A 72,089-nucleotide genomic window follows, 5' to 3' on the forward strand; every position below is an offset into this window, starting at 1 on the left:
TATTTTTATTCTATTTTTTCAAACTTTTTACGCAATCTAGCAACTCTCTAATAACTATTGCAAGAACGTAGTTTGTCGGAACAGCTAAAAAACTAATAGGAATAATGTTTAAACGCAAATGAATATAACAAAGTACGCAAATATAAGAAATTGATAGTCGATGCCTAAGTTGATAAACTGGTCATTTAAAAGCTTTAAATATTTACATAATCAAGTCATCTGTAAGACCTCTATCACTGGATATAGGCCACCCTCATCTATTTCCAGAAGGACTGATTGGAACTCGCTTGTATCCCGATGATGGTTATGAAATACAAAACTCGAATTTATTAATCATCACTGTCAATTTTATGAAAATATTGACTTTTTATTAAAGCTGTCTTTTGCTAAATACGCGTATGTTTGACCTTTCCCTACGGTAAATTAAAATATATCGTATTCTTTTAAAAGTAAACAAAGGAAAACTACAACACTAAAATTCTCCTGCAAAATAAACGATTTTAACAACGTTGATAAATTTCAGATTACCCTCTTTAACACCATCATCCTTATTGCAGCTGTAAGAGGTTCGCTGCAGGATATAGGCTACCCTCAGAGACTTCCAATAGGACCGGTTGGTAGCGGCCAGCCTCCAACGTCTTTCGTCAACATTGATGAGACCCAGGATTCATATTTAATGTGTCCCATTATATTTCTAGCCTTCTCTAAAGTTATTCTGTCATTGCAGTGTAATGAATAGTAAACCAACGAGACCAATCTGTCCACTGTTTTCCAACTCTTGTTAATAGCACTCTACTAGTATAAGTACAAATAAATAGGTCTTTCAAAAAAATCTTTCATTTCGTACAAATAAATGTTTCCATGGATGTATAAACTGTCATCAAATATAAAATCGATTTGAAATTATTAATCAAGTCGAGTCTTCTCTAAATACATTTGTTATAGTGGGCAAATTTCAAATTTATTTTTCTATAGCGAATATTTCAAGTAGTCTGTAAAATTATTATATGATAGTCTTCATTTAGTTAATAATTTAAAAAAAACCTCTTAGCACTACTTAATAACATGTCTTTGGTAACTGTCTAGAAGATTAAAAATTTCTAAAATTAAAAAAAAAACCGAATAGGGTACGACAATTGGATATAGTTAGACACTATTCATGACAAAATTATGTAAGAGCCATAGAAAACTAACCCCGTTGTGTATTAAATTGTTATAGCGCTATTCATAGCAACGTATATACGACGTCTGGAGTTCATGCAGTCTCCTTAACTCTTATTGCCTATTTATAATATTTTTGTTTGCTACCATCCTGATACTGCTGAAATTGCAGTTTACTCCTATGGGATATTAAACCTCCCGTCGCGTTTCCCTCGAGTTCTTCTTAACGTAAAATAAACTGTTTCCTGTTTATCGAACATTCTAGAAATATATTTGTTTACGAAATTGCCTTTTGACTTTACTTAAAAATTATTATCAGAATATTCTTAGTTTGTTCACAATAATAAACTCTTGTAGTACAATTTTTTAATTACTACTTTTATAACTTTAAATGAAACATTTTTACAGTGTCAATAAATATCAGGCCAAATTATTATCAAAATGATGTTAAAATTAATACTAGTTTCAAAATCAGATGGTTGGCAGTCCTAGTGTTATGACGTAAGTTAACAATAATATGAGAATCTAATCATTGATTACATTATGATTGAAAATAGATTAACATAAAGGAAGCACGGCGCCTTAACCAAGAGTTATATCGAAACCGGAAGACTGCTCCATGATATTTTCATTTGAGTGTCATAATATAACTCACATAATAACGGCTTCTTTCTATCGCCTAACAATAACACTGTTTTCAAAATCAGATAAAGTTAAAAAAAATGTAAATGCTTATATTCTTGATTAGTATAAAAGTAATAAAAAATGTTTAATAATGAGAATAATTACTTAGCAACATTCGTGTGGTGTGTCTATAAAGAATAACAGAAGCCGAGGTTCATTACAGAACGCCATATGCCTGCCGAAAGTATTTTAAAAAGGCTTTTGTAAGTTACCCTTTCCCAACGGGAGCGTTCCGCAGTGAAATGCTCTTTTATACTTCAAGAGGCCGTATGTATTATGATGTCGGAAACAGGCAGAGGCCTACAAAAACAGATATTCCGATAGACAATACGCGTTTTAATAAAATAATACTTTCTGATGAGGGTCTTTAATAAATTACAAAAATATACTTTGATAATTAATCCACACGAGACATGTAACTAAAAAGTATTTTTAATTGTTGATAGTGAGAAGATTAGGACGTACATTGAAATCAAATAAACTTAAAACGTCAGATCAGTCATCAGTCTTGCCTTTCTGGACAAACCTTTATGATTTTAGTAGATTGATCAGTGACAGAAAAATAAAACCAATTATAATTATTACTAAATTTCTTACATAAGCCATTAGTAAAGTGTCGTCTTCGTCGTTTTAGTCTATAGACACTCACTTGAAAGACATAAACCTCCCCCAAAGACATCCATCAAAGAGGCACGTCTTCCAGTATACCATAATCGCTACGCTTGGCAGGCAGGTTGGCAATCGCCTTGTGATATTACAGTACGCAGAGGACACTGCTGCCCATCCTCCGGAAACATCTTAGCAGTGGTAATCTTATTCAATTGATGGAAAAGTGTGTTTTCCTTTTCTGCTAGGCTACCACTACTTAATATAGTGTAACATGGATAAATCTTTCTCAATAATTTCTTATAGGTCGTCTCCTGCCTGCGGATAAGTGTGAGCAAAAAAAGATTAAAAAAATTGAGAAAAAAAAGAGAAAAATTATTACGACACAGCAATTTTTGTGCTATAAACAAACTTAGCACCCTCCATCCACACCATCAATGTATAAAAAATATTAGTTGTTAGTGGTCACATAAGTAAATTAAATTAAGATAAAAATAGTATTCATTATATATTATATATGTATATTACCCAGCTACTTGTGCTGCAGTTAACTGAAATGAAAAACATAATTATATGATTCATTTAAATATATCATATAATTATGGTTCGCTGTTTTAACAAAAGAACGCTGAAGACTAACACAGTTTATTACATTAGTACAGCTACAATATCATATTACAAACAAGTAAATGATATAGATAATTTTAATAAAAATATTACAAATTAAAGCGAACCCTATGTTTACATGTTTAAAATTTTGATGGTACTGTACCCTCAAGTAAATTAGAACAATGTTATAAATGTAAAAAAATTAATAAAAAATCCTTGTCAATTGTAACAAAATAAATAAACCAAAAAATTATTTATGAACTCAACATGAGTAATAAATTGTAAATGTTGTTAATGTTTACAATGTTAGGATTGTACCATGCATTGTCTTTAAAACAGAACCACTTTATATTCATACATAGTTCACTGTATTGGTCAAATTTAAATTTCAAAGATAGCAAGTAACAACCCCTGCAACTTTCATAACATACCTATTCACAATAACAGGTTTCAAAGTACCTTATCCCATCGAACTTTGAACATATCCAATCAAAGAGGTTTATGATATTACAGACAAATTTACATCGTAAACACTAACTACCTCAATATCAAATGGGCGGAATGCCCCAACAGTTTCGCCTTTAAGGATTACCTTTTGTAAACTAAAATGGGACGCAATCATCATCTTGCGGACCAGGATTACAGAGAGGCGTAGGATTATAGAAACTATGTCTTACTTATGCGTTAGGGCATGCCTCGGGCGTATAGATGGGACCCCTTCAGTCCTCCGCAAATATTTCATATAATCATAGGCTTTTAATTATTATTGCTGTAGTGGGCAAGTTTTGTTTGATGTATTGATTAAAATCGTGTTTGTTTTCAAGTGCCATCAATGCTACGGCGGTGGGTAGCCATCGTGTCAATAGATACAGTAATCCCCCAGGGCACGCTCTATTGTCACTTTGTGGAACACGAGGGAGATATAATATCGTGTTGATTATTTTGCTAGGGTCACTATACGTTTGTGATATATTTTAACGTATTCTAGCCACAACTGTGACCTTCTGTTCAAATACGCCAAATTATTGTAATAGTAGTAGGGTAAAGACGCTAGTAGATGGCCACTTAACGCAGTTCCATTCCATTTGTAGGCATTCCTAGGTTGAATATAATTATATTTCCTTAATTAAAATGTTATGTAATAGTTTGAACTCCACTTTATTAGGAACTTATGAACAAATAACTTCAAGCGAAAGAAATTTAGCAGATTTTTTTAAGAAAGAAAAAAAAACGAAAACTCTAGTAGATGGCCACAAAAAAATTCAATAGATGGCCACTTCCTAGCTAATAGTTGCCCACCTCGTTTATTTTTGGTTCATTAACACATGTGTCACGTGTACCACTTAATGAGTAAGTAAGTATGAAAAGAAAGAAAGGAAGAATGTAAAGTTTATTTCTTTTATAAAAAGAATGAAAAATATGTAAGTAAGTACTTAATAAGTTTTTTGCAATTTTTCAATCATAGTTATAGTGAAGTATTTCTGGCACATTGTACATGTCTCTCGTTTACTGGTTTTCGTCGGCTCTTCTATGCTTGTAATTACATTACATTACAACCCTTTTCCTCTAATTTGCTTTTTACTTTATTAAACCATTCTCTTATATTAGCGGTTGTCACAGATGCTCTTGAAGACGTGAGATTTTGGGATGTCCTTGTTGTTACATTTTTATTTCCTTTCATGAAGAGTCTAAGAAAAGTTTTTCCTGACTTATTTTCATCGTTTAAAAACTTGCATTCTCGCTTAATGCCCTTAAGGTACCGTTGAATGCTAAAGAACAATTGGTCTGTCGTTATGGGGAAACCAGCCTCAGCGGAGTCGTACACCCATTGGCATATGCGTTGTTCTTCATCCTTAGTTAGCGCAGGTGCAGTTCCCATTTTCCTCAATTGGCGATTTCCCTTTTACTTTATTTGATAAAGTTTGTCGGGGTACCCCAAATTTTTTAGCTGCTTTTCTTATAGAGGTGCTGTGCAGGCGCACATCCTCAACTGCGTTTTTCATTGCATTCTCCTCATAACTTAAAAAATTGCTTTGTTTCCAAGCATCTAAAAGAAAAAATAATTCATTAACAACGCACGCGGCCAAATGTATAGGCCAAATAGGTATATTTTTAGTAGTTGGCCAAAATTGAAGTCAGTAGTTGCCCACCCGGCCCATTACTGAAATAAAAGAAGATAACACAAGTATTTTAAGCTGTTTCAATGCTTCGTGTATTTCGGTCAAATTTAAAGATATTAATAAAATTTTACATATAAATTTCAAAACCTCGGTAGTTGCCCACCCCGGGCAACTTCTAATTTTTACTGAAAAATAGATGCCAGTAATTGTCCTCCCCCTCCGTTACTAATGTAAACAATCCGAATTCACTGAGTTCATAAAAAATCCTTGCATTACTTCTGCAAATTCCAAACCAAATAGTTTAGCATGTAATTGCAAGAAAATTCTTCAAAATTTGCAAAATACCAAAAGAATATCCTTAATAAATTACTTAAGAAATTACCTTGAATAACTTGGGACGCCGATGCTTAACAGTGAATATTCGCCATTTTGTAGTTACAGAGCTGCCAGCATTCATACTTTTATCTACAAACTATTAGATGGTGATACAATCTCATAAGCTAATAATATGCTAAAAACAATATTTAAATCTCTTATTTTTTAATACTTTGTATCAAAGTGGCCAACTACTGGCGCATGGCCATTTACTAGCACTTCTACCTTAACATATACCACCGCTGATGAATTTTATAATTGACAGTGTTTGAAAACCCATGATTTCGTAATAACTCACTCTTTACACTCTTAATTGGAAAAAAAAGATTAATTAGTTAACCCTACGTATTTATTCTCGACACTAAATTATATGGTATTTATCGATTTCGTTTAAAAGTTTATAATTGTTAAGATATTACCTGTAGTTTTTTAAATTACTTTGCATAGCAGTATGTGACTAGGAGGCCAATCGTCTAATGATATATTATGCAGTCAAAGCAGATAGGGATATTACAAATAATCTACAACACAAATTTATGAAAATGAGTAGTTTGTAGTACTTAGTATTTGGATTTCATAACACAGGACCGCGATTACGATGTTCCGTACAGAAAAACTATCGCTTTTATGAGCACATAAACATAAAAAGCTCATTGGACGTGCAAGAGAAAAATGTGAAAGTACCCTCACTAATGTCATGCATGTGTGCGAATAAAAGTTTTTCCATTTAATGCTACATCGTCGCGGATAGTATTTCCCTATAGAAGTCATAAACATGATGCTTAGCGGGCAGCCAGCTCCTCCCCCATCTACCCCCCTCGCCTCCCAGACTCCGCCTCAACTGCTAAAGTTCAATTTTATTTTAGTCTTTAGCCTAGTCTATACCTAACAGAGAAAAATGTTGCGCTTCCCTGTCCATTAGCCGCTTTAAATTAGAGTTTTAATTTTTAAGAGCGCTATTTTCCCCGAACGTAGTCTTTATGTTTCCTAAAAATTTAATATTTCGGCGAAATAAAGTATACTTGCTTTCATAAGCTCGTATTGTTTCGTTTAAACTCTGCAACAAAACTGAACAACATCTTTTGTGTACAAATTCAAGGATTAGTACGGTAATAAATAATCTTAATTTTTTGTGTATGCAATATTAAATATTTTATATGCACACAGCGAAAATTTAAATAAACTAATTTTGGTATAACACTATAATTAAAGTAACATATATTTATACATTTATCGCTCTTATGTCAATTTACAACGCAATAACAATTGTTACAAATTGTAGTATGTGTTGTAAATTGTCAACACAAGTATGATATTTGCTAAGTCAAATAAAATCTCTACCTTACCATCAATCTACACTGATTTTGTGTTGATTGCTTAGAAGTAGCCTAAGTTGATAATCTACACTACATTAATACCTCTTCTATTTTTTAACCTAATAACACTTGCTAAAGCACCCTTAAAGCCTTTACTAGAACAAGTAAGAGTATTTTGAAAGAAAAACCTACCATAAGCGAAAATATAATAACAAGTTTATAATTATTATTGTCAAACAATATTTCTAGTTCTTGTCCTTTTCAACCGATAGACGCCTACGCAAGGCGTGTAAATATTTTTTAAATGTAATTTAATATTAATGAATAAAATTTTATTTAAAATTTGGCCAAGTATGTTGCTGAGTTCAAAACTGGGGAATAGCTCAATCAATTCGACTAATCCGTATTTTTATTAAGATACGACAATACGAAAAAAGTAATAATAAAGAATCACATTATTTATCAAATATTGCAGTGCACCAAACAGAAAACTTGTTTATTAAGTAATCGATGTTTCCTGTGAAGATATTAAATGATTAAATAAAGTGAGCACTCTGAAAAACGTTAATAATTTTACTTAAACAATCGTACCTTTGATAGTACAATACGTGTGGAACCAATCATTTTTTTGCAAAAAAATTATCATTATATAATGACAGGCTGGAACAACATAATGCGTTGCGAAGTATTGTATATAAGTAATGTCGTTTCTGTTGACATATCCTACTGAAAAACCGATTGATTTTTACCGCTCAGGTTTTGAAAATGTACATACTAGATAGCAAAAGGTTGTTGATAACTAAGGTGAAAATATTGTTGATTAGAAATGAAAACATATTACAAATGTAGATGTTTGAATTTAACTTAAGAAAGCGATATTACTTTCCGGTCACCCTAATAGTATATATGTACATATATTGAAAGGAAATGATATAAAAACTACATGAAGTCGTTATTTTACAAAATATTAATGATGTTACTTTGCCAATATTGTTTAAGTATAAGAAAGTGACATTAATAATTAAACACTAAGTTATGCTTCCTCGATTAAACTTTAATATTATTGAAGATAAAATACAAAGAAGTTATAAGCTGTATACATATCACGGCAAACAACGGTGTGGTTATTAAACACAGAAAAAACGTGAAGCAATTTTTAATAATTATGTTAGTGGCCCCAAACGCTTCAAACAACATTGTCTATCAGAGGGCGTGCTATTAAAGGTACCGAGAGGCTTGCGGCAAAGCCACATGAGCAAATAAAGTTAGTCCCGAAACGCTCGGTAATGAAAGTTCATTGGATTAAGCCGGGCTTACATAAGCCCCAATAATAATAATAAGCAAAAATGCACGCGGACTCCACAACGCCTTAAATAACTCACTCAATAACCTCCAATTTAGGGATCTCTAAATAGACACGGGTAAATTCCTGTCTCGAATATGTAGCCTTGCCCGTCCCGTACGAAAACAGTTCTTAATGCCATGGAAAGAGGTTGAAAGTTTATGAATAAATAAAACCTTTCTAATGTAGCTTTGGCTGCCGTACTTCAATTTTATGTAATTCTCATTATTATTTAACGTTGCGGCCGTTTTCAGAATTATTTTTTTAAATATGGCTACACAAATGAGGGCTGTTTTTCTTTGATAATAACTGTAGTAACTTACAAAGATTAGAGCTGACATTTAAAAGCTTCTATGTTTTCTTTATAAGATTTTTCTTATATTAACTTTAACAGCATAAAATGCATTTTGATAAATTATTACATTATATAACAGTGTTAACCATTAGTAATAATAATACATTATATATATATAATTTGAAGTGCAAATTTATATTTTTCTGCTTAATGAGCAAGACATTTATCGTAAATATTCAGTAGCACATTCTTTTTTATGCGTATAATTAAAAAAAACTTCACAAGTAAATATAATATAACTCTTAGAGTAAATAACTCAAAAACCTCTGTAAACACTTTCTTTATTTTGACAAACTGTAACGATTAACGTTTTTGTCAATCAAAGATACTGCCATGCATTCATTATTCGCCAATTTTTTTAGTGAATTTTAAATCTGTGGCAGGTTTTTACAAAGATTTTTTTTACTGGAAGCATGTATATTTGTTGGTAGTTGTATCACATACATGGTTTTATTTTATAAATATTAACAAATGTGTTCAGGTTTCAGAAGAGATTGTCGGTTGTCAACCGGCGGCTGCCTTGTATACTTTCTATTATACATACATCCGAACAAAAGACCCGGAGCTTTAGGCACAGGTGTCTTATCAGAACAATTTCGAGTCATCTGTCTCGACGATGGAGCGCTGTTGCAATAATGCACCACACTCCATTTAAACTCATTGCAATTTGTTTCGAATTTATGCATTTCTGTACCAATCCATTTCTTCTGTCACCATGTTTCAGTACTTTAAAACTGTTCAAATCCAGTCGAGAAGGCAACATATTGAAAATATTATGTAGAATATTCCAACCGTGCGCTTTCTTTCTTGTTCTTTATTATATTAAAACAAAACTAGTACACAGTATTTTTTAAAATTATCATATATGGTCTCGATGGTTGGCGGACAGTTACTTTATAAATGTAACTAATTTTAATTTTCTGTATAGAATGTATATAAACAAATTTCACACATACGTAAACACCAACGAAAAAATGTATTGCGTATGTGGTATTACATTTTTTAGCTTCAGGTTTTCTTGATAGTAATGTTTTACTCTTTAAATGTAACATTTAATTGTTTCGTTATTTAAAGAAAAGGTCGCCAACGACTATTTGTTTTGAGTGCGTAAATTACCGGTACAGCTGCCAACGGACGTCTAGAATTAAATATGTTGTATTTTTAAATAAAATGATACAAATAAAATTTATAAATACAAAACTTTTAGCCATATTGAAAATAAAAGAAATGTATGTAGTGTAAATTTGTGTTAAGCTCCCATTCAAACTTAAGAGCAAATAAAATATTTACCATATTATCTGTGCCGCAGACGGCGTGCCAATAGTAAATAATATCGTTCTCCACGCAACATTAATACAGTGAGAGCGGTATGCAGGCACGTCGTTGGTTTATATCTTTTGTTTCCGTTTTGTAAAATTTCGCCCCATAACATTATGTTGATGGTGGCAATAACGCTTGAAATATTTACGAATATCCTAACAAACGAGGCGCGCAGTGATAAATAGATGATACTCGCACCGGATTGACCGTGTCGGAATTGAACCCACGTTCGGTCGGAATAAAGATTAGTTAGAAAGACCGCCGAGCTCACGAGAGCTTCATTTCTCACTGTACAACGATTTGTCGGGAGTCATTGTAAATGTTTTTATTTTTCAGAAAACAAACTGCACGGAAACCCGCAGTTCTCTGGCGCTTTATATCTAACTTCGTGTGAAATAGTATTAAGGAGTTTCTCTGTCACTTTATTGTGTATTATTTGCATTAATTTATAAAAAAGTGTTTTGAAATACAAGTATTGTAAACAAGTATTCACAATAATTTAAATTTAAAAAATAAATACTCTGATCTTATTATTCATAACAAAATCAAAATAAAGAAAACGTTTTAAGATTTTATTGTAACAAATATTAACAAAAATCATTTATTAATGTTTGCAGTGAATATTTTTATGGAAATAGATTCATTGATAACTGGTTTTAAGACTTAAATTATTTATACCATTAAAAAATGGTTTCTCTATAAAAATAAATTTAAAATTGAGGACAAAAAGTAACATTTTAATTTATTTTATTAAAACTTTGCAAAGTTTGCACTTTTAATAGACTTTGTACCTGCCAATCAATTCTTTTCTTAAAATAGTGCTAAGGCTCGTGCGACGTAATTAATAAAAAAATAAAAATCGGACTAAAATTCGATGTCTATTTAAAAAGTATAAGTCTATCGTTAACCCAAACGTGAACTTCGTAGTTCGAGATTTTTCTTTGCATTGCCTCAGCAATATTATTGAGCACCGTCCCTTGTTCATTAACAATGAATTTGACGGCGGCTGGCGTGAAGACCCTCTCATCTCGGATTATATCAGATCCAAATCCCAGGCGTAACAATACCGGGTCCACTTGCCCCACCTTGATTCGGGCGATGCTCATTTTGCAATTCACAATCACCGTTACACACTGCCGCAAAGTTCAGAATTAATTATTTGATAAATAAAGATAAATGTAAAATCATGTTTTATATTTTTCTTTGTTTGTTTAACCAATAATCCAATTAGTTCGCAAAAATATTATAAACATACATAGAAACGAGTGTTTATTCTAGCTAATTGTGAATAAGCTAGTTCAAAAATCTTTTTCGTGTTCAAGCTTTGTACAATGCACACAATATACTAAGTGATTAGAATTAGTAGACCTATAGTAGAGTATATACATAGTCTGGATATAAATATTACAATAATTGAAAATAAACAAAGTGTTATTTTTCAATTTGGAATCTACCATTTTTATATAATTCTTTATTGTGTTTTCTTATTTTGGTGAGGTAATAGTTTAGTTAGGTGTCAGCTATGAAGGAGTGAATGAGCGATGTTTTTTTTTAAAAGGTATCAAAGCATCGACACACAAAGCTGAAGACGCGGGCGTTATCTACTGGATTACGTTTTATGGTCAGTTTTAAAGGGTAAGACTAGCTCTAAAAGAAAAGAATATTTTGTGTCCCAATAAAACAATTCATGCGATTGGCAGTAAAATTTTTTCCTATATAAATAGTTTATGCTGCTATTCATATGGCCTCAACGTTTAAAGGACTGTATCGCATCCATTAGAAACCACTTCGAATAAACTTTGTATATTGTTAATGTATTAAACTAGCGTAATTAATTAGTAATAAATATTTCGTACAGTAAAAAGTTATTCTTTACGATAATTTTCATTCCGTAAGAATAACGTTAATCCGAATAAAAGAAGGAAATATGATAATATGATAAAAGAAATACGATTCAGATTAGTCGGTAGATTAATTAAATTTAAAAGTAAAATAAATATAAGATTAACTTATAGGTAAAATGTTAATTATATGCAGCAAGCTATTTGATGAGATTTATATATAGTTTCTACATTATATACAGTATATATTATATAAATATTCAATATAAAAAAATAAAAATTATTTTATATTAGTCTATTAACCTTAAACCAGAATAGAGACTTAAATATAATGCTAAAAATATAATAAACAATTTATATCAACAATCGTTACAGCTGTGTGTATTGCTCTGGTCAGCAACAATCGCCTCTGGACAACTCAATAAATGGGGATCCCTAATTAGTTGAGGTACACCTTAACATTTACCCAATTAAAAGTTTAAATTTTACTGATCATATATAACACTATTGCGTCGAGTTACATATGCCATATTTTTAACAAAATATTTAGCAATATTTTAATTCATTTATTTTAATTTATTCTGAAATAAAACTAGTTATCTGTTTCATAAGTTCTTATAATTTTTTATAATACTACCTCCACTATTAACTCTACCACTTCCAGCAAGTTGCAATATTTTTTAAAAAATTGAGGAAATATATAAAGTGTTTGATAAAGGATATTGTGAATTGTTGCTTTTAAATACATGCAATGTCACGACGTCAATTCGGGCCGACGCAATTTCCCACAGGACGGCATCGACGAGGACCGACCGAAGATATCTAATTACAAATTCGATGCGGCCAATAAATATTCCAATGGATCTAAATTTACATAATACCGCCAACACAACTTAACTTTGAGTTTTAACAAGCAAAACTTAACTTATTCGAATTGGAATTACATCGAATGGATTATCGACTAGCAGAATTTGTTTTGATACGAAATCTAAAACGTAGGACGTCAATCTTATGCACGAGACATCAAAGAATTCAATTCAAAGAAGCAATTTTCATGTTAAATTTAATAGTTAAAGAAACCCCTTATTAAGTAACATGGAATAAGGCAATTTTGTGGACAAAAGGATGCCCCTCGTTGCTACGAGAATGGCCGCTGAGGGCGATTCAAAAGTTTCCAGTTGGCGGACATCAGCCGCCCTTATTATACGAATTTATTGAATTTCATCCCGAGTTTGAAGGATGACCACATGTTTATTGTTCTGTCCGGCATTGATTAGGGTGCAACATTGTTATAAGTAAGGAATATATAAGTTTATATGTTATTAAGGAAATGATTGCTATATTTACATTGATATAAAAAAAATTATGTAATTTGATTAATATTTTAACAAACATCTGTTAATAAACTATCTTCATTTATTTACGTAATGAAAAGAAAACTTTTTAAACCGGAAATACTTTTGAATATTAGGAGAAATTATTTATGTGCATGAGTTATTATAGCAACCAAATATCTATGCTCTCATAGAACATGTACATTCATCATCTACATTATTTCAGTAGTAAGACTTCCAAAACTAGTCAGATAGCCTTAGGTATCTAATTAGACTCGTAGGAATTGTCTTACATATAGTATCTTCGGCAGCCTTAACAAGATCGTCTGTTCCCCTCGTGTGAGCTGCATTTACTGAACTGTTATCTCCAGTATCTTAAATGTAACCCCAGCTGTTATCTATTGCGCACGTTCTAAAATAAATGCATAAACTAAATGATATCTTAAAGCAACCAATACGAACAAAGCTATATACATGACATATTATTCTTTGCGCGGCGCTTCCCTTTGGCTTTTTTTATACAGAATGATTAATTATAGCTTTATAGTATATATAGCTTTAAAGTGGTGAATGTCATTTCCTATCTATCAATGTACGATACACACTAGTTTCTTATATAATAAATAACGTAAAGTAAGAAATATCGTTATCAAATTTCGTATTATTAGATATTAAAAAAAATATTATTGTTTACTATTTGTCTGATGAGCACTGGTAGCCAAGCGGTGAGGACTGAGATTTGCAAACCTAGGTCGCGGTTTTCATTCTCGGTATACAGTCTTGCATTTAATTTATATTTTGCGTATTAATAATATGGGATTACTACTGCTTACAAAGAAGATTCCAGAGGATGGGACAGCAGCTTCCTCTGCGTACCATAGTACCAACCTAAGATCGTCAACCCGCCTGCCAGGCGTGGCAATAATGTAATATCTATGAGGATAGATATTTTGGGGGAGGCCCGTGCCTAGCAGTGGGCGTCTATGTCTTTCTGTCCTTGCAGACTTTATACTTCCTGAATTTACTGATTTCTAGCATTGCAATAGAAAAAATAAATCCAATTGGAAATAGTAAAATTTTTTTAAAGCTTTTTGCCGACAAATGATCTATACGTTCACCCCTTTGAAGCTTTTACTTCTGCAATCAATCACACTGTTTAATATATCTTCAATGCATTATAAAGTACAGAAAGCTATAATAGGTCCATGAATATGATATTAGTAAACATAACATCATTCAATCGGTAGTAATATATAGATCGATTTAAATTTATAAGCAAACTATTCGAGCTCTCTTTTTTAGTTATTTTAAAAGCTATTTAACATAATAGACGATTTATACAACTTTGTAATGTCTTGTTAGACAAAATAAAATCTGATATTATAAAAAAATATAAACAAAGACTGAATAATTTTCACTTGAATGGATGTTATGAGAAACCCGTCGCCTCTAGCAACACGACAATTTGTCTAAAGACCAGGAGGGGCTTCTCAATAATAATTCCTTCGTAAATTCTGCCTCTGACCGCGTCGGTCGAGGGATAGCGAAAATTAACTACTATATTGCTTTTTTGAAAGCATTCCTTGGATAGTTTCCTTATAGGCTATTGCTTTTAGTTGGGATAAATGTAACAAAATCTTTGAGACTTATAATAAAAAAAAACCACGAAAGCGGTAGTGAACAGGGTTCTTATATTTTTTTCCGCAACAACTTGTAATAAATACCTAAAAATATGAACAATGATGTTCTATAACTGCATTGCTTTGCGTCCAGGGTTCATCCACCTTCCCGACACTATGTCTACGGCCATTTGTTATTGTAATGCCAGCAATCTGTCGCTCAGCCAACGTTATAACTCAAGACAGCGATATAAGCAATGAGCGTATGTAATAGCGGTTTCGTTATCTATGTTCATTGTTATTGTTAACAAACTGCTATTACCATATACTTTGTAATATTCTACGAAAAATACATGATTCTCGTATTTTTCCATCACGAAAGTTAAATTTATTATGTATTTATTAATGATAATTATTGAGTAATAATGGTTAATTAAAATATTAATTACATTTATTAGTCTCGTTGTAATCTTTCATATTCACACGACAATATACGAATGCCATCGTCATCATCGTTATTTAAATAGTTGGACGTCTACAGCTGGACATAGGTCTCATTATAGATTTAGAATGATACCTTTAGGAAGGAACCTCTTGCCACCGTCTTCCAATGACTTTAACGTCTGTACAGTTTGTGGGTATAGGTCCGTAATCTCCATGCCAGAATCTTAGGGTCCCAGCGGCAAACAGTTAAGCCTGCTGTTGCCTGTCTTCTGTAAATTCAACTCGCAAATCCACAGAGCGATGCGAGTTATTTTCGTTACTCTACGAATCACCTCATTTCGGGTTTGATCTTGATTTTTTATCATAAAAATTAAATACTCGTAGCTCTAAAAAGCAAATCAAACTTCGGCAACATAAAAATTAATTTTATTATAATGTAAAATTTAAAATTTTAGAAGTAATTATTTTACTTTAAATAAGTTCAATACGTTACCTACTAGCCGAATAAGCGAATAGTGTAAGTGAATTTATATCGTCGTATCGTTTTTAACTTATAGCGATGAATTAAATACTAGAATTCATCCTTGGCTCAAAAATAAGCTCAATGTTTATGTGTAATTCTGTACTTGTATTAATATCCATGTTCATAATTATTCACTTTCAATTTCAGCCGTACATTTTCGACTCTGCCCTTCTAACGCGAATTCTATGTTGATTTATACTTGCGAACAAAGAAAAATGGCGTAAAAAGAATCCAATAAATAATATAAACTATTATGTGCTACATTAAATTAGAATTTGGCTTTCCACCTAGAATTTAGAGTACGTTTATTGTTGCCAATATTAAAAATTGACAAATTTACTAGTAAGGATTTAGTATAAAACAAAAAGTGTCTAGAAAATTTGGCACAAATATTAGTCTATGGGGGAAAAACGTTATGATTTCAAATTTTTAGAACTAATCCATATAAAGAGATCAGAGATAAGAGATTTCCACCTATGTATTGACTCATCGCAATATCTCTGGAACCATAAGACTTACAAATATATAATTCGGTATAAACTATCCTTTAGCTGAGAAGAAGTTAGTTTAGGATGCATTTAAAAACATCCTACCCGCAGAGCCTTCTGCGGGAAGTACAGAAAGACAAACAAAATTTTTTATTGATTAGAAAGTTTTAAATTTTAATAACTTTATAACCATCCTACTACTATTACACAATGAAAACAATTTACGTAACTATAATAATTTTACATATTTCGTGACACTCATTTTAATTCTATTGAAAGATACTATCTTATTAAAGTTTGCAATTTCGGCACATTATTCATGAGCGTGGGATGGGCGCGCTCGGTTTCTCGCGTGTAATATTCGCAATAAATTGAGACAAGTTTATTGTCTATTAAAATAACAAATGAAACTATTTGGTGTTTCTACGTCCAAGATTACAGTTTAGCTTGTACGTGTCTAATTTAAAACTTTTTGTCTGGAGAAATTATGAAATAAATTAATTTTATTCTTCGTATAAATCCAATATATTTACGAAAGTATAATTCAAGGATTGACTGTTATATAAACAAATTGGTGCTGGAGTGGAGACCACGGGTAAGCACAGCGTAGAGCGTACACCTTCATGGTAGGCAGATAACAGGCTGCATTGGATTTGCACAGGTTGGGGACTGCGTTTTACCGATCCTATTGTAAATTTATGAAATCCAATGATTCTGATGTCCATAAAATTTAGTTTACATTAATACTATGATTCTAAATATACTCATACAATGAATATGAGTCGAAAATTCTACTAACAATAATTCTTAATGATCCCTCGTGTGTATTTACAGAGGTATCTCTAAAGAAAGCAACATAATTTTATTTCCATATAAATTTAAAAAAATCGTGCTTTTTTCCTTTGTTTCCATTCGAATAGTCGACGTTTCCTGCAGTGTCTGTTTTAATTAGTACAAGGAGCATACTTATAGTTCGCTGAAGCAGATTACACCTAGCAACAGAACGTGCGCGCTTCGGACGAAGCCGGTTGTTTACATTCCTAATTACAGCTGATTTAAGCACGATGCGAAGTTTTAATTAAGAGCGTTTTTATAGTGAACTGTTTCTCTCGCGAACACAAGTTCTTTTATTATTACGTGAACATTGTGTAGTAATTATACTACAAAATAAAAAAGTAATGTAAGTTGATCGTTACTTGCATTTAAGTTCGGAACAATATTATTTGCAAAATAAACATCATTTACTAACTGCCTTTTGTGGTTTTAATAATAATCATAAAATCCCATCTTTGTAGTGTGTAACATGCAAAAACATTTTTCCAGACAAGCTGTATTTTGAAAATAGGCCTTTTTATATGAATGTCCCTTAAAGCCTTCTGCGTGAAGAACTTTGTTAAATCCCTTCTTTACTAACTTGTTCTTAGCTAAAGCAATGTTTATACCGAATTATAGATCTGAAAGTTTTATGGTTCCAGAGATATTGTGATGAGTCAGTTTTATCTCTGATCTCTATACATGGATTAGTTCTAAAAATTTGAAATCTGTTATTATCGATACACCAATATTTGTGCCAAATTTAGTAGAAACGTTTTGTTTTTAATTATACTAAGTCCAAGTTCCTACTAAGACTATCAATTTTTAATACAGGCAACAATAAACCAAAATACACTGAATTCTTGTTGGAATATCAAATTTAAATTTAACGTAGCATATAATAGTTTAATTTATTTAAGAATTTGAGATGTTAATAGAAGTATGGGATTATACATAAACATTGAGCTTACTTTTAAGTAAAGATCAATTTTAGTTTTTAATTCCCTACTCAAGGTTTTGGCGAATTATAATCTTACATTATATGCTTAATAATAAAAGAATGTCATCAATATTAAAACGCTGTTTGTAATTTAATCAATCATCAGACAATTTCATAAAATTAATAAATAATATAGAACCTCAATTAATTCATTGAACAAATTTACTAACTCCGCACGAATGTTTGACTTCCTGGAATCTATTGAGACGCGGCACGGATTTCCATCAAATTAAGCACCTTCCGCTCACAACTATTTATAAAGATTCTGAACTGCGAAGGGTGTTCTATTCAGGGAGTGAAATTTGACGTGTGAGACCTTGTTCGCAGGTTTGAATAAAACGTTTTATGCGAGCATCTTTTGTGCGAATTTGGTCGATGGAACTTTTCACCCATAACCTTAATATTCTGTTCATTTTCGTTCGATATAGCACACTTTCAAGGAATAATATATAAATAGACATTTTTTGCTGACAGTAGACGTTTAAGCTTTATTAAAACCAATAATTAATACTCATAAACTAAATTGTAAGTTACATAAATGTTTAGTATATTATCATGTATATAATAGGTCTTAAATAAAACATATCAATGAGAATATCAAGATTTTTTAAACTTTTTTATGTTATTTCAGGAAATTATTCAAAGTTAAACCTCTTTGACAATTTTACCAATAATAATGTACTATTTATTACACAGAAAGAAGGCTATATTTCTACTCACTATTGGTATTGTCGTAAATATTCTTGTAATAAAATAATATTTATGTAATAAGTAGTAAAACATTCAAATACTATTATTATCTATTGGTATCAATTTTTTATTATAAATTATCTCCAATATCATAAGCAAATTAGTTTTTAAGATTTCTTTACCGAAGCAATTATTACAGCACAACAAAACATTCGTCAAATAATTTGTTTTTAAATATTAGTTTGAATGGTTGTGGACAAAATTTTAAATGAATAACGCAATTAATAACTATATATAATATATGTATATTTATAGCGTATCAAATTGAAAGTATCTACATGTTCGTGCTTTATAAAGAAATGAAGGTACGGAAACGAAATGTTACGCAATTTAAACAACAATCGAATCGTACGAGTCTTCATTTATATAGATTTGAAAGGCGTTCCATAAATGTGTACAATTTAAAGACAAATGTTGCCCCATTCGAATGAAAAATACGAATTGATTCTTTGGATTTAATAATATTAGGAAGAAGTATGTAGAAAATAATGTCAAACCAAACAGATAAAAACTATTTAAAAATCTTAATTATTCTTAGTGAAATAATGAAGCAAAATCATTAAAATTAAATTTTAATGAAGAGATGGAAGTCATTACATTATGGACAAATAAAAACACTGTTATTGTTTTGACACTTGTTAAATAACCTCTTAAATCATTTTACCAAAACAACTATATTTTTGTTAACTTTTGCGCCCGCTTAACGGAGATGTACCAAAAATTTTAAAATAATTTATAAATCTCTAATATGGTAACTACATAATTGAATAAGTGCCTACGTGTTAATGATTTAAAAAAAAAAACATTGAATTAAATATACGCCTTATAGTCATATCATTTGAACGTCGAACTTTAACTTGTGGTTTAAATACCGTTATAAACTATTTGTTACAATTACATAAAAGAGCTACATTTACTAATACACGGTATGGAATTAACGTTTGATTTCTGTACCACAAGGATTCCAGCCGCAAACAGAACAAAATATAACCATTAAAAACCAAGCCCCCGTGCCCATAGCAAAAATTAATTAGTATTTTATGGGCACTTTTAAATTTAGCAATTTTTTTCATACAATTTAGAATTAAACTTTTTAGGTGCATCCCTATTACTTCGAACATAAACCCAAATTCATACGAAAAGCACCTCCGTTTCTATATTAGCGTAAATCGGATGACAAGCTCTCATGGGATTAATACTCATATTAGTCATGCATCAAAGGGTCTCAAACGGCATTGTGAAGAGGTGCCCCCACTGTGATTTAACTCTGAACAATAAGGCAAATTATAAGAGATCACAAGAGCTGAGTGCTTCTTGACCTATTTACATACGTATTAAAATACAATTCCGACAACGTATTCGTAATGTACATATTGTTGAGTGGCTTTTCAGGGAGATAAAGCTGTAAGGGTAATTAATATTTCGTTTCAATAGATCCGATGGAATATTTTACTAAATGGCAGTATGAGTGACGGTACATTAATCAGCCATAATATTGTTGTGTATTGACTAAAACAAGTCCAAATCCATATTTACTCTTATTACATTCTAACATAAGATACATCTTTATGTACTAGAAAAAAATATTTTTTGAGTATTAAATGACAAAAACTTAAAAAATCCTTGCGTTGCGAAGGATTTTAGGTGATAATAAAACCTGTGAATGAATTTCTCTGCTACTGAATTAAAGAATTGTTAGTGTCCCCAAGAATAACCCAACTGAGTTTTTTGGGGGTTTTCCTCAGATCAGTGCGTGTTTGGAATATTTAAAGCTTTAAGATGAAAGATGCTATTATTACAATGACCGCCATGATGACTGGTCTTAGTGCTGTCTTGAATAGATTAATTCATATATTTTTAATCTCCTATCTACGAATCAATTGACTTATGAAATTTCCCTTTACGATATCCGCAATGCTACGCCCGCTTACATTAACATTACCGTACGTGTTATTAACCTAAAATAAAATAATTTTTAGTAGTATTTATTACTGAATAAATCACGAGAGCATCGCACGTATGTAAATCATGACTGTGTAATAAAGTGTAATGGTTTTTCATATCACACAATAAACTTTTAATTACTGCCAAACTTATATAAGTCGTTGCGAAAAAAAATATTTGAGTTGGCAGCCCATAATGGGGCCTAAAATTTACTCGACAATTTTCACGATATTAGTTTTTAATCATGTGATATTAGCTACTAATTCGATTCCTAAAACTCTACGTAAGTCTTTTATATTTTGTAAGACATTTTCAACGTAAACATAATATTTTTTTTATACATGGTGATTGGTTTTATGTAGATCTAAATGTTTTAAAGTGATAAATGTGTAGCTGATTTGCTGTCAGTTAATGTTTTGGTACATCTTATGCAAAATTAAATGGTTTCACAAATAATAAATAACTTGATGAAAATATAGTAAGAAAAAGCGTTGAAAAAATTCGTTTTAATACATAATCAAATACATTAATGTTTACTACCTATCCCTTTGAAGTTATTGGCCTATCGAATTCCTATTAAAAAATAATTGATGTAACATATTTTAAAATTACTTCTTTACAACAAGCCGATGGGATGTATAGATGTAAAATATATAAAGCTTATTTTTGACTAGAGCACTTTTCACTTTTTTCACACGATTCACCCCTTTTTAGTTTTTAAATCCAATCATAGAGTATAAAATAAAATTTAAACATTTATCTGTATAAATGTTTAAATTTTATTTTTTAGACTCTGTAGTCTACAGTGTAATTTAACTTCTGCTGTTAAAGTAATTGTAATATATTATATAAATATATTACGCTACAAATTAAAAAATGTGTAAAGGTAATTTTTATTTATATTTCAGCCGTTACTACTGGTAATGGAAGTGAAATTGTAACTACAAAAACTGGTAAGTGTAAATTGCAACATTACAATTGTAAAATATTAAAAAGGGTATATAATTAAATTTCAACTATTTTTTTTTAATATAAACTGTAATTTATTTATTTGACAATAGAAAATACTTTTAATTATAAACAGAAGTAAATTGTAGATATATCACCTTCGATAGTTATATTTTCATTTTTTTTTAATATTCATGAGTTATCCTGAGAGTGATTTTGACGAAACATTAATTATCTTTCATGTACATTAATGTACAGATGGAGATGACGACTCGTATGAAGAATATGATACAGTTGAAAGCGAATCTGAATCAGATGAGGATCCAGAATCAAGCGAGGAATTTACCACGGAAGGCGCATCAGGTACTCACTTTTTCGAATGTAGTGGTAAAGATAATTTGTGGCGTTCTGTATTTTCTTGGGTCACAATTATTTTTGTTACCTATATAATGATGTACATCGAGTCATGTAGTTACACAGAATAAACATAGCTCTATTCAACTTTATAAAAACCAACTCTGCTACGCACCGTTTTGGAAACTTCCAAACATCTTCTTGTCCAACATCTTTCAATATATTGAGAGAAAGGTCTTCAATATGTGTTGCCAGCGACAAACAGCTAAAGTCCTGCAGCTCAGTTGGTGATGATAGATGAAGTTTGAAAGAAAAGATTGATGTTTATTATTTATTTTATTATAAAATCTTAGATCTTAGGCATTGATATAATTTTTTTATAAACAGCTAAAGCAGGCGCAGTGGCGGTATCCCACGGTGAGCAGAGATTACTATATCTATTATCATTATTATTATCTTTTTATTATGTCTATTGTTGCCAATTATCTACACACGAAACTTTACCCAAAATCCTAAATGTGTTATTGCAAAACGCACTTTAGAAACAGAGATTTAAGGAACGTATAAAAAATATATGAAAAAGTAATGGATTTTTTAATTAATTTGTTACTTAATTTAAAATTGTTTTTCTAGAATAAAAATCTATTTTTAATCATTTCATGTTTTAAAATGACGATGCTCTATCAAGTACTATATATACAAAAGTGCATATAGTTGTTTTTCGTTTCGAAAGTAACTTTAAGAAAATATTAATATTCAAAGAATATATTTGTCGTCGTATTTTATCCTATTAAATAAATTATGATAAAAAACATAAGATATTCGATTAATCTTAAAAGTGGAAGATCCTTTAAGATGGCTCTTCATTATTTCGTGCACAATGGTCTCTGGGAGCCCTAGAGCTGCCGCTCTCTTGCGCGATGACTGAGTTCCATGTTTTTACAAGTCCGCACTCACGACCGAATCAGGTTTTCACTTGGCACATCACTTAACCGTTAAATATTGTATCAAGAACAAAACTGTCGACACGCAATCGGACACAAATGTAAGTGTATTGAAAGGTCAAAACCTTTCAATACACTTTTGTAATAAACGCGTGTTGTTCTCTCATCGAATACGACATCATGATTAAAAAGCCTCCCGAGTAACAAACCTTACGGCGGCCCTCTCTGGCTCCCCCGTCTAACAGTTACAGAAAAATAAATTTGTAATCCGAATTATGCTCCCGATTACTTTATATTTTGAAAATAAAGAATTTGTTTGCTATAACAAACTAAATCTCATAAAAATGAGTCAATAAACTATCAAAAAACAAAAGATTACTAAAATAATATTTCTAAATAGAAAAACAACTTTAAATTATTACTAAATAATGATTTTAGCACAAATCGTATGATTTTGAATTCAAATGTGTTGTATTTAAAAACACAAACTATTTTTTGTAATGGATTCCTAAACTTTTTCATATCTAATTTACGATTAAAAGCTAGTCGACTATTTTACTAATATAACATTGTTGTTAAAGTATTAAAGTTTAACGTATAAATATTCCTCTCGTTATATATTCATTTTTCAACTTGTCATTTAAAAACTTCATCAATTATTATAAGAATGCAACTATAGGGTTTAATGATACTACAGATATATACACTATTAACATAAACATATTTTATATCAGCGACATGTTTACAAGTGTTATGTAATATGAGTAATAAAGTATGCAGTGATTCGTTAAGGGTGTAAAAGATTAGGAGATTTTAATCTGTCTGAATATTTGTGTTTTATTATTTTTATATGTTAACAACATCAATATTGAATTTATTAAATTGTAATTGCGATTTTTTGCACAGCGACTAGCATAAGTAATGGCCTATCGACAGTCACCGGCGCAGTTAGCGACGCACAAGGTAACATTTAATCATTTCAGTGATATTCCCACTTTTAGCCATAAGCTTACTAACTTTTGAGAAAAAAATGCTTCTAACAAACATAACCTCTGATTTCTATGACATTTCAGTTGCTATTTAAATTACATATGATACTCGTATGACGCGTCTAATTCAAAATTATGAAAAGTTAACTCATAGTTACATTAGTATTAAAATGTGGGGTTTTTCTTTATGTGGCATCATCATTTCAGGCATAGGTCGTTTACTGCCGCACACAGGTCTCCCCCATAGATTTCTAATGGAACCGGACTTGCATTCAGCCTCTTTCATCACCCTAGCAAGCTAACTTTACTTCATACGTTGTCTATCACGAGAATTAGTATCCCTGTGGATAAAGATCGATTATCGTGAAAGATTTAAAGTGGTGAATGCAGAGGGCATGTAGTTTTAAAGGTTCCAAAATCAAAGGTTTTAAAAATAATAAACGTATATAAAAAGATTTTTTAATATCCGGATTACTAAATATTAAAATTAATTATGGTTACCTGTACCTACGGACTTCATAAAGTTACTAGACTCGCTATTAAAAAATGCATTACCATTTTAGATTGATTATTTTATACAAGGTGATTAGAAATGGGTTCAAAAACCTTAAAGATTATTGCTGACAAATGAGCTGTACATTCACTCCTTTAAAGCTTTCACACTTATTTCTAATCAGCATGTATATAAGTTTAATCGTAAAGTAACAAAATCGTACATATTACATGTTAAAAGCTATCGGCGTAAGTAACATTGGATCCGCGGTGACAGGTGCACTTAGCGGTGCTCAAGATAATGTTGCTTTCCGATAGTTGTTATAAAAATATCCCATTTTGCAAATTTATCGATAATACGTATTACTTTTAGGTAAAGAAAGCATTTAAATATATTTTGAAATATTTTTGATTTATTATATAGCTATCGGCGTTAGCAAAGGCGGATCTGCGACGATTAGCACAACAAGCGGCGCGCAAGGTAATTTGACTAACTATGTTTAATTGATATGTGTCGAATATACAGAATCATCGGTAATTATATTTAAATATTTTTTTTTCTCCGCATAAATTTAAATCCTATTTTTCATTTAGTTAACAAGAGCTTTTATATCGAACCGCGTATAAAGCTTCATTTGATAATTATTATACTCTTAGCCACATACTTCCAATTCCAACACAACCTTCAAATATCAACTTACCGACAATTTTGTTTATAACGATACAAAGAAGTGTTTTTATACATACTAATTAATGTCAATGATTTATTACACAGCTATTGGCGTAAACAAAGGCGGGTATGAAGGGGTAGGCACAGCTAGCAAAGCGCAAGGTATTATATTTTTTAATTTATCATTATTTGTCTACACTTAAATTTCCAAATTACTTTCGTTTTGTAATTTTTAAACTTGTTTCATTAAGCGATTAGTCGACACGTTCAAAAATAACTATACTTAAAATTATTATACACTTTACTTACCTATTATCACAAATCATACTTAAAATACAAGTACCAACTGACCCATAATTTGCACATAATGAAACAAATATTTTATATATATATATATATATATATATATATATTTGTATTTAATTAATATCAGTAGCTGTCGGCGTAAATAGAGGCGGTTCTGTGACCGTCGGCACCGTCAGCGAGGCGAAAGGTAGCCTTACAATAATCTATGTCAAAGCTTACTATATTTTATTAACTGTATGTATGTATCGAATATACAAATTTAGCGAATTATTTCTACGTTCTAATTTTTGCTATATTTTTATTCACACGTACATTTAGAAAACACTACCGGTTTGTATTTTTTAAAAGTCGCTTCATTAAGCGATTCAGTCGAACCTATGAATACAAAACTTCAAATACATAGTTCGAAATCCAATTTGATGTATAAGTATGAACTGATAGACATTTTGTGCATAATGATAAGACGATAGCTTTTTTGTATATTTGATTAATATAAATTATTTATTACACAGCTGTTGGTGTAAGTAAAGGTGGATCTGCAGTGGTTGGTACAGCCAGCGGCGCGGAAGGTAACCTCACAATAAGCTATGTATTATTAAGTTAGTGTTAAGTAAACAGATTTAGCGAAAATTATCTTTACATTCCAATTTTTTTCTAATTTTTTGTAAACACGAAAATTCAAAATACTTTCCCGTTTTGTATTTTTTTAAAGTCACTTCATTAAACGATTTAATCGAATCTTTTAAATACAAAACTTCAAACACATTTTACTTCTTAGTCCAACATCCAATTTAATCTATAAGGAACAACTGACCGACATTTTGTGCATAATGATACGATGATGGTTTTTAGTACATTTAATTGATATCAATTATTTATTATACAGCCGTTGGCGTAAGCAAAGGTGGATCTACGGTGGTTGGCACAGCCAGCGGCGCGGAAGGTAACCTTACAACAAGCTATGTATTATTGACCTTTATTTAATGTATCGATTTAGCGAAAATTATCTTTACATTTCAATTTTTGTTTACACGTGAATTCACAATACTTTCCCGTTTTGTGTTTTTTAAAAGTCACTTCATTAAACCATTTAATCGAATCTTTTAAAAACAAAACTTCAAATACACTTTACTACTTAGTTCAACATCCAATTTAATGTATAAGGAACAACTGACTGACATTTTGTGCATAATGATACGATGATGTTTTTTTAGTATATTAATTGATATCAATGATTTATTATACAGCTGTTGGCGTAAACAAAGGTGGATCTGCTGTGGTTGGCACAGCCAGCGGCGCGGAAGGTAACCTCACAATAAGCTATATATTATTGTCCAGTATTAAGTGTACAGATTTAGCGGAAATTATCTTTACATTTCAATTTTTTCTAATTTTTTGTAAACATGTAAATTCACAATACTTTCCCGTTTTGTATTTTTTAAAAGTCACTTCATTAAACCATTTTATCGAATCTTTTAAATACAAAACTTCAAATACACTTTACTACTTAGTTCAACATCCAATTTAATGTATAAGGAATAACTGACCGACATTTTGTGCATAATGATACGATGATGGCTTTCTAGTATATTTAATTGATATCAATGATTTATTATACAGCTGTTGGCGTAAGCAAAGGTGGATCTGCGGTGGTTGGCACAGCCAGCGGCGCGGAAGGTAACCTTACAACAAGCTATGTATTATTGACCTTCATTTAATGTATCGATTTAGCGAAAATTATCTTTACATTTCAATTTTTGTTTACACGTGAATTCACAATACTTTCCCGTTTTGTGTTTTTTAAAAGTCACTTCTTTTAACCATTTAATCGAATCTTTTAAAAACAAAACTTCAAATACACGTTACTACTTAGTTCAACATCCAATTTAATGTATAAAGACCAACTGACTGACATTTTGTGCATAATGATACGATGATGTTTTTTTAGTACATTAATTGATATCAATGATTTATTATACAGCTGTTGGCGTAAACAAAGGTGGATCTGCTGTGGTTGGCACAGCCAGCGGCGCGGAAGGTAACCTCACAATAAGCTATATATTATTGTCCAGTATTAAGTGTACAGATTTAGCGGAAATTATCTTTACATTTCAATTTTTTCTAATTTTTTGTAAACATGTAAATTCACAATACTTTCCCGTTTTGTATTTTTTAAAAGTCACTTCATTAAACCATTTTATCGAATCTTTTAAATACAAAACTTCAAATACACTTTACTATTTAGTCCAACATCCAATTTAATGTATAAGGAATAACTGACCGATATTTTGTGCATAATGATACGATGATGGCTTTCTAGTATATTTAATTGATATCAATGATTTATTATACAGCTGTTGGCGTAAGCAAAGGTGGATCTGCGGTGGTTGGCACAGCCAGCGGCGCGGAAGGTAACCTTACAACAAGCTATGTGTTATTGACCTTCATTTAATGTATCGATTTAGCGAAAATTATCTTTACATTTCAATTTTTGTTTACACGTGAATTCACAATACTTTCCCGTTTTGTGTTTTTTAAAAGTCACTTCTTTTAACCATTTAATCGAATCTTTTAAAAACAAAACTTCAAATACACTTTACTACTTAGTTCAACATCCAATTTAATGTATAAAGACCAACTGACTGACATTTTGTGCATAATGATACGATGATGGCTTTCTAGTATATTTAATTGATATCAATGATTTATTTTACAGCTGTTGGCGTAAGCAAAGGTGGATCTGCGGTGGTTGGCACAGCCAGCGGCGCGGAAGGTAACCTTACAATAAGCTATGTATTATTGACCTGTATTAAATGTACAGATTTAGCGAAAATTATGTTTACATTCCAGTTTTTTGTTTACACGTAAATTCAAAATACTTTCCCGTTTTGTATTTTTTAAAAGTCAATTTATTAAACGATTTAATAGAACCTTTTAAATACAGAACTTCAAATACACTTTACTACTTAGTTCAACATCCAATTTAATGTATAAGGAACAGCTGACCGACATTTTATGCATAATGGTACGATGATACGAGTAGTTTATTTTGTATATTTAATTGATATCAATGATTTTTTACACAGCTGTTGGCGAAAGCAAAGGTGGATCTACGGTGGTTGGCACAGCCAGCGGCGCGGAAGGTAACCTTACAATAAGCTATGTATTATTGACCTGTATTAAATGTACAGATATAGCGAAAATAATCTTTACATTCCAATTTTTTGTTTACATGTAAATTCACAATACAATTTTCGTTTTTAAATTTTTTTGATTTAAGTCTAACCGTGTGGTAGTAAAACTTTTTTTTTATTTATTGTACACTTTAAGTACCTACTTCAAAATCTAACATAATGCTTAATTATCAACTTACTAACAGTTCTATTAATATCGATAATTTATTGCATAGCTATCGGCGTAAGTAAAGGCGGTTCTGTGGCGGTTGGCACATCCAGCGATGCGGAAGGTATTGATTTACTAAAATTTATTTACTTTTTTTACTTTTTATTAATACTTTTTTGCCCACTAGCAATTTTACAAACCACTTTCGTTTTGTAATTATTAAAACTTTATTAAGCGATTTAATTGACTAACAAACCCAGTTTTGAAACTTATTATACCATTTAATTACTTACCACAAAGTTCAACCTAAAGTATAACTTTCAACTGACAATCAATTCCTATTCGTAATGATGTAAAAAATTATTAATATACATAATATTAATGTTAATAATTAATAACGAATGTAATATAGCTATCGGCGTAACCAAAGGCAGATCCGCGGTGGTCGGCGCAGCCACCGACGCCCAAGGTATAAATACATGTTTTATTGTTTTAAATGATTTTGATGGAAATAATATTTACTTACGATAATCCTTTTATCTCCCTGTAAATTTAAAAACCATTTTAATTTTGTAGTTTTTGAAAAGTACTCCATAAAGGGTTTTCGTTCGAACCGTTAATAAGTAAAATATTTTTAGAAACTAAATTTTTTAACGAAAAATATAGTTGTATTATATTGAATTAATACCAATCTAATTTTATTTACCTTTCTCAAATCAAAATTAATTACAAGTACCAACTGACCGATGCTTTTGTACGTAATGACACAAATAGTTGTTTTTATATATTTAATTAATATCAGTCATATCTTATATAGCTGTTGGCGTAAGCAAAGGCGGATCTGCTACGGTTGGTACATCCAGCGGTGCGCAAGGTAATTTTAAATCATATCGAACCCTAATGATTTGTATCGAATGTGAAAATTTATCGATAATTATATCTTTATATCGAAATTTTTTTTTAAATTATTCTCAAAAAATATATACAAATGCATGTATCATTTTTTAAATCTACTACTACTACTACTAATCGGTGTAAAATAGCTCCTGAAGATGCCCCGTGGAGGGGTGAAACACATTGCATGCGCATTTATCAGCGGGCTGGCGGGCGGTGCATTTCATTGCACGACTACCACTGCATGTGCGGAAGTGGCTAAATACTGGTCCTTTTCTTACTTAAGATGGACTTCCGCGAAGGAACGCCTGATTCCATTAAATATTGGTAGTTTTGTTCGAATCTTACAATTCAACGCAACAAAAAACACTTCGTTGGAAGTTTTTAGAATATTCTAATTACCTTTTTATATCTTCCTGGTCCATCACGATATCTCTGAAACCATAAGTCTTAGAGATTTGAAATTTATTGAGAATGTTCCTTTCGTCGCTAAGTAAGCTAAGAATTTTATGAAATTCCACTCCCAAGAGGGTTTCAAGAAAAAGGGAAAGGTGCCGGGAAACAGCTTCTAAATATGCTACTGTCACCTGAGCATTTTTTCCTACAACAACATAGTAGGTCCTTAAATGGATTCAAATAGTGATTTTGATTTATTAAATAGCTATCGGCACAACTGAAAGCGGATCTGCAACAGTTGGCACAATCAGCGACGCTCATGGTAATCTTATGTCATACCTTATCATTTTTATTTGTATCGAATATGCATATTTATCGAAAATAATATAACATTATTTTCAGCTAAAAAAAAATACTTATTTATATACATATACGTAACAATTTGGAAAACATTTTGTATTGTTAATTTAGTTCGTACCTCTTAATTTAACAAAATTTACGAATATGGTTTAATAATGACGGCGATTTCTTATATAGCTATCGGCGTAAGTAAAAGCGGATCAGTTGCGGTTGGCTCAACCAGCGACGCAGGAGGTAATAATGTTGTACTATTTACTACCTTTATTTCTAATATTTATATACTCATAAATATAAAAATTAAAAATTGTTAAAAGCATTTATAAATATTTCTAATATTTATATATGCTTTTAACATCATCATCATCATTATTTTAGTCGTAGAAAGACCATTGCAGGGTATAGGCTTCAACCAAAGATTTCCAAGATCGGAGGTATTACATGCATAATATAGTATAATGTATAACATAAAGTATTCAGCATTTTCTGACGACCTTAACATCGAAATGATCTGTCCACCTTGTGTCTTACTAATCCCTTGTGGTTTTCTTTCATTCGACTAGTCGCTGCCGTCGTCGTTACAGCCCATAGACGCCCACTGCAAGGCATAGGCCTCCACCAAGGATATCTATCTCCTATAGACATACAATTATCGCCACGCTGGGGTTTGCAATCTGCCGATCCTTTAGAAACTTTTTTGTGAGCAGTTTCAATCTTATATAATTAATGCAAATTGTATTTATTAGATATATTTTTATTCGATTTTCTTTTTTAGTAGACGAAAAAAACAAACAGCTTTCTTGACTTATAAGCATTTTGCTTGAACCGCAAATATAACATTTTCAATTAAACTTTTATTACTATTTGTATTTTATATTTTTGGACAATAATTTACAACATTTATCAGTTGATTGCTGTTCACTATATTTTTCTTAATAATGAAGTCGAAACCAAGGAAAAAAAACGTTTGCGATTCTGCCCGCCTTTTGTGCTTCATTTTTGCCTATTTCATCTGATCTATTTTTATGTCCCCGTGATTTACAATAAAAAGTTATTAAATAAACGTTAGGTTAGTTATCAAAGTTAAGTTAAGAAATCAAATGTTGGTAATTTCTCGTCATATTTACAAATTACAATAATTATCACCTCGATCATTGAAATGTATGGGCCGCCCCCCAAGGATCGCTATCGGTCTTGCGATGCCCAAATCCAGCGACTTCCCGCGACCTTGACTATCAGCCCACCTCTGTAGGTTTGGGTCGTGTACAGGCCTCCAGTGGAAGGCTGTCTGCCTAGTCGTAGTTGCCACTTGAGAACTTTCCGGCCGCAACGGCCCGTCTCATGCACGAGTTATTTACGATTATAAATAGGCAATTTACATTTTTAAGTGTATTCAATTAATGATTATGATTAAAATATAGTTACGGGCGTCAGTAAAGGTGGATACGAAACGGTTAAAGCAACCAGTGGTGCGCAAGGTATGTTCCAATGTATTATATTAAATTCATTTTTTAGGAATTTTAAAAAATGAGCAGTTGAACTCATTTCCTATTGTAATATACAATGGATTTCTAGCATCGTGTCCTTTACAACTAAAGACCGTAATCCTTTTTTGAAAAGTTATGTTAGGCCATTTGTGCCAGTCTTCGGCGTTGTGTATTGATTCGGCTGCTGTGATATCGAGCGTCGCTCGGACCTCATCGGTCCCGCGTATGGGACTGCGACCAGCTGGTCATCATCCGTCAACAGTTTATGTGACCAAAAATACAACAATCCGCTTTGAAAGGAGTATGTTAGATGTTTCCGTGAAACAGTGTACAAACGATACATCATTTTAAATTTATAACAAAGTTAATCTAACTATATATATACCTGTATAAAATCTAACACAATATAACTAATAATAGATATATGTGCGAGGAAAATATAAACTTACTAACTTTATTACTTATAACAATATTTACATAAAACAAATAAATAAACATCTTAAAATAATGATAGGGGTTTATTAAACAGCGACAGGTGTGAGTGATGGCAGATACGCAACTACCGAAGCCGTTAGCGGTGCCCAAGGTATTTCTACACCATATTGTTTTTGTTTTTACTAAAATAATAACTTTTTTAAATATATAATCAAAAAAATAACCAATATAAATATGTGCAGAAAATTAAAATTTTATCCGTAATCGTACAAGAGAATAAAAATTAACATAAAATTATAAATTTATTATCTGTGCAGCTAACAGCGGAGGTGGCATTGCATTTTCGTCGTCCGGAGCACTTGGCTCAGCACAAAGTAATTTATAAAACATAATTTTAACTATAAAGATTAGACCGTTTGTTTTATGAATATTCTTAACATAGGTACATTTTATGTACACAGTAAACGGTGACATCGGATTTTCTACAGCTGGCGCGTTCAGTGCTGTGCAGGGTATGTTACTCTTATTATATTCTCGTAGTCTGAAATTCTCCATAAGCTCCTCTACCTATTCCTCGTTTTTATAAAATTCATTTTGACAGAAATTTAGATCACTAATTATTATTATGTAGGCAGGTTGCGTTGACAAAGGTGTAGGAAAATGAATCGCACATTTTAAACGTGGGTTCCGTCTATTTCGCATAGACAAGAGAAACAAGCACTTACAAGCACAAGTCTTGAAATTCAAAACCCTACTTTAGTAGTTCTGTTTTTAAATCACTTCACTTCCACATTATCTAATCATATTCGTGACCACGCCCAGAAGCAAGAGTAACGAAGGCTTATAGTAATGCCGACTCTCTTATCTTTTCACAACTTCATATGCGCTGCAGAAGCTAAGGCATCGGCGCCTCGTTTTATCCTGTTGGCCTCCATAGTCGAATTACTATGCTTATGTCTTAGGTCATAAGATGCTCTTTGCTTCTTCATGAATGAACAAGCTAGCACTATTTGAGCTCCCTATCCACAGCAAAGTGAGAAACTGTTCAGGAAATATATCGCTCTGACTGTACCCAACGCTTCAATTGTTTAATAGTTTTTACATTCATAGAAGGCATAGAATTTTTTTTTTAATATTTCAAAGTTACTCGCAGTCCGCAACATTGCAGTACATAAAGATAAATACTCGTAGGTACTCACTATACAAACTAGGCTATTATTGCTGACGAAAGTCAGATCTAAAAAAATGTAGTTACTGGTTCGTTTAACGAAAACATATCTGCATTTTCTAAGGTTTAAAGGCTGTACAAAATTTTACAAAAGTCTAATAAACGTACTCAATAATACAGACGTGACTATTTGCGTATTTTTCAGCTGCTGGCAACGAAGGTTTTAGTAGAGGCGTTACCAATGCACAAAGTGTGGCACAAGGTAAATGAATCCACTAATTATTATTTTTATATTATAAGAGTCAATATTTACATGTATGAACTAAAACATTTTTAATATATGTAAATATTGATTTCCCTATTTAATCGCCAATAAACATCATATTTATTTCTGCCTGATTTAATGTTTTTCTTCAACATTTATTAACGAAATAACTTATTATATTAAAATTATTTTGGTACATATCTTCAACGAATCAAGTATAAATTTTTGAGAAAAATAGCTGTTGAAGAATCGTTTAAATAAAATGAAATGACTAATCTTAAATGAAAATTTTGTTTTAAAACATATATTTAATTAATTAATATTTTGCAGGAATTGCGTCTGCCGGTGGATCTTCATTTGCTTCTGCAATTTCAAGTGCACAAACTAGTGGTACAGTCCTAAAATGTAGTTTTACATTTAAACTTTACACTAAATACCTGCATAAGCGAAAGTAGCTTTTATAATGGTGTTTGGTACAAAATTTTTACTATAGTATCAGTATTATAAAGGGCGTTAATTACCGTCCGGTGAAAACCTTGGAAGTCGCTGAATGCGGGCAGAGCGAGACCGGTTATCGTAGCAATCTTTGGAACTACCTATCACCTATTAAAAAGTAGGCATTAAAATTTAAATCTTTATGTGTAAATAACTTATAATGGTACTAATTTTTTTAACGGAGAAATACTGGAAACCTCATTAGTGTTGTAAGATTGGCCTACATCACTAACCTATTTCTGGTGATTACAAAAACTTTTAACACGTTCACTGCGGGCCCAATTTTGAAGAACTTTCAGCTGGTGCGGCTGAGGTCGAATCAGCCTCAAGCTGAACTTCCTAGTAGTGCGGTTGAGGCCTTTTCTGCCTCATGTTTCAATCATTTTTTTACAATATTGTGTCAATGCTTCGCAGACATAAAGAAAGCTATATTTGTCTTTGTCATATCTCATACGGTTGAGTGTAAACAGCCGCCGCACTAGAGAGAAAACACGAGTTTTACGCGCCGCACCAGTGCAAAGTCTACCATGAGGCTGAATCGGCCTCAAGCCGCAGTGAACGTGTTAATACGCTACAGCTTCGAATAGTTTTGTAATATTCGACTAATAATATCTAGACGTAACGAAGGCTCCGGTAACTTGAAAGAAAAGTTTTTCAATGACGCGGGTGCGTCGTTATTTATACCCACTAATAAGATAATTGTAAGTATTTGTCGATCCTCAACAATTGATTTTGAACAAAATTTATGATTGTGCTACAATGACTAATTTTTAACTATGAAAGGATTTAGCGTGGCCATCACTCCAACGACAACATTTTTAAAGCCCTTCTAATACCTATTGTATTTTAGCATACCTAATTATGAATACTATTTACTGAACCTGAATTTGTAAACTGTATCATGCATGATACAGTGTCAAACTAATGATACTGGGCTATTTTACTATGAGTATTACTCTACGGGAATAACCTCTCTTGATTTCGTAAAGTGAGGCTGCTTCCCTTATTCTCATATTCAATCGAAACAACAAAACGATAAAAGGCACGACATTAGAGCCGCCTTTCTGGTAACCCTTTATAAGTGTTTGGGTAAATTCACGCAGCACTACGTTACGAAGTATTTTGCTACTCCTTTTCATTTGTTGGGCATTAGCCCACGCACTTGCAGCCTACATTACTATAGGCTACCGTATATATATAAGATTAAGTGAATTAACAAAACTTGATCATTACAGAATTGCCGTTACACGTGCAAACGAGAAAAAGCACTAAAGTGCATAGGAAAAAGAAGACCCATCACAGAAAAAGAAAGCGACGTGGCAACAAAGCACCTAGTGGATATCCTGGTAATAAAGGACAACAAGGTTATCCCGGTTATCCAGGACCTACTGGAACTAAGCCACCAGAAAACACCTCGGGACACGAAGGCTCCCCTGGACCCGCCGGTCCACCTAGTCTCCCAGGTCCTAGTGGTCCTCAAGGAGGCAAGTCACCGGGCAACACAACAGGACTCAAGGGCTCTCCTGGACCCGCCGGTCCTTCTGGTCCCCCTGGCCCTAGCGGCCCTCCTGAAAGCAAGCCACCAAGCAACACGCCAGGACACAAGGGCACTCCTGGACCCGCCGGTCCACCTAGTCCCCCTGGTCCTAGTGGTCCTTCAGCAGGCAAGCCATCGGGCAACGCACCAGAACACAAGGGCTCTCCTGGACCTGCTGGTCCACCTGGTCCCCCTGGTCCTACTGGTCCTCCTGCAGGCAAGCCATCGGGCAACGCGCCAGGACACAAAGGCTCTCCGGGACCTGCTGGTCCTCCTGGTCCACCTGGTCCTGCTGGTCCTCCTGCAGACAAGCCATCGGGCAACGCGCCAGGACACAAGGGCTCTCCTGGACCTGCCGGTCCACCTAGTCCCCCTGGTCCTACTGGTCCTCCTGCAGGCAAGCCATCGGGCAACGCGCCAGGACACAAGGGCTCTCCTGGACCTGCCGGTCCTCCGGGTCCCCCTGGTCCTAGTGGTCCTCCAGGAGGCAAGCCACCAAGCAACGCGCCAGGACACAAAGGCTCTCCGGTACCTGCTGGTCCACCTGGTCCCCCTGGTCCTACTGGTCCTCCAGGAGACAAGCCACCGGGCAACGCGCCAGGACATAAGGGCTCTCCGAGACCTGCTGGTCCACCTAGTCCCCCTGGTCCTAGTGGTCCTTCAGGAGGCAAGCCATCGGGCAACACGCCAGGACACAAGGGCTCTCCTGGACCTGCCGGTCCACCTAGTCCCCCTGGTCCTACTAGTCCTCCTGCAGGCAAGCCATCGAGCAACGCGCCAGGACACAAGGGCTCTCCTGGACCTGCCGGTCCTCCGGGTCCCCCTGGTCCCAGTGGTCCTCCAGGAGGCAAACCATCGGGCAACGCGCCAGGACACAAAGGCTCTCCGGGACCTGCTGGTCCACCTGGTCCCCCTGGTCCGAGTGGTCCTCCTGCAGGCAAGCCATCGGGCAACGCGCCAGGACACAAGGGCTCTCCGGGACCTGCTGGTCCACCTGGTCCCCCTGGTCCGAGTGGTCCTCCAGGAGGCAAGCCACCAAGCAACTCGCCAGGACATAAGGGCTCTCCGGGACCTGCTGGTCCACCTGGTCCCCCTGGTCCTACTGGTCCTCCAGCAGGCCAACCAACGGGCAACGTGCCAGGACACAAGGGCTCTCCTGGACCCGCCGGTCCTCCGGGTCCCCCTGGTCCTAGTGGTCCTCCAGGAGGCAAGCCATCGGGCAACACGCCAGGACAAAAGGGCTCTCCTGGACCTGCCGGTCCTCCTGGTCCCCCTGGTCCTACTGGTCCTCCAGGAGGCAAGCCACCGGGCAACACGCCAGGACACAAGGGCTCTCCTGGACCTGCTGGTTCACCTGGTCTCCCTGGTCCTACTGGTCCTCCTGCAGGCAAGCCATCGGGCAATGCGCCAGGACACAAAGGCTCTCCGGGACCTGCTGGTCCACCTGGTCCCCCTGGTCCTACTGGTCCTCCTGCAGGCAAGCCAACGGGCAACGCGCCAGGACACAAAGGCTCTCCGGGACCTGCTGGTCCACCTGGTCCCCCTGGTCCTACTGGTCCTCCTGCAGGCAAGCCAACGGGCAACGCGCCAGGACACAAAGGCTCTCCGGGACCTGCTGGTCCACCTGGTCCCCCTGGTCCTACTGGTCCTCCAGCAGGCAAACCAACGGGCAACGCGCCAGGACACAAGGGCTCTCCTGGACCCGCCGGTCCTCCGGGTCCCCCTGGTCCTAGTGGTCCTCCAGGAGGCAAGCCACCGGGCAACGCGCCAGGACACAAGGGCTCTCCTGGACCGGCCGGTCCTCCGGGTCCCCCTGGTCCCAGTGGTCCTCCAGGAGGCAAACCATCGGGCAACGCGCCAGGATACAAGGGCTCTCCTGGACCTGCCGGCCCTCCAGGTCCCCCTGGTCCGAGTGGTCCTCCAGGAGGCAAGCCACCAAGCAACACGCCAGGACACAAAGGCTCTCCGGGACCTGCTGGTCCACCTGGTCCCTCTGGTCCTACTGGTCCTCCAGCAGGCAAACCAACGGGCAACGCGCCAGGACACAAGGGCTCTCCTGGACCCGCCGGTCCACCTAGTCTCCCAGGTCCTAGTGGTCCTTCAGGAGGCAAACCAACGGGCAACGCGCCAGGACACAAGGGCTCTCCTGGACCTGCTGGTCCACCTGGTCCCCCTGGTCCTACTGGTCCTCCTGCAGGCAAGCCATCGGGCAACGCACCAGGACACAAGGGCTCTCCTGGACCGGCCGGTCCTCCGGGTCCCCCTGGTCCCAGTGGTCCTCCAGGAGGCAAACCATCGGGCAACGCGCCAGGATACAAAGGCTCTCCGGGACCTGCTGGTCCACCTGGTCCCGCTGGTCCGAGTGGTCCTCCAGGAGGCAAGCCACCAAGCAACGCGCCAGGACATAAGGGCTCTCCGGGACCTGCTGGTCCACCTGGTCCCCCTGGTCCTACTGGTCCTCCAGCAGGCAAACCAACGGGCAACGCGCCAGGACACAAGGGCTCTCCTGGACCCGCCGGTCCTCCGGGTCCTCCTGGTCCTAGTGGTCCTCCAGGAGGCAAGCCATCGGGCAACACGCCAGGACACAAGGGCTCTCCTGGACCTGCCGGTCCTCCTGGTCCCCCTGGTCCTACTGGTCCTCCTGCAGGCAAGCCATCGGGCAATGCGCCAGGACACAAAGGCTCTCCGGGACCTGCTGGTCCACCTGGTCCCCCTGGTCCTACTGGTCCTCCTGCAGGCAAGCCACCGGGCAACGCGCCAGGACACATGGGCTCTCCGGGACCTGCTGGTCCACCTGGTCCCCCTGGTCCTACTGGTCCTCCTGCAGGCAAGCCACCGGGCAACGCGCCAGGACACATGGGCTCTCCGGGACCTGCTGGTCCACCTGGTCCCCCTGGTCCTACTGGTCCTCCTGCAGGCAAGCCACCGGGCAACGCGCCAGGACACAAGGGCTCTCCTGGACCTGCCGGCCCTCCAGGTCCCCCTGGCCCTAGTGGTCCTCCAGGAGGCAAGCCACCGGGCAATGCGCCAGGACACAAGGGCTCTCCTGGACCTGCCAGCCCTCCAGGTCCCCCTGGCCCTAGTGGTCCTCCAGGAGGCAAGCCACCAGGCAATGCGCCAGGACACAAGGGCTCTCCTGGACCTGCTGGTCCTCCGGGTCCCACTGGTCCTAGTGGTCCTCCAGGAGGCAAGCCATCGGGCAACGCGCCAGGACACAAGGGCTCTCCTAGACCTGCCGGTCCTCCGGGTCCCCCTGGTCCTAGTAGTCCTCCAGGAGGCAAGCCACCGGGCAACGCGCCAGGACACAAGGGCTCTCCTGGACCTGCCGGTCCTCCGGGTCCCCCTGGTCCTAGTAGTCCTCCAGGAGGCAAGCCACCGGGCAACGCGCCAGGACACAAAGGCTCTCCGGGACCTGCTGGTCCACCTGGTCCCCCTGGTCCTACTGGTCCTCCTGCAGGCAAGCCACCGGGCAACGCGCCAGGACACATGGGCTCTCCGGGACCTGCTGGTCCACCTGGTCCCCCTGGTCCTACTGGTCCTTCTGCAGGCAAGCCACCGGGCAACGCGCCAGGACACAAAGGCTCTCTGGGACCTGCTGGTCCACCTGGTCCCCCTGGTCCTACTGGTCCTCCAGCAGGCAAACCAACGGGCAACGCACCAGGACACAAGGGCTCTCCTGGACTCGCCGGTCCTCCTGGTCCCCCTGGTCCTAGTGGTCCTCCAGGAGGTAAGCCACCGGGCAACGCGCCAGGACACAAGGGCTCTCCTGGACCTGCCGGTCCTCCTGGTCCCCCTGGTCCTACTGGTCCTCCAGCAGGCAAACCAACGGGCAACGCGCCAGGACACAAGGGCTCTCCTGGACCTGCCGGTCCACCTAGTCCCCCTGGTCCTACTGGTCCTCCTGCAGGCAAGCCATCGGGCAACGCGCCAGGACACAAGGGCTCTCCTGGACCTGCCGGTCCTCCGGGTCCCCCTGGTCCTAGTGGTCCTCCAGGAGGCAAACCATCGGGCAACGCGCCAGGACACAAAGGCTCTCCGGGACCCGCCGGTCCACCTGGTTCTCCTGGACCTAGTGGTCCTTCAGGAGGCAAGCCACCGGGCAACGCGCCAGGACAGAAGGGCTCTCCTGAACCCGCCGGTCCACCTGGTCCCACTGGACCTAGTGGTCCTCCAGGAGGCAAGCCACCAAGCAACACGCCAGGACATAAGGGCTCTCCTGGACCTGCCGGTCCTCCTGGTCCCCCTGGTCCTAGTGGTCCTCCAGCAGGCAAACCAACGGGCAACGCGCCAGGACACAAGGGCTCTCCTGGACCCGCCGGTCCTCCGGGTCCTCCTGGTCCTAGTGGTCCTCCAGGAGGCAAGCCATCGGGCAACGCGCCAGGACACAAGGGCTCTCCTGGACCCGCCGGTCCACCTAGTCCCCCAGGTCCTAGTGGTCCTTCAGGAGGCAAGCCATCGGGCAACACGCCAGGACACAAGGGCTCTCCTGGACCTGCTGGTCCACCTGGTCTCCCTGGTCCTACTGGTCCTCCTGCAGGCAAGCCATCGGGCAATGCGCCAGGACACAAAGGCTCTCCGGGACCTGCTGGTCCACCTGGTCCCCCTGGTCCTACTGGTCCTCCTGCAGGCAAGCCATCGGGCAACGCGCCAGGACACAAAGGCTCTCCGGGACCCGCCGGTCCACCTGGTCCTCCAGGAGGCAAGCCATCGGGCAACGCGCCAGGACACAAAGGCTCTCCGGGACCCGCCGGTCCACCTGGTCCTCCTGGACCAAGTGGTCCTCCAGGAGGCAAGCCATCGGGCAACGCGCCAGGACACAAAGGCTCTCCTGGACCTGCCGGTCCTCCTGGTCCTCCTGGTCCTACTGGTCCTCCTGCAGGCAAGCCACCGGGCAACGCGCCAGGACACATGGGCTCTCCGGGACCTGCTGGTCCACCTGGTCCCCCTGGTCCTACTGGTCCTTCTGCAGGCAAGCCACCGGGCAACGCGCCAGGACACAAAGGCTCTCTGGGACCTGCTGGTCCACCTGGTCCCCCTGGTCCTACTGGTCCTCCAGCAGGCAAACCAACGGGCAACGCACCAGGACACAAGGGCTCTCCTGGACTCGCCGGTCCTCCTGGTCCCCCTGGTCCTACTGGTCCTCCAGCAGGCAAACCAACGGGCAACGCACCAGGACACAAGGGCTCTCCTGGACTCGCCGGTCCTCCTGGTCCCCCTGGTCCTAGTGGTCCTCCAGGAGGTAAGCCACCGGGCAACGCGCCAGGACACAAGGGCTCTCCTGGACCTGCCGGTCCTCCTGGTCCCCCTGGTCCTACTGGTCCTCCAGCAGGCAAACCAACGGGCAACGCGCCAGGACACAAGGGCTCTCCTGGACCTGCCGGTCCACCTAGTCCCCCTGGTCCTACTGGTCCTCCTGCAGGCAAGCCATCGGGCTACGCGCCAGGACACAAGGGCTCTCCTGGACCTGCCGGTCCTCCGGGTCCCCCTGGTCCTAGTGGTCCTCCAGGAGGCAAGCCACCGGGCAACGCGCCAGGACACAAGGGCTCTTCTGGACCCGCCGGTCCACCTGGTCCCCCAGGACCTACTGGTCCTCCAGGAGGTAAGCCACCGGGCAACGCGCCAGGACACAAGGGCTCTCCTGAACCCGCCGGTCCACCTGGTCCCACTGGACCTAGTGGTCCTCCAGGAGGCAAGCCACCAAGCAACACGCCAGGACATAAGGGCTCTCCTGGACCTGCCGGTCCTCCTGGTCCCCCTGGTCCTAGTGGTCCTCCAGCAGGCAAACCATCGGGCAACGCACCAGGACACAAGGGCTCTCCTGGACCTGCCGGTCCACCTGGTCCCCCTGGTCCTAGTGGTCCTCCAGGAGGCAAGTCACCAGGCAACACGCCAGGACACAAGGGCTCTCCTGGACCCGCCGGTCCTCCTGGTCCCCCTGGCCCTAGTGGTCCTTCAGAAGGCAAGCCACCGGGCAACGCGCCAGGACACAAGGGCTCTCCTGGACCCGCCGGTCCTCCGGGTCCCCCTGGCCCTAGTGGTCCTTCAGGAGGCAAGCCATCTGGCAACACGCCAGGACACAAGGGCTCTCCTGGACCTGCCGGTCCTCCTGGTCCCCCTGGTCCTAGTGGTCCTCCAGCAGGCAAACCATCGGGCAACGCACCAGGACACAAGGGCTCTCCTGGACCTGCCGGTCCACCTGGTCCCCCTGGTCCTAGTGGTCCTCCAGCAGGCAAACCATCGGGCAACGCACCAGGACACAAGGGCTCTCCTGGACCTGCCGGTCCACCTGGTCCCCCTGGTCCTAGTGGTCCTCCAGGAGGCAAGTCACCAGGCAACACGCCAGGACACAAGGGCTCTCCTGGACCCGCCGGTCCTCCTGGTCCCCCTGGCCCTAGTGGTCCTTCAGAAGGCAAGCCACCGGGCAACGCGCCAGGACACAAGGGCTCTCCTGGACCCGCCGGTCCTCCGGGTCCCCCTGGCCCTAGTGGTCCTTCAGGAGGCAAGCCATCTGGCAACACGCCAGGACACAAGGGCTCTCCTGGACCTGCCGGTCCTCCTGGTCCCCCTGGTCCTAGTGGTCCTCCAGGAGGTAAGCCACCGGGCAACGCGCCAGAACACAAGGGCTCTCCTGGACCTGCCGGTCCTCCTGGTCCCCCTGGACCTAGTGGTCCTCCAGGAGGCAAGCCATCGGGCAACGCGCCAGGACACAAGGGCTCTCCTGGACCTGCTGGTCCTCCTGGTCCCCCTGGTCCTACTGGTCCTCCAGCAGGCAAACCAACGGGCAACGCGCCAGGACACAAGGGCTCTCCTGGACCTGCCGGTCCTCCTGGTCCTCCTGGCCCTAGCGGTCCTCCTGAAAGCAAGCCACCAAACAACGCGCCAGGACATAAGGGCTCTCCTGGACCCGCCGGTCCACCTGGTCCTCCTGGCCCTAGTGGTCCTCCAGGAGGTAAGCCACCGGGCAACGCGCCAGGACACAATGGCTCTCCTGGACCCGCCGGTCCACCTGGTCCTCCTGGACCTAGTGGTCCTCCAGGAGGCAAGCCACCGAGCAACGCGCCAGGATACAAGGGCTCTTCTGGACCCGCCGGTCCACCTGGACCCCCTGGCCCTAGTGGTCCTTCAGAAGGCAAGCCACCGGGCAACGCGCCAGGACACAAAGGCTCTCCTGGACCTGCCGGTCCTCCTGGTCCCCCTGGCCCTAGTGGTCCTCCAGGAGGTAAGCCACCGGGCAACGCGCCAGGACACAAGGGCTCTTCTGGACCCGCCGGTCCTCCTGGTCCCCCTGGCCCTAGTGGTCCTTCAGAAGGCAAGCCACCGGGCAACGCGCCAGGACACAAGGGCTCTTCTGGACCCGCCGGTCCACCTGGTCCCCCAGGACCTACTGGTCCTCCAGGAGGTAAGCCACCGGGCAACGCACCAGGACACAAGGGCTCTCCTGGACCTGCCGGTCCACCTGGTCCCCCTGGTCCTAGTGGTCCTCCAGGAGGCAAGTCACCAGGCAACACGCCAGGACACAAGGGCTCTCCTGGACCTGCTGGTCCTCCTGGTCCCCCTGGTCCTAGTGGTCCTCCAGGGTCACATGGTCATAGTTCGGAAAGCTGCTCTGTCGTAGTATACCGACTTGGAAGAATTTACCGAAGATATAAAACTCGCTATGCATTTCCTATATTTAGGCGACTGGGAAGAAAAATTTCGTACGGTAGAGGTAAGCTGTGTAGTTTTTTAAATAGCCTAATTATTTTTCAAGCTTTTTATAGATTCTCTAAGTTTCCACGAGTTAAATATCCTTTCCGAAGCGAATCTAAAAGTAAAAGAAAAACGACATCGGGGAAATGTTAGTGTTCATGACGAGTTTAATTGACAAAATTTTAATATAATTTCATTTGTGATACTTGAGTTAGTTTTGAATTACGAATTTACGTGAGTAAAGGGATATTATTTTTCAGATGAAAACAGCAACGACAAAGACAATCAATTTATTTATAGAAATTACCTAACAGGCCACAACTCCTGTTTCTGTTCCAATTAGTAAGTATTTATATCTTCACATCACAATTATGTACGAATAACATAATATTGACTATGTCTTCAATAACTAAGTCACCGCTAAATGAAAAGTTTTAATATAGCGAGGAGAAGGTTGCAATAGATAATCTACTTGTCCAAAAAACACGAATGGCTCTGAAAGTTAAACTGTGTTTTATCTGTTACATGTCTTCCTTTTTTAAATCAAGTATTAGTGTTTAATGTGGAGAAGTACTATACGAACTACTCACACACTACGTCGTTCCTGATGTAAAAACTTACTGCTAAAACTGCCAAATAAATTTTCGTTGTACAATAGGATCGACCGTTTGATGTCATCTGGTGGTCCTAGTTGACCATTTTATAATTATACTGATTATTCGAAGTAGTCTTAATTTTACATAGCACTGTTTTTTAGACTAATACTTTTACTTGCTACCGCAACTAATTGTATGAAAGTTTTTTAAACGCAACACTTAATTTTTTTTTTAAGCTGGAACTAATGTGTTTTTATATTTGGAATTTTATCAAAGTGCTGCAACATTTTTGTCGCTATACATATAAATTAAATTTAATATTTAATATTCTCAAACAGCTAATAAGTTCAAACATTAATTCTTCCCAGTTTAACTTAAATAAAAACACGGATTAAAACTAGCATTAACTTACTATTACCAACTTATTCAAGAGGATGTGAATTTTAGAGTAGTAATACCGGTATAATAAGCCTTACACGTATATGGAAAACGGCGTTTGTTTCTTGAACTGATTCAAAAGTGAAATAAATGGAGTGAAAACTAAAAATTAACACGTAAATAAAAATATTTTTCGTTCAGAAAAAATATGACAATGCTGTCTATTTAACTATTCCTTACGATTATTTTCAGGTATAATGTACATGGAGTGCGAAGATATTCACCTCTTAATAAAATAAGACTACTTTTAAGTGTGATATGTTCGACGAATCTGGCGATGAAAATGGACCACGATTATTTCATTATCTAAATTTTTTTAATTTTGATTAGGTTACATTTGCAAATCATAGCTAAATACAAGAGCATGCTTAATTTGTAGTTTAATTTTATAAACCCTGTAAATGTATGCTTACAATAAAAACAGTTATCTTTTCCGTAAATAAGCTGACAGCGATAATCATTAAGATATCAGAAGATCATCATCGTAACCTGGTTTTAAAGATTTTTCACAGAGAACCTACGCGTACGCAAAGCATATGATACCTGATGATTATCACGCGACCTATTGAACGACCTTTAAATAGAACAAAAGTTAGCTTTGTCATCCTAGCATTCATGGTAAACGAAACAACAAAAATGCTGATGTTATATAGGTCACTGCACTAATAATTTTGGTAGCCCAGAGGCCAGGTTCTCTAATTGTGATTGTTTGAATACCTCAACCGATGCGTTAAAATTGTTAAACATGTTTCTAGGTCATTTGTATGTGTCACTATTCACTTAAATCGTCTAACCATAAACGGTTCAAAAATTGATCGAAATAATAGCCAGCGAATTCTCGGTTGTCTCATATTTTCTTACTAAAGCCTTCCAAATTATATTAGTTACCAGCGCTAGGGGTATAATACCAGCACAAATAGCAGTAACCTTTACAGTCAACTTACCAACTAAATAAAATACTTCTTCACTGTCCCTTAAGTCAGGATTGAAATCAACAACTATTTCAGTAAAACAACAACTATTTATGAGTATCACCATCAAATGAAATTAATGGTATTGGCGGGAGACGTGGTATCGTTTTAACGGATTGAAACGATGATGCGGTATTTTTTGCTAAAGTTATAGCTTAACCTAACAATACAATACATTACGCACACACTACTACTACACAATACAATACAGTTTCCAAGATTACACCTTATATAAATCCAGCGTCCTCTCAAATTATATAGATTTTCTATATTCGCAGACTGAAATATGAGCTCCCTAATTTTAAATTCGTCACGTTGGACATCAATAGCCAAGTCATAAATGCTTTGCATATTTGCGAATATAATTTTCTTTTTAAAATAATAAAGATTAGAAATAATTGTAAATTTTGATCAAATTCAGTGACATCAGAATCCGTTTGCTCGATTTTAGTCATTTCAAAAACTAGTATATGACGGCAATAAATAAATACGAATTAGTTCGATTAAATTTAAAAAAAAATAATATTTCTGTGCGTAAATGTCATTCATGCAATCCGAACGTGACAAGGCGAGCTGTGAACAAAAGAATGCAAAAAATATGAAGATATTTCCAACTACCCTCTTTGCAGATATGTTTGATATATGTTCTTTAATAATGTTTAATAAAAATACGTAAACTTACGTTAATTTTTATTGGAAAATTAAAATATCCGGCATATTTATTCTTAACAAATATGGCAGATTTGTGAAACCTAAAACTTCGTCGTATATATAAAATACGGTTTTAGGTTATTAGAACAATTAGAAGTAGACGGTTTAAAGGCAAATAGTGTTATTTTGACTTGTAAAGCAAATAATAACTGCAGTGCGGGATCACAATGATTGAACCACAGCTGAATTAAAGAACAAATAAAACATGCACACCTACTTGATATCGCTGTTTTGCTTACCGACCCTCATCTTCCTGATCTTTATGTGGCACAAACACTGTATTTAATAGCTTATCATAACTTTTATAACTTAGATTAATTAGGGTATATATCAATATCACGGTTTTGAGAACAATAGCGGTTTACCTGCATCTCGACTCCGTGACGCGTTCTGTCTTGACCAATCACGAACCGTTTTCTACTAAGTACAAATTTAAAATTAAAAGGATGGAAGTTCTGAGAATTTCGATCACATTTCATTCAACGCAGAAATTAGAACCAAACAGTTGCCCAAAATGTAAAACTAATTTTTAAATAAAAATTAAATTATTTTTTTAGATTGTGCATATATTATTAACATATTTAATTAATACGATTTTACATTTTTAATTTAATTGTATAATGACGTTTGTGAATGAAAAATTAAATTTGAGCAAATGACCGAGAATGACTTTTTTCCCATTTTATATAAAATTTGTACTATACTAGACAGAACACATTTGAGCTATTTATTCTCTTCAATTACCACCATATTTGACATGTGTTTCACGAAATAAATTATTCTATTTGAAATTGCTGCACAGTTAGAATGTTTTATAAGACCTCTTTACTAAATAAAGTGCGAATAGTTCCTTAATGTGTCATTTTTATTATTTGCGTTCAAAGAATTACTATCGAGTTTTTTGTCTGGTTCTTCTGGATTGAATCAACGCTTATAAACCGGCAGTATAGCGAAATTTGGGACCAATAACACGATTTATAAATAAATACATTTGTAAATGAACATTATATGAATGGGCGCGAGCAGTGGTAGCTAAACCACAGAGAACTGAGACTTGCGATCGTAGATAGCGGGTGCAATTCACGGTAAAAATCTCAAGTAATTCAAACTTTGTGCATTAGTTACATAGGATTGCCACTGCTCAGAAAAAGTTTCTAAAGGATGGGTTCTCTAAGCAGCGTTCTCTGCGTGCCATTATACCACACTGCGAATGCCCGCCCGCCTGCCAATTGGTGGAGTCGCCTCCAATCTTTGGTGGAGACTTACATTTGCAGTGGACGTCTTAAACTGAAATGACGATAACAAATATCTTGACATCTCAAGAATAAATGACCATGTGATTACCACACACACTTGCACCAAAAGAATTGTACATGTCATTCTATAGGTTATTATATTCACATTCTTGTTAATTGTATTTAATGTGTGACATGTAATTATTGTTATTGTGATTTAAATAACATTATGTATATCATGCTTAGACTTTTACAGAAAAGATTACCTTACTGTTGTCACGGATTTCATATAAATTGTGATATAAAAACAAATTTCAATTTTTTTTTTTTGAGGTTTCGATAATCTTTATATTTAATAAAACTTTAGTTGTTGAAGTCATGCATTCAAAGTTCGTAATTGTTGCAATGTGTTTTATGTGTTTTTTGACTAAAATAGAAGCTTGTAAGTTTTTTACTTATTTATAATAATTCGTAAATATTTTATATTTATTACTTATATGCAGTACGTAAATATTTTTCTTTTTTATTGATTTGGGGTAATATGATATATAATATTTGCGGATTTTGGAGTATATATATTTACATATACTTTGTTTACATATGACCATCGAAACCTACGCCAATTAAATATCTGTTGTTAATTTGTAGCAACTCTTTAACATAATACATATGAAGGATAGTTTTAGAAATCATAGTGTACATTAGTTTAATAAATACTCTTTATTTTAGATTCAATCGAAACCGTTGGTAAGTAAAATACAATATTTTTTAATTATTTACTATTCCCAAATAAATGTGTAAGTATTGAGTCATCGTCATCATATTAGAACAAACGTCGTATTTCTGTCTTATAATGTTCTATAATCATCATTTCTGCCCTATGACATCCACCGCTGGATATAGGCCTCTCCCACTGGTTTTCAACAACAAGAGTAGAGAAGCAGCCTGCATCCAACATCTTCCGCTGACTTTAGCGCTGCGCTTGCCGATCCGGGAGCTTCACTCCAGAACCAAAAGGCCTCAGCGGCCATTAGTTCTACCCGCTAGAAGACCTGCTCCCTCTCACTCTATCTCGCCTATCCCCTGGTCTGTCATTTGTCTAATGACCTTCACATTCCTGATTCAGCGTAGCTCTTTCTACAGCTCGTTGAGTGAATGGAGTTAATAAAAAATTCTCTTACATCTGTTTAAATCTTATATATTTATTTATTTCGTTGAAAATAATGATTTTATTTCATTTTTTTTTTTCAGAATACGATAGTAAGTTCAACAATAATTTAAATTTAAAATCAATTCCCTTCTTTATTCAAATCGGTTCATACACAAAAATTCAAGTTATTTTAATTTGTTTACATTTTGGCGTACTAATGATATACTATTGATGATAGTTATGAACAATGTAAATCTTTATTTTTCTATACAGTTATGGATCCCGAGGGTGGAGGTAGATAGCTCCTATTTTTTTTAATTTATTTAAACATGGCATGCAATTGTTGTTACAAGATAAATAATTAGGAATATATATGAACTTGGTATCAATATCATTACCAATATCATAATCATCATCATCATTTTAGTTAAAGAGCTCACTGCTGAACATAGATTCACAAAAGGACCACTTGGCCGCGGGCTGCTTCCAGTATCTTCCGACTACCTAACAAAGTCCTTTACTCTGTAGGCTGACGTCCTAACCATGCTTTGACTCCACTCCAGAACCTTAACATTTCAGCGGCTATCAGTTCTGCAAGCTATGTGGCTTGCCCACTCCCACTTCTCAATTAACTTGCCAATCCTCTGGGCTATATGGGTTACTATCATTCGTTTAATAATCTCCTTTCTAAATCTATCTCGTAGAAGAATCCTAAACATAGCCTTCTCCGTGACACGGTGACCGATTGTGAACATGATATACTGCAATATCAATGTTTCTGAAAACTTCAAAAAATCTTACATGCTGGGGGCAAAGCCATCTCTAGGTGGACAGACATATATAGTTAAGACTGGGGGGAGTCGCTGAAAACAGGCATTGCTAGATCGATCATCGTAACCATCTTTTGGGGGAGGCCTATACCATACCAGTGGGCGTCTTTCAACTGAAAAGAACGAATAAATCTTAAGCTATTAGACTACATATGTAGTGAATTGTAGCTCTTCTTTAAATGACATTTTGCATAACTTTTTTTAAAAAAATTACAAAACCAGCAATACTTCTTAAAATTTAAAATTCAGTAGCTCATTGAGTCCCCTGTTTTAGGTGTATAGTTATTAAATTAAGTTTTTTTACTTCAATAATATTGTAATCTTTTTTATATGTTTCATTTTTAGGACCTACTAGACATATAAGTAAGTAAAAATGATACTTAAATTCTATTACTTGGTAATTATCAAAAGAGTAAAATTATGTTTCAATTGTATCGTATTTTATATCATTCCTCTATTTTAATAAATACGTAAATAATTTAATTAACATTAAGTTTACAAACCATTTTTGTTTCAGAAAAAATTAAAAAAGAATGTAGCAACGTAAGTATTTAAAATTAATAATATTCGATATTACAAAAAATGTATTGGTTTTATATTAGAAAAATTATTTCAAAATGATTAGAAATTTATACTGACGTTGGTGTTAACCCAATTAGAGAGAAACATACTTTACAGAAATAAAATAAAAAAAAATTTATGTTCCTAGAATTTCAACTTTTTCATCATTGAAGTAAGTTATTTTATTTAATTACTATTTGTCATGTCTCAAATTCTGTGCATTTATTAAGCATTTCTGTTTCTTGAACCTATTTTAAATTAGTAACTTATTTAATTTTCAAAGTTAGACAACAAAATGAACAATAACTAAAAAGTTTAAAAAGTAAAATATTACTAATACTACCCTAGCTAAATCTTTCCTTTTATTAGGTTTGTTAAGGGTAAGTAAAACATCGGTTTTTTTTTTAATTTACTGCATCATCTATGAGTACACTTTGTACAACACAGCAACGTGAGTCATTAGGACAATTAAAAAAAGACAAATCAAGTAAAATAAAGGAAAACAGTGTTACTTTGTCGTCATATATTAAATACTATCAAAAATCTGTTTCAGAAAATAGAAGATAGAGGACACAGATTCATAAATATATAAAATTAATGTCAGTTTTTGTTTAAATAATAAACTATGTAATAAATAATATGTAATGCAAAACGAAGTTTCATTTCACCGTTACATGCTTAATATATGCGATCACGAACACAAGTTTTTTTCAACGAACTACAATATTAAATGGAAATTATGTTCTTACGACGATTCTTTTAAAAAAGCTATTACAGTTAATTGTCACGAAGTAAATTATTCAACTTGCTCATAAAGCGTCGGTAGTAAAATTTTTTAATAATATTATCAGTATTTTAACTGAAACTATATAAAATAAACGTTCTGTTTTCCTATTAAAAATCTGGCACAAAATGACGATTAAAATCTTACTTCTCTCTGTCGTTCTACTAAATGCTGCTTTTGGAGATTTCCCATGTAAGCTTTAAACTTGCTTAATCTTTATAAATAAAATAGAGTAAATTTTGGAAAAAATAAAACGTAAGTTAATATTGAATATTCTTTTTGATGCGTATTACACTATCGTCTCGTATCACTTAATTAATTCAGTCATAAGACCTCTAATGCTGCACATAGGTATCACCCATAGATTTAGACCTCGATAATGTCACCTGTCCTGCTTGTGGATGGGAGTCTTGTCGTGATCTTCATTCCAGAACCTTAAGACACAAGAAGTTACCTACAATAACTGTTCTCAGCAATATGTGACAATCAAAATCAAGCCGAAGTCAATAAACAGAACAATGCAACCTGTTATGTTCTTTCTATTACTATAACTAAATTCTTACTTTTCTAAATGCAGAGATCATTGCCTTGTTAGCATGAGTAAACCTACTATGAACGACAGACGAAAATTCATACTGCCATAGTCCTATTTACATAAAAAATTAAAATTTAATCAAACCATGTCCTAAATATCGTTGTTACACAATCAGTAGCACCTATAAATATTATATTATTTATTTGGATAATATTAAAGTTAACAACGAAGTTTGTAAAAAGGATAAATACGATAAAGATAAATATCAAGTATTATTCATTTGATTTCAGTCAATTTCCTCGATTCATTCAGTGAGTTAAATTTTAAATATTAAAGTACATAAATATAAACAATTGTAAATATTTGCCGGATCATTTATCGCACAGAAAAAAAAATTATCGTATTAACACCTTTTTATTTCCGTAACAAAAATAAATTTCACTATCACATTTTGGATTATAATTTTATCTGTGTGCCAAGCAGATCTTTTTTCTATACGCTTTATTACAGTACACTTTTGAATTTAGAATGTTTTACTTTCGAGGCGTAACAGAATATCCCTTAACAATTAATTGATCCAATTATTTTTGGTTACTGATATTGTAAAATATTGATGATTTGTTTCTTCAATTTTAGCTACTGATGAAACAGGTATACTTACATTTATAAAACAGTAATTGATCATACAGACTTGATCAATTTTTTTATTATTTGTATTTATTCCATTTATCTTAATTGCACTTATAATGTCATATTTGTTTCAGAATACAAACGTAAGAACTAATTTATACATTCATTATTATACACTTTTAGAAAATGACATTCAAACAATTTGTTACAAATAATAACTTAACCTGAACTATTCAAAAATACTTGGTTCTTTGTTTATTAATTTAAAAATGCATTTGCATTTAAGCTTGTTATGCTGTATTACATAATAATGAGCAGCTCAAATCATAATTAATGTATCGTCGTCGCCTATAGACTGCAAAGACTCACTGCAAAGCTTAGGCTACCCCCAAAGATATTTTTGTGAAGATATATCATAATTAGAAAAAAAAGGTTGGCGATCGCACAGTAGTATTATGGTACGCAGAGGACGGAATGTTGTTTGTGAGCATAGCTATCTTATACGATTCATGCACAAAGTATGGATAATAAAACATTATATCCCGGGAATCGAACCCAGACCTACTTAGAAATCCTAGTCCTCTACCGCTGAATCACCACTTGTTATTTAAGTGTATATAATAACTATTGTTCATTTACCTATGTAAAAAGATTTCTTAAAAATGTTTGTCTTTAAATTTTACAGAAACACCGGATTCAATAAGTAAGTTTTTTATTTACTACGTACATGAATTTTCTTTGTACAAAGTTAACAGTAACTCAAGTAAATAATTCATAGGTATTTGTGGCGTCTAGGTATAACACGACAATTTAACAGTTCCGTCGATATTACGACATAAATGCAAAGAAAACTTACAACAAGTTGATTTGAAAACCGTTTTATAATAGCTCGATTGGTGCAAACTTTTCGATGTTTCTTTATGAAATGTAAATTAAATCAATAAATATTAATAACAAGCTTTTAAACATAAAATCTTCAAAAACTTTCAATATTATCACCGCAAGACAGAGTAATAATAAGTATATATTCAATAATTCTAATATATAGTTGTTTACATATTTGATATATTTATTAAAATATTTGTTATTTACAGCTATCGTACATAGAAGATGTGTTCCCGTAAGTATTGGTGGTTCAGAATTGACACTTTCAATGCCAATGTGGATTCGATTTCCGTAAGGCCGTACAGGCGGAGAAAAAAAACTGTGCAGAAACCTGCGCGTGCTTTGAGTAAAAATCAAAAGTTATAGTAATTTCATTAAATCCCTTAGGACCTGCGCAGGATTAAAATAAATTACACTGTTTGCACATTATATGGCTTGTACCCTCTTTTATAAAGACCATGAAACGACCAGGAGGTCGCTGGATGGAGGCAGCGCAGGATAGGTTATTAAGGCGATCTATAAGGAAGGCTTAAGTCTTACAATGGGCATCTTTCGGCTTGCGTAAATGAAAGAATGAATTATAATTAAAAAAATTACTAGCATATATGTTAAAATTGAATCCCTTTTCAGGGAATAAACTTTCTTTCCATTCAAGTAAGTTACTATTTTTTTCTAACGTTTTTCATTAATACGTATGTTATTATTATTCTTGAACAAATCCATAGACAATATTGTCCTGTTCTGCTTCGTTATCTGCGGATCGATTTTGATCCTATACAAAAGGAAAAGAACTCTTTTAAAAAAAAAAAAAGTTTGTCAGTTTAACAGATACCACCGTTACAATATTTTGGTATTGTTTTCTTATTTCATCACCTACATTATTTAAAATATCAAAATATAAAGTTTTAATAAATCAAAGCTTTGAAACCTTAGGATTTTCCTCTTGCGTTTATACTTTGTAACATATGTTTTGTTTCCACAGACTTGTGATTAACGGTAAGTATATAACATACATTTTTGAAATTTATATGAGTTATATATGTGAGTAATAATATAATATTAATGGCTTGTCATAAAACGAAATTCTTCAGCGAAATAAATGTTGACTGTTTATTATAGAACACAATTTTTGATACAAATAAAAGCCTTCGTTTACGTGGCACGCCTTTAATTGGACTGTATATATCTTATGGACAATTCAGTGAATTGTTTACGTGGTTGCTTCCATTTCGGAGTAATTTTTATAGAAAAAGTAAACAGTGGTTACACCTGCACTACTCGAAAACCAATACATGTAAACCCTTCTAAAAATCTGATAACCACATTTAAAGAAAGCATAATGTAAGATTCATCCGTCCTAGTTGTACCATAATCTTTGGTTATAAAACTGGTCAGAAAACTATGCATTATGCGCACTAAAAATAACACATGTATAAGCTAGTAAAATACATATTTACTTTGAGACACCATATATTTAGAACATAAACGGTATTTGGATTTATAATATGGAGTGTGTACTATTTACAAAACCTAAAGATAATTTAATTTATCATTTCGGGTCTGCCGTTAAAATTTAGGAGCAGACAGCAAAAATACATGCAACTCTGCTAATATACCGCAACACCGCAACTTCGGTAAATCATACAAAAAACATATTTTGAATACTTTTGTTGTTAATTTCAAATATGCACTTCTTAGTTGAGCTCACTGTCGCTCAATAAAACATGGACTGGACTAAACACGGGCTTTTTCTATGTGATGGGATGATGAATGAGTAGATCCATAAACGAACGAAATTGAACATGTCAGACAACTCTGCTAAAGTCATCGGAAGTCGCTGGATGCGAATCACTTCCAACCGGAAATATTGGAAATTTTTAAGGGGGGCCTATGACCAATGGTTGACGTCATACGACTGAAATGATGACGATGATATACTTTATTTCCTTATCGTCTTTATATCTTTTAGTAGTAGAAGTAGTTATGTATATACTATACAGATACAGGTAGAAATTATACTTTTGTACTAAACTAAGGCAGAGTACAAAATTTTGTTTTGTGTTACATAAAAACTGATTGTTTGTTAATAACTAAACAAATTAGCTAATTTTTAATCCACACTTTTTTTATTTTTCGTATAAAATGAAACCTCATATTATTGTTGTAATTATTCATAAATCAAATTATAGCAATTGTTTTAACACAAAATATATATTAAACTGTTTCAGAAAATATAACTTAAGAGAAACTTTAGACGACGTTATATTCATGAGAAACAATGATTTATCACCCGCTGGTCGATTCGAATATCAAGAGAAATCATACACTGTATTTTAAAGATAATATATCTAAACATTTATTGTTATAAATTTATAAACTAAGTCTAATTTTATTCACTGATGTAATTATAAATAAACGAAGGAGTAAATACTTTTGTAGTTTAATTTCACGGCATATACTATAAATATTCTCTCTTGAGACCGTCTTCATACACCACAGCCTTTAATAAATTAATTACTATGCATAATTTATATACATACACACACACACACATATATTTATATATATATATATAGATGTGTGTGTGTGTGTGTGTGTATGTGTGTGTGTATATATATATATACACACACACATAAGTATCCTCATTGGTGTGATTCACTCGGAACTATTATTTTCTCGTTGATTACATTTCTTTCAATCACCCAATTTCCGAGAAATTTCTTATATTTATTCAACAACCTAACAGTCTTGAAAATTTCAAGCGACGACTCTCCTTTTGCTATGTGATTCATTATTATTATCATTGGCAAGCGAGTTGGCGATTGCAGTATGGTGTTATCGTTCTCAGAGGAGGCTACTACATCATCTGGAAACTTCTTACATATCAGAGCAATCCTATATAATCATTGCACAAAGAGTCTATAATAGAATAATGTAAACCGAGAATCAAACCCGCGAACTGCGATCGCAATTTTCTGTCCTATACCGCTGGGCTCCCACGGCTCCGAGCAATATGTGCCCACCCTACAATAACCTATTTACAACAATTACGTAATTCCACACCTCTGTCACGCCGGCATTTATTTTATAAAATCTAAAGCCAAATAAAGATGCTGCAATTGTATTTATTACTTATACAGATACTTAACATTCAGCGCCAACACCACATCTCTTACGCAGCTTTTTATGCTTTGTGCAAATCTTAAGTGTCTACGTTACGTTACTACATTAACTAAAGGCGCAAAAAGAAAAGAACTCGCATTAGTTTCACTTTGGTGCTGCTATAGATCCCTCTGTTTCTCTATACTATATGCTGGTTACAGCAATCCAAACTTCAAAAAAAGCCTTAAAAATTATTCGTCACATTACGAAGCACTAGTCTAAACCACCCAAAATCTTAAAGGCTTCGAATCAGGACCCTAGAAACTCACAGCTTAATCGCTGTAAAGAGTCTTATTTTCAGCGCCATCAACGCTCTACCACCTATTATTAAGTGATATTTCATTTTTAATTTTCCTTATACATTTTTTTTGTTTAACCGCAGTATGTACTGGAAACATTTCGTTTTCCTTAACATAAATTTTACCCAGTTTAATAAATGACTACCTCCCCCCAAAGACTTCGTAATGTCCTAAGTTAAGAGTATATCTAACTTTGGATGTCTTAAAGCTGAATGTGGTCTTTTCAACCCATAAACGCCCATTACATTGCCCAAGCCTTCCCCGAAGATGTTTATGGGGGACATACCATAATCGCCACGCTTGGCAGACTAATTGGCAATCTCAGTGTGAGGAGCCCAGAAGACGCTGCCTATCCTCTAGGAACTTCTTTATAAGTAGCAATCCTATATAATTAATGTACATAGCCGAGAACTGAACCTGTGACCTACGATCGTAAGTCTCAGTCCTGCTGTCCGCTGGACTATCACCACTTAACTACCTCTGAATTCAGCTAAAGATAATTAAAATAAAGGCCTGATCTAGTTTATGTTGCTGATAAAAACAAAATATGTAATTATAAATTACCATTTACATGTCATCATGTATGAAAACATTCGACACTTTCCCACACATTTTAAGTGTGGATATATAGATACCATCGACTAAACACCATTGTTTAATGCGTTGTAAAAATTTTTATATCTGTTATTGAAACCTTTTAAACGAGCGTGAATTGCGCATTCGATAACAAAATACATGTTCTGTCATAAAAATATATTTGAAGTGCGTCACTAGAATCATGTGTAGTTTATTACTGCATTTATCATTATGAAACATGTTCGATATTTAAAATATATTAATATTCAAATACACGGAGGATTCTCGAACGTTGTCCTCGGATGATTAAAATTTATAATGAAGATTGTACCAGTAGTTTTAATTTTGGCAACTTTATTTACAATGGATGCTTTGTCAGGTAACTAATAATAATCGATTTTATTGATGTTAATAATAACAATACATCGATATTCTATTTGGATTTTCATTTTTAATATAAATGTTTTCTGTCTTACAGCACCAGCAAGTAAATATGAACTTTAAAATTATATTATCATCTATCATTAGTAAATTAAATATGAATATAATGTGATTTACAATACATAACGAAAATGTTTTGGAAGAATTGACAATTTAACATATCCATTATTTAAAATATACAAGTCAAATAGTAAAGAATTTTTAATATAATACTTATAATGCATATAAAATTTTAAAAATGGGAGCTTTTTAAGATTCAATACTTATAGTGAAAAAATCACAAAACAATGTAAAAAAAAATTATTAACTATGAAATCTATACCTTTTACAGCATCTATTAGTTTAGGTAAGTATATGCGTATTCGACACATTTTTGATTTACTTTTAGAAATATAAATAAATATTTTTAACGTAAGACACAACTTTAAACTGACTTATTACGATAACTACATCGCCATAGCTCACATCTACTGTAAAACTGTCAATAAAATTTGGAGTAATTGACGAACAAAAGTAAGCAATACATCTGGTGGATAATGGATTGATTGATTAGCAAGTTAAACAGGCAGTGCAGCAGTGGGCAGATCACATAGCGCACAGAACAGATGACCGCTATAGCTTCAAGAGTAGACCACGGAACAGTCAGCACAGCGTGTAACGTCCGACCTTATGGTGGATAGGTTGCCTTGTTAAAATTCGATAACAATGGATGCAAGCCTCTATATCCACTAGGCCCATGTATAGTAGCGTACCCCCTACGCTTTATGTCCAATCTCTGTTTCTTTTTCTTTTCTACCGATCGACGTCCACTGCTGGGCATAGGCCTCTTCCAAATGACGACCACGATGACCGGTACAATATTTGTTTATTATTTATTAATACATAATTAACTATCATTTCAGATCCAACTAGTGAAAGTAAGCTCGTATTTATTTATTTATTTTGTGCCAATTCGTTATACTTATTTAGTTTACAAATATTACTTAACTGAAGCTTCTTTTTAATTTAAATGTTAAAATATTATTGCGGAATAACAAGAAAGCGAGACAACTTTTATGCGTTAGAGTATGAAACAATCTTTGCAATGTTTATATACACTTTTATACGCCAGTAAATATATAAATATGTACTACATATAACTTAGTCGAACCAAAGATTGTTTTCATCTAATGGTGCATTAGTACCTCATTGATTATAACGAAACATTAAAATAAACCATTTTTTTTTTATTTTGAAGGTAACAAAGAATTTCCAGGTAATTTTTATTCTGGATTATCCAATAAACTAAACGGTTATATTGCCCAAAAAATCTAAAGGCGATGAAGCTTGGACTTGCATAAATCTGCATTAATGCCAATTTAATAAGATGTTATGCTTTATGTGTCACCTTTATTTCGTGCAGAAATATAACATCACCATATCAGCCGACAGACGCCCACTGTAAAGCATGCGCTGCCCGTGTCCAGCGACTTTCTGTGACCTTAACCATGCCGTCAATCCACCGCCAGCCTACCCGCGCTAAATATACGGATATTCACTTACTACCAGTGCATATTTCAGAATAGACATTACATATTATTACTCTGTGATATCACCTGCTACTATCCACATACAGGATCATCGTAAGTGACTACATAAGCGACGCCTGAAATAACATAACATTGGCTCATCGTTTTCCTCCTATTGATCTTAAAGGAAAATTATGTTACTTGGTAAACTAAAGCAAAATTCCTATCGACAATTACAGTAGACATTTAAATATTTACATAATTTTACTTTTTTTATTTTTAAAGAAATCATTTAGTGAAGTTAATAAATTTGTGTAGAGAATATATTTTTTAAAAAAAAATTTATAACGTAATATATTTCTTTCAATTTTATGCCGTCAACAGTATCAATTATTTAATAATTAAATATTAAATAAATTAACAACTAAAAACCTATAAAACTTAATATAAGGCACAAAGATTTTTACGCTATTTCTTAGAAGTAAAGTTTTTAACCATCTAATTATATTATTTCATTTGTAGACCCTTTTCTACCTACAGGCAAGTACTTCAATATTATAAATATTTTTACAGCATTTATTCTAAGACCTTCATTTCTTCTTCTTCTTCTCATCTTACCAATAGTGGGCAATGTAAAATCATAACGTTCTAATTGATAGTATATGATTCTATTATTTTTCCAATCTTTACCCGATATCTATAATAATATTTAATGCAAATACTATGACAACCCGAGCATTAAAATTATAAAAGTTATAAATTACAGTGACAAAGGATGATTGTAAACCGGTAAGTAATTTTTACATTAACACCGCGCCATGATTGGACCGTCTTCGGCGTTTTGGAATTACAATGTTAGGCGCGCGAAAAGCCTAACTCGAGGTCTCTTCTCAGGGACAGTGCAGTAACATCGTAGGTTCCGTCCTATACATAAACTAAGAGCTTTTTTGGATTCTCAAAGGCTCATGTCTGTAGCGTTCTAAGGCGAGCCTCTTAATTAAACTTGCATGCTTATTGTCAAGTAGCCTAAGTTAAGCGCCATCAGCGCTCCACAACTTTAAAAACACCTGCAAAAGCCAAAGGTAAAATAGTATCAATCCATTGCCAAAAATAGTTTCGTTGTAATTATAGCATGGGTAATAAGGTAATAATATAATATAAATGTAGTTTCCTTTATTTTCAAATTTTACTGCAAATACATTAAGATAAAATATTCGCAACAGGTTTTATGTATTAACCAACTAGATTTAACTAATAAATACTTTAATCTTAAAGAGGCAAACTAAATTTTTTATGTTTTTAGGTTTGCTACAAAATTGTCTAGAAATAAATATTAGGAAGGGTTACGAAAACTTTATATTTTTACGAACGACGAAAATATTTTAGCTAATTGATTAAATAAGTAATAAATTAATTAAAAATCTGATCATTATACTAATGTTTTTTTTTTTCTAGGGTTCACTTCATATGTTTATTAACATCGTAAGTATCTTTCCATTTAGCATTATTTTTGGTATCATTTTTTTATTTCATAATATTTACTGTTTTCTTGCAGAAATGTACTTAGTGAAGTACATTAAAAATGATAACGAACAGAACAAAGTGGATAAAGTAAGTAAAGACTGATTAAAAACATGTATCAATATATTTAACTTCAAGATGTAACATATTTTTTGTGAAGAATTTACCAAAACTCGATCTCTACCACATATCCAAAGGTTGTCTGGTAGAGATCGCCTCGAATGATAAGACCGGCCTTTTGTACGTCTTCATAAATTGTTTCTATTTTTTAGTTTATATCTAGGTGTACTATAAAGTGTAAATAAATGTTTTTTTTGTTTCAGATCATACTTCGAATTTTTTGCTGTTTTTCATATAGTACATAAAAAATAAACATAACCTTCAATTGACTTGTTCAATGTATTTTAATTTTATGTAAATTAGTGCATACAATTAATAAACTTAGTTTATTACGGTTTTTAACCAGATCCGTTAAAACATGTTGTTAGTGATATTTATATTACATGATATACATATTATGAAACCGCCATTTCATCAAACCATACAATTTTATTAGATAGAAAATCTTCGTAGACTGGAACAAGTTAATGAACTCCCGGATAATGCGTCAATAATAAATCAATATTAAATTAATTAGTTTCTAACAATATAGCTGATCGTATTTGTGATACCATTGCGACATGTATTGACGAATATTAACAAAACAGGACCTCGTGGAAATCTTATAAATGTTTAAAAATGCTTAAAATTTTTTTTATCACTATTTCATCTTTCATCATTAATCAACATCCGTAAGACATCCTTCCTTGGATGATTATCATTGCATGGGTTCCAGATCGTAACAACCTTGTGGGTGGACATCCCACGCTTTGCTCACAGGACGATGGTTTCCACTCTAGAACTTTTAGACTCCTGCGAACATTGTACTGCGCGCTATACTGGAAGCCTAATTTTTATATTGTATTCAGTTCTTTTAATGTCAGTGTTTTATTAATTTAAAAAAAAAAAAACAGTTTTTAAATGTAAATGCTTTTTAGTACAGGTTAAAGAAAGCTGACTATAATTATAAGTATTCAGTTAAAATGAAAGCCAAAAAAATACCCACACAGATGAATAATGGTTCAGATGAATAATGGTTCAATTAAACATTTTGATCGAATCAAGATTCATTCGACCCAGGCACCCTGGTATCGGAATGCTAAACGAAGTTTCGTCTACAGACCAAGTCAATGTTCTATCTCGGGAGAACGAAGAGTTTACCTAAGCGAACTTAGAGCTTGACGACCTCTTGAGTTAAGTCAAATGTATTGGCCTGAATCTAAACTAGGTAGACATAGAGCATCTTAGCGTTACCGTTATATGATTTGGACTATGTACCTATCTAATGCGGTGACACTGTAAATTCTAATAGGCAAATAGCATTTGTCAATAGCAAGAAATTTCTTCTTTTTTTTTCTTAAATCTAAGAGTACAAGAGAATCTAGGAGAGCAACTAGAAATGTGATAACAAATATATAAAAAAATCAACGTCATCATTTCTGCCGCAGAAAGCGCACTTCTGGACCTGTTTCCATATATTTTCAACAAAACCGACGAAATTGTCATCTGACTAACAAAGTCGTTTAGGTCTCTAGTTATATCATATTACATGTTACAGACTGTTAACAGTCTGTAACCTGATCTTTATTCATAAAAATTACGTACTAAATCTATGAGATGTAACAGAGATCAGCTTTGAATTGCGAGTATGTCTTAGATAGGCGTTGCGTAAACTTAAATAATGCTTACATAGGCAAAGATATACTACAAAGACACCATAGCTGGTACGGTGAGCTTGTGGATACTGGATAAGCAAACGCTACGTTAATAATGAAACAAAATAGCGACATTATTTGAACTCTTTCGATATATTTTCACAGAACAAAGGACGATAGTGATTTTATTTGTAAATATACCTTTTCACAAAAATGAGATAGATATAGATATATAGATCTGCCGCGAACCTCTTCTTTTTTTTTCTTCATAAAAATATTAAGTAATTCTCTTAGTAAAGTATGGATTATTTAATCACGATCATGAGATAGATCAATTTCTATATTGTGTAGAAACACAAGGCGGCGGTGATTAGCAACAGTTCTCTTAAGTTTTTTCTCCTTCTTCTTATTGTGGAAACTAATAACTATAAGATATATGCCTCCCCCTAAGATCACAACGATGATCGGTCTTACGCTGCCGCATCTGGCGACTTGCCACATCTAGCGACTAGCCGCATGCAGCTGCTTGCCGTATCCAGCGACTAGCCGCATGCAGCGACTAGCCGCATCCAACGACTTGCCGCATCCAGCGACTTGCCGCATCATGCGACTTGCCGCATCCAGCGACTTGCCGCATCCAGCGACTTGCCGCATCCAGCGACTTGCCGCATCCAGCGACTTGCCGCATCCAGCGACTTGCCGCATCCAGCGACTTGCCGCATCCAGCGACTTGCCGCATCCAGCGACTTGCCGCATCCAGCGACTTGCCGCATCCAGCGACTTGCCGCATCCAGCGACTTGCCGCATCCAGCGACTTGCCGCATCCAGCGACTTGCCGCATCCAGCGACTTGCCGCATCCAGCGACTTGCCGCATCCAGCGACTTGCCGCATCCAGCGACTTGCCGGATCCAGCGACTTGCCGCATCTAGCGACTTGCCGCATCCAGCGACTTTCCGGATCCAGCGACTTGCCGCATCTAGCGACTTGCCGCATCCAGCGACTTGCCGCAACCAGCGACTTGCCGCAACCCTAACTGCCATCGGTCCACCTGGTGGGGATCCTACCAATGCCGCGTCTGGCGACTCGTGGTTGCCATTCAAAAATCTTTTAGCCCCAACTGCCATTGGTTGCACTAGAGCTATACCTTGCCCACTGCTACTTTATACGAGCAATCCTTCGAACTATATTAGTAACTTTCTTATACGGTTCTCCTCATTTATGATTCAATCTAGCAGCGAAACGTTAGCTATAAAGAAATTATTAGTGCGAAAGACATTTGATTTAATCCTATTCATCATTCGGTGGCCTGTGGCACACGGGTATGAACTGGACTTACGATGAAACTTTAAAGTACTGTACACACAAAATAAAAAAAATAATAAAAGTATCTGTGTTTAATTGAAAACATATAAATTTTATTAGAATTTTTTTTTAATATTTCTTCTGCATTAATAAATCATTGGAACTTAGTCTGTTGTTACTTTTTTTATAATATAAATAACACAAAAAAAAAATTTGGGTTCCATTTTAAAGTTATCATGTTTTTGCAAAATTTTGTGGCCTCAACGCTTACTTTGCGATCTATAGTAGATATCAATGAAGTATTCTAATAGTAAAATACTATGTAAACTTACTTATTATTTTATATTTCTTATCAAAAACCTTATACCAAACTTTGATTTCCATAAATTATATCGTTATAGTGCTACCGAAACCCTTATACCGCGCTTTAATAATGCGTGCGGCGCGACGGGAAGGGTTCCGGCCGCTTTTTTCCATCAGTCCACTATTAACATGTTCATGTTCTTTTTTTCTTCGTCTCCATCACTGCGCTTTCCTATAACGCGGTACAGCGGTTTCGGTATATAGCACATACTTCTGTCTTGCGTGTTTGTTATATATGTACAAAACAAACTAGCAAAAAATCTTTTTAAAATATGCGGATAACTAAACAATTATAAAACGTAAAGTTTCAATTATGTTCTGCTTATAATTACGGGTGCACACCTTATATTATAACATTCATCTTTGTTTTTAAAATACCTTTAACACTTTTTTTCTATCAAATCTTTAAGAGTTGAATAAATACAAGGAACATATCGATTGAGAGTCCTATGACTAATGTTACCGAAAAATTACACAAAAGTAGGATCCTTAAAGTGAAATACTAACGGCAAATCCATAGACAAATATCATAAATTCATTATGTATTAATTACGTTTTAATAGGTTTTTTCCTAGCTCTTTCACCTAGATTAAAAATGTTGTTTTCGGTCAAAAACAATCAGAGAAATTCCACTCTAAAAACCTCTTTTAATATTTTCATGTACACATAATAAAATTAATATTAAAATTTATGGATTAACAGTCACGACTTGATTGAAAATATTTATAATAGTTTTTTTACAATTTTTCTCTTCAACGATTAGTTACACATACAGTAATAGTTGATTTGAAGACAACAAGAATACCTTTAACTTGTTGCTTTTCCCATTAAAAATGTATGCCATATTTAATTTTTCTTTCACAATAATAATGCTCGTAACCATTCTTGTTTTGCATTTCTCTTCGATTGCATCAACCGGTATGTTATTAAATATTCGTATAGTAATAAAAGAATACTAATTAAACGCATTAATTCATAGTAACATTTGTTTATTTTTTCAGCCCCGGTTTTTGGTGGTAAGAACAAATTAGCTATTACGAATTAAACACGAATATTATTTAAAAATATATAGTTTTAACTTACTTAACACAACTTATCTAATATTTTCAGATTTAGCAGGTAAGGGTTTACCTACACACGATAAAGATAAATAAAAGTTAAAGTCAAAACGATAATATAGAGATTTTCAAAATTACTTTTGCAACTTACAAAATTATACATAACTTAATGTACATACATAACAAAATTATACAACTTGTTTTTAATTGCTATCACAAAATCAAGAGAATATAAGAAAAGAAATAGAAAAAAGAGAAGAATACTCAAATCGTTTTGAAATAGAGTTTAATACATTTTTTCATTATTCATGTAGTATAAATGTATTTATTTATGATAATTTATATGTATATAATGTTGTTATGTACTTAATGTACATACATAACAAAATTATACAACTTGTTTTTAATTGCTATCACAAAAATCAAGAGAACATAAGAAATGAAATAGAAAAGAGAGAAGAATACTCGAGTCGTTTTGAAATAGAGTTTAATACATTTTTTCATTATTCATGTAGTATAAATGTATTTATTTATGATAATTTATATGTATATAATGTTGTTATGTACTTAATGTACATACATAACAAAATTATACAACTTGTTTTTAATTGCTATCACAAAATCAAGAGAACATAAGAAAAGAAATAGAAAAAAGAGAAGAATACTCAAATCGTTTTGAAATAGAGTTTAATACATTTTTTCATTATTCATGTAGTATAAATGTATTTATTTATGATAATTTATATGTATATAATGTTGTTATGTACTTAATGTACATACATAACAAAATTATACAACTTGTTTTTAATTGCTATCACAAAAATCAAGAGAACATAAGAAATGAAATAGAAAAGAGAGAAGAATACTCGAGTCGTTTTGAAATAGAGTTTAATACATTTTTTTCATTATTCGTGTAGTATAAATGTTTATATTTATGATAATTTATATTTATTTCAGTTACGAACAAAGATTGCGAATTAGTAAGTATTTGTAATGGAGTTGATATCTATTTTTTAATATCACTTTTTACAACGTCCTGCTCAACTTTTTAAGTTCCCATTAGTTTTGGGAAATTGTTACATTTGCATATATCTTAGTCATCATCGTCATTCGGACATCCACAGCAGAATATATATAGGCCTTAGGGTTCGATTCGAGGGTTACAATCTTATATATCTCGCTCTTTGTGTATCTATAGTGTATTCATCTTTGTGTATTTCCACTGCACATAAACAAGTTTCTAGAGGACCGACAGCAGCAGCCACTGCATACCACAATACCACACTGCGATCGCCAGCCCGCGTGCCAAGCGTGACGTTATAGTATATTCCCCATAGATATCTTAGAGAGACGCGTATAGCTTGCGGTAGGCGTCTTTGAGTTGAAACAACAACGACTATACATATACAAAGTGTTTTATGATGCGTTTATCAAAATCGTAACTTTATGTCGCTTAATTAATTCATTCTAAGTGATCTTTTTCAGAACATGAACATGTTTGCGCTACAGGTAAATTAAACAATAATAATTATTTATAAAACCTATATATTTTCCATTACTTTTTCATAATATTTTTAGTAACATTTGAAGAATTAATACACAAATAATAAATATGGCATATGTTTTAAACAAGATGAAAGTGTTGATTTGTAAGCGACATGTTTACGCTTTCAATTGTTGTTTACTTCATAATATTTTATTTAAAATAATATAACATGTCAGTATAGACGTAACTACTCATCATTCTATGGATTCACGTCTACCATATTGTAGGGAGAGGGAGCGTGATTGTTTCACAAGGCAGAGAACCCGCATACCGAGTTTAAGATTTCCCTACCCAATCGAATTTGAAATGATCATTCCAATACTAACTTGGAAGCCTGTTTCAGAAAAGAACTAATGTTTGCACGTGACAGAGCATAAGCCTAATCTATTGCTATATACCTATTGCCCCTACCTAACTGCATAGAAGTTTACTATGAATTTATTCCTAATTATGCCTTTGACTAGGTTGTACTACCTTTTCACTTTAGTTATGTGGCAGGCATATTTGTTTCCCAGGAAACAGTGTTTTATTAGTAAAAACACTTTACAATGTTTTTGAAAATAGGAACAAGTCCGATCTAGAAGACGTCGCCGTCATATCCGCAGGGATTTTCTATTGTTTCTCATATGTGTATACAATAAAGTTCAAATGCTTTAATTTTTAAAGATCGACTCGTATTCAAAATTTCAATTATTTTCATTAACTAAATGGATCAAAAAAAACAGCCGTACTTAAATAAAAAAATAATAATTGTAAACTGATTTTTATCTTTTATCATCATACATTACTTTCACACATATACTTATACATACTACTCTAAATTTTAGGGCTGTGAAGGATAAAAAGTAAGTACGCAAAGTTAGTACACAATTTTTATTGGCTATAAAAATTAAAAAAAAAAATAATTTTTATATCTTGTTTTCTATACAACCAATTCATAGATGGTCTCCTTTTAAGCATTGTATTGCTTGTATTTAAAAATTTCGCTCTTCTGTTAAAATATCTGCTAAAATGTGATAATACTTAAATAGGTGGTTACATATTACAAATTGTTTAAGAATATGTGCTTTATTGTAGTATGTACAATAGATTCTGCTTTGTCATAGCTGATGATGTACAAATCAGATCCAACGTAGAAGCAACGTAAATAGATCTTCATCATTTCAGCCGAAGGACGTCCTCTTCTAGACTTAGACCTCCTTAATAGATTTCCGTTAATATCGGTTGAAGGTAGCCTGTATCCAGCGCATGTATACATACCATATAAACACAATTTTTGGAAAACATCGTATATGAACACAGCGATTTCATAAATCTTGTTAACGATTAATTAAGTTTTTACGACATCTGTATTTTATTGTAATTCTTACTGTTTATATTATATACTATTGATACAACTTCTTCAATATCTTTTATTACAGAGTAAGCATCATAAAGAATTTAAGACATCTGAATATTGGTCTTGAATAAATAATTACATCAGATAAACTTGTTTAACTCATACCTGTACTTGACAACATGAATTTTAACAAATTATCATTATCATAAGACATAGCAGCTATAATACATAACTTATCTCGGTACCGTTTACACCTGAGCAAAATGTCACATGCCAATGTCAAATGTCGTTTGTCATTTGCACGGCGCAGACATCTTCTCTTTATCATCTTCGTATCACCCGACAGGCGCCAACAGTAAGCCATTGGACTCACCCAGAAATCGCTAATTAAGCAGTTTTACGCTGCCCTTATTCTTATACAAATTTCTTATTCTAGCCCTTTGACTTTGTTCCAAGAATTAAACCAGCCCTTTAAATGACACAAAGAAACAATTATTATTACAATTATATACAAAAGAAAGTATTATTTCAATTAAAAAAACCCACGAAGCTCATTTTAGTTTCTCAGCTATCTTCAAATTACAGATCCATGGCCTGGGCCTTACAGAGCGATAATTTCTTGACTGTGTAATTTGGTATTTATTATTTGTCTTAATCTTATAACACCGGCCTATTTTACGTAGGTGGTTCGGTGTTATACGTTTCTTTGGAATAAGTAATTTGGTTAAAGTAAGTTTATCAAATCCCTGTGATCTATTAATATGATAAGATAAAGATACATATTCTATTATCTAGCCACCTCCGCACATGTGCGGAGGTGGCTAGATATTGGTCCTTTCTTATTTAGGATGGACTTCCGCAATGTAACGCCTGAATCCATTAAATACATATTCTATTTACAACTTCAACTAAGTTTGGAATACTTTTGTACAATTATTTACAATATCTAATACATTCACGAAGAAATCTCAAAATAAACTAATAAACACAGCCACAAGCTGCTAATCGGTTATAACAAATCAATTTAACATTTATAAGTACACTAATATATTACATTCATTACATTACCCTACTACTGCGTGAATTGGACTAATTTTCATTTGATGGTAATTTTCATGTGATTTGATGTGTCTTTGCATTAATTTCTGTTTTAGCTGTGATTGTATGTACGTCGCATCGGAATACTCAATTACAAAGAGGACAACATATTTTGACAACTCACAAGACGATGAGAAAAAAAAATAAAAATTGATATTTACTTAACGTGTAAAAAAATTAAAGCACGTAAACCCATCTTTAAATTTCTACACCTCTGTTGGACTCTCATTTATCGTACCCTTTATATGCTTACGAAAGTGAAGTTCAAAGAGTATTCTATTAACTTCGCTGAAAAAGTAAAGCTTTATTTAGTTCATTTTCGCCCACGGTACAATCTCTTTCCATGAACTTTTAATACATCAGTGTCTAATACTAATAATAAATAGTAATAATATATACATAACAAAACAAATTTATTAATTATTTGTCATCAACCTAGGTGATGAAAATATATTTTTGTACATATCCTATTTATAAGCATCTCCTTATTAGATCTCCTAATTTTTTTTAAAGTTGTGCTACAAAAAATATGTTTTTGCCATAAGTTATTACTGGCACACCTTTCAAAAAAAATATTCATGTAAATGCATCTTTATATTTCTTCACAATTGCTGACACCCTTCACAATTATTTGTCTCTTTCACTGGTTTACAAATGGTGTTTGAATAAGCGGTACCTTAACTCCGTCGAGCGAATATACTCTATTAATATTGTGACGATCGCTTAAATATCCGACACAAAAGAGACCGCCAGGAACAAAGGATAAAGTGAAGCAGAGTTCGTATACTTACGGAGTTGTACGCGAATAGTAAATATACATCTATTGTTATCTTTAAGTTCGGCGGCGTGAACACATCTTTGGAGTACAAGTGGCATTTTAATTAAAGCTCTAAACTGATACCTAACACAGTATTATATGGCTTGAAAACGTAATTTAAACTACTTGCGTACAGTAGTCTACTTACGTTATAGTATGGTCCCGATATCTCTCTCCATACCACCTCTGAGCTAAATTCACATTTTTGTGATTTAAAAAATAAGCTTCCATTAAATCAAATTGTTCTTGACAAGCCATAATGACGGGGAACTGACAATCATAAATTATACAATCAAATTTAATGTGCACAACAAAAGACTATTGAAGGGTGTTTTATAACACTATTATAAAAAATTCCTTATTTAAATGTTGTGTCCACCCAGCATTACAAACACGTGTAAATTGCAATCTTCTTATCCACATAACTCTTCGTCATTTGAATGAATAAATGACGTCAACGATAATTAATAAATATTAAAATAAGTAATCTGATGGACCATTGGGTAAAAAGTTTATCTTATCCTATTGAATTTATAAGTTTAGATTTCATGGATTTCCTTGTGTTTAATTTACCACGTTTGTTAGAGAAATGTGATACTTATAATTGACCCTATCAATCGATGGTGGTAAAAGTGCAGGGGGTTATTTTTTCGGATTTTACACAAATCGAAAATAATAAAAGTTCGAAAATCTGAGAATGCAGTTCTGTTTCTTTTTAAAAATAAAGAATTGTGTCCTTTGAGTAAAACTGTCTATCTACAGTATGTACAGTACTTTCTCTCCAGGTGACGTTAAAAAATTCCACCCTGTATTAATCGAATAAAGAACTAAGTAAGATGCTAACGTATGTAATTTATAATACTTAAAAATGAACAATAAAACAATAACTTTTAATTAATACATATATTTTTACATGTGTATGCGACAATTGTATACAAAGCACCTTATATTAATGCTATAAATTTGTTATAAATAACTCCGTCGTGTAATATGATGCACAATTCTGAAAAACAAATATAGTGTTACGAAGTTTGATTTAGTTTCGAAGTTAGATTACTTTAAAATAAAGAAGTAATGTAAAGAAAAAACGAATAATTTATGATTAAATTTTTGTGATACCAAAAATATCTTAAATAATATTTCAAAAATTAGATTTAAATCGAATTTTTTTAATAAAAAGACAGTTGTCATCTCATTACAAAAAATATAGTAATGTCTATATTTAAATTAAATTAAAATAAAAGTAAGTACATACGTTGAGATCAGATATAATGTTATTCCGCTTGTCGGTCACAATACCTTTCTAAAAGTTATTAATTATATATACTTACGATAGTCCTTATTTTCCTTTGCACAACTATAAAAGAAATAAAATACTACTGAGGAATTATTTGAATTAATGTTTAAATGTATATTTTAAAATACATTAGAAGTGAGGAACGCGTAAGCATGGCTGATTTTCGGTACTGGCAATTTTTTATCATTAAGGCATTTTATTCATAAAGTTGCTCGATTCGGACAGCGCAAGACCGGTCATGGAAGCGTTATTTTAAGGTTGCCTGTGCCTTGCAGAGAGTATCTTTTCGCTGACATGATTAATGAACGAATGAATTAACAATGGATGACGTGATGATGAAGTAAGTTAATGTATGATGTTCATTCAAATTGGTAGTAAAGAATTTTTGCGTTCTAGAATTATCTATTTATTAATTTATAATATGATCTGCATAATAAGAAAAATGCCAGTTAAGCCCAATTTGACAGAAGCAAGAATCAGATTTAACTTCTCTATAATTCCATCCTTCAACTTAAAGCTGCGAAGATTCCAAAACACATCATAAACATATATTTGAGCAACGTCCACAACAAGCAAAAGGGATTAAATAAGTTTTCTGTTTATCACTTTCGAACTATCTATAATGCAGCAGTAGATTCATTCTGAGGTTTATTATATTTTTATTTTATTATTTCGTTTTGAAACAACGAAACAAGAATCTAAAACGAAATAATGCGTGTAATTTTAAATTTAGGATAAAGCTATAAAGCTGGAAGAATAAACAATTTACCTGTAAAGCTGCCATATTAAAGTTCTGAAAAAAATATTATTCAACATAATTTAAAAAAAATTAAATTAAAGATAATGAAACTAATACTATAATTTTGTATTTCAGGTCGTACTTATTAACTTAAACGTTAACATTAAATCATATATATATATATATATATATATATATAGTTATCCCTCGGTACTTTAAGACGAAAATCTACAACCAAAGTAAAGACTGCACCGGGTCTCTCATCTTGCAACAGTTGGACGTTCTCTACTACACATAAACCTTTCCCATAGATTCTAAATAATAACGGTTGCAAAAGGCCTGTATTAACTTTCTGACGATATTAGCAAAGTTATCTGTCAACCGTGTCAGTGAGGATATCCATCGCTGCGTTTGCTAGTCCGTGGTCACTACTCTAGGAACTTAAGGTTCAAGCGGCCATCTCTTCTGCCTAGTGGAAGCCAATATCCAGCACCAGACATCCTACTGCATATATATACTGCATATATAGC

At 35.1% G+C, this 72,089-nt stretch overlaps 1 protein-coding gene and 1 long non-coding RNA gene across 2 annotated transcripts; both read left to right on the forward strand.

Moving 5' to 3' along the window:
- The first annotated feature begins 20,839 nt into the window (after nt 1-20,839).
- LOC137932842 (collagen alpha-2(IV) chain-like) lies at nt 20,840-43,198 on the forward strand. The gene is made up of 22 exons (XM_068776517.1): nt 20,840-20,927; nt 21,553-21,597; nt 21,851-21,955; nt 23,797-23,853; nt 24,796-24,852; nt 25,860-25,916; nt 26,234-26,290; nt 26,595-26,651; nt 26,968-27,024; nt 27,329-27,385; nt 27,702-27,758; nt 28,064-28,120; nt 28,434-28,490; nt 29,507-29,563; nt 30,245-30,301; nt 31,758-31,814; nt 32,576-32,632; nt 32,720-32,770; nt 33,632-33,688; nt 34,022-34,081; nt 35,422-43,122; nt 43,155-43,198. The coding sequence occupies exons 1-22, from the start codon at nt 20,840-20,842 to the stop codon at nt 43,196-43,198; spliced, it is 8,949 nt and encodes a 2,982-aa protein (XP_068632618.1).
- Nucleotides 43,199-43,234: 36 nt separating this feature from the next.
- On the forward strand, nt 43,235-44,744 carry LOC137933091 (uncharacterized). Its single transcript, XR_011109115.1, has 3 exons — nt 43,235-43,431; nt 43,673-43,754; nt 44,639-44,744. It is a non-coding gene; the product is annotated as an uncharacterized lncRNA (long non-coding RNA).
- Nucleotides 44,745-72,089: the final 27,345 nt, after the last annotated feature.

Source organism: Battus philenor, unplaced genomic scaffold, assembly GCF_028537555.1.
Source record: "Battus philenor isolate CCGP_79_NKW_IND1 unplaced genomic scaffold, ilBatPhil1.0.hap1 SCAF_12, whole genome shotgun sequence".
NCBI classification, from domain to species: domain Eukaryota; kingdom Metazoa; phylum Arthropoda; class Insecta; order Lepidoptera; family Papilionidae; genus Battus; species Battus philenor.

Bases quoted from the DNA above. Each gene is read 5' to 3' on its own strand.
- LOC137932842 (XM_068776517.1), top strand. From the start codon at position 20,840: ATGGGGCCTAAAATTTACTCGACAATTTTCACGATATTAGTTTTTAAT. The intron at 25,917-26,233 runs GTAACCTCACAA...TTTATTATACAG, and splicing joins TACAGCCAGCGGCGCGGAAG to CCGTTGGCGTAAGCAAAGGT. The intron at 32,633-32,719 runs GTAATTTATAAA...TTATGTACACAG, and splicing joins AGCACTTGGCTCAGCACAAA to TAAACGGTGACATCGGATTT.